At 40.6% G+C, this 72,089-nt stretch overlaps 4 protein-coding genes and 1 pseudogene across 4 annotated transcripts; 4 read left to right on the top strand and 1 right to left on the bottom strand.

Annotated features, from left to right (window-relative positions):
* Positions 1–2,125: 2,125 nt before the first annotated feature.
* Positions 2,126–4,144, top strand: LOC121994206 (transmembrane emp24 domain-containing protein p24delta3-like). Its single transcript, XM_042548320.1, has 4 exons — positions 2,126–2,370; positions 3,505–3,717; positions 3,800–3,876; positions 3,949–4,144. The coding sequence occupies exons 1-4, from the start codon at positions 2,146–2,148 to the stop codon at positions 4,091–4,093; spliced, it is 660 nt and encodes a 219-aa protein (XP_042404254.1). The 5' UTR covers positions 2,126–2,145; the 3' UTR covers positions 4,094–4,144.
* A 902-nt stretch (positions 4,145–5,046) lies between these two features.
* LOC121996982 (probable BOI-related E3 ubiquitin-protein ligase 2) lies at positions 5,047–8,530 on the top strand. Its single transcript, XM_042551182.1, has 4 exons — positions 5,047–5,226; positions 5,300–5,382; positions 5,474–5,775; positions 7,812–8,530. The coding sequence occupies exons 1-4, from the start codon at positions 5,138–5,140 to the stop codon at positions 8,331–8,333; spliced, it is 996 nt and encodes a 331-aa protein (XP_042407116.1). The 5' UTR covers positions 5,047–5,137; the 3' UTR covers positions 8,334–8,530.
* A 2,507-nt stretch (positions 8,531–11,037) lies between these two features.
* LOC121996983 (uncharacterized TPR repeat-containing protein At1g05150-like) lies at positions 11,038–13,872 on the bottom strand. The gene has a single exon (XM_042551183.1). It carries the CDS (start codon positions 13,774–13,776, stop codon positions 11,254–11,256), a length of 2,523 nt encoding a protein of 840 aa, XP_042407117.1. The 5' UTR covers positions 13,777–13,872; the 3' UTR covers positions 11,038–11,253.
* An 18,459-nt stretch (positions 13,873–32,331) lies between these two features.
* LOC121996984 (cold-regulated protein 27-like) lies at positions 32,332–36,695 on the top strand. The gene is made up of 5 exons (XM_042551184.1): positions 32,332–32,553; positions 33,874–34,083; positions 34,183–34,381; positions 36,025–36,140; positions 36,244–36,695. The coding sequence occupies exons 1-5, from the start codon at positions 32,455–32,457 to the stop codon at positions 36,406–36,408; spliced, it is 789 nt and encodes a 262-aa protein (XP_042407118.1). The 5' UTR covers positions 32,332–32,454; the 3' UTR covers positions 36,409–36,695.
* A 28,184-nt stretch (positions 36,696–64,879) lies between these two features.
* LOC121995064 lies at positions 64,880–67,356 on the top strand (annotated as a pseudogene).
* The last annotated feature ends 4,733 nt before the right edge of the window (positions 67,357–72,089 follow it).

A 72,089-nucleotide genomic window follows, 5' to 3' on the forward strand; every position in this document is an offset into this window, starting at 1 on the left:
TGATAAATATTTTGTATAGAATAAGTGAGATTGAAATATATGGATATATAATTTTAAAAATAAATTAATTAAGAAAAAACATGTGAGCAGCCCCTTGTTCTTTGCCAATTTCAAATCTCCATCCATATAAATAACAACTTAAAGATCGTGAAGTTAATATTAGTTTTTAGCTTGAATGAATTATTTATCTTAATTTAACTTCACTATTTATCTTAATTTTTTCAAGACATAGAATTGCTTAGTTTTTACTAAATAATGGAGCAAGTTGATGTAGGTGATAATTTCTTATTCGGATTGAACTATGTGACTTTTAACCTATTAAGTTGAAATTTATTCAAATATTTATAATTGATTATTAGGTAAAACTGTAACAGCTCAGTCTTAGAAAAAAATATATCATTTAATTTTTTTTCGGAGGTCTAAAATAATTTTAGTCATTTTTTATTATCTTTTGCAAGTTAGGATTTAAGAGTATTTTCATCTTCTATATATTTAAGGTTTAAGCCTATTTAAATATATATTTAGATAATTTTTTTGTTTTTTTATCAATAAGATTTTGACCTTCTTTGTTTTTTCTAAAATTTTTAATTATTAGGTGTCTATTTTCTTATATACTTTTAAATCAACGTATTTTTAATATTCATATTAAATAAATATAGTCAATAATTAATGTTGCGTTACTAAATCACTTAGTAGTTAGTTCATTACGAACCAATCTCAATCATATAATCTCTCCTCTATCCTTATGATGCCTTTTTTTTTTTCAATAACAACAAAGATAAACGAGTCACAACAACAACGGTATAGTCCCAAGATGATTCATTATACACTAAAAAGTTATTATTTTAGTGTTTAATGATTTGATTAATAAATACAATTATCGTTTAAATATAATTTAATGTTGAGTGTGTTATTGAAGAAAGGGAAGTGCAATACGCATGATTCATGATATGCATCAAAATGGTCCCCTCGAATGGGTCTAGTGACTAGCACATGAAATGTTACCGCCAATAAAGTCTGGGGTTCGAATCTCGAAAAAGCCGAGGTAAATACCTCCCTTATGTGCTAGTCTAGCCGCCCGTGATTTACTTTATCTGTATTAGCCCTGGGACGGATTGACGGGGGCGCTAGGGACGAGCGTATTCGCCTTTTGCCACCAATGATATGCACCAAAATAGTATTATTCTAACATTTTAATTCATTAAGGTTGCGTTTGGTAGGGGGTAATCTTCCTTGTAATGTAATCCAGATTATATTACAAGGCTGATTAATTTGTTTGGTTTCATTTTTAACTTGTAATGTAATGTAATCTGGATTACAAAATGTAATGAAGTTTTGTAATATGAATTACAAAACAAACACATTGTAATCCGATTATATTACAAGGTCATCGTTTAACAAAAATTTAAATGTCAAATATACCCCTAATCTGTCACCGCCCATCGTCGCCCGCCGCCGGCCGCCGCCGTCACCCACCGCCGCTAGCGGCCGGTGACCGACGACTGGCCAGCAGCGGCCGGCGACCAACGACCGACCGGCATCGGCCGGCGACAGACGACCGGCCAGCAGCGGCCGGCGACCGACGACCGGCCAGCAGCGGCCGACGACCGACGATCGACCGGCGTCGACCGGCGACCGACCGATGGTAGCCGGCGACTGGCGACCGACGGCGGCGACGGCGGCCGGCGACCACAAACTCCGACAGAGATATAGCGCCGACCGGTAGAGGTCGTAGGATATTTTTATCATTTTATAATAATACAAATTATATTTCTTATAAAAAATAATGGACACCAAACAAAAGAATGTAATCACCCTTATAATCAAAGATTACATACATTATATTATCAAACGTAGTAATGTAATTAAGATTACATTACATTACATTACATTACAAATTTGATTACATTACAAGCTCAATTACATTACACCCAACCAAACATAACCTAATAGTTCAATAACGACTATGCAAAATATCATCAAACATTTGAAAATGTAATAGGCCAACAAGTAGTAAAGCCCAATTCTTCAACACTATGTATTATAATCAGCCCGGCCCGATTAACATTTCCGGACTCCCCGTACGCACATAAAGGAGCGTGCGGTCGAAACAAATATCGCTGCCGAGGAGCGCGCGCGAGAGAGATGGGGAGGAGAGGCAAGGCGATTCTGCCGACCGCCGCGATGCTGCTATGCTCAGTCTTGATCCTAATCGAATGGTCGCAATCCGCCGCAGCGCTGTGGCTGAGCCTGCCGCCGCATGCGATGAAATGCGTGTCGGAGGAAATCCACGCCGGCGTCGTCGCCTTGGCGGACTATGCCATCGTCCACGAGGGCGATCCGCAGATGGCGCCCTCCGTCACCGTCAAGGTGCTTCCCTCTCGGCTCCCTTTTGATCATCGCCCCTTATTTGTGGGAAATCTTTGATTTTGACGCCTCTAAACTCGTAGCCAATTTGTTCGTCGCTCAGTCGTTTTTAGGTTATTATCTTGATGGAACACGAATCAGTCGCTCATAGCGAGACAGGACGGCATAGGGTTTGCTTCGTACTATCAACTGGTTGAGATTTTAGATTGTCTTACATTTAGGTTTCTCACAGTTTTATGACACATCTAGAAGATAATGAGTGCGTGATTATGGAACTCGATTAACTATCTACACAACTTGTATCACATTTTCTACCTCTTTCCCAAAATATGGTCAAGATTCATTTAAGGTAATCATGTGAAAGTTGCTGTTAGGAAATGGCAATTACATATTATCATTTAACAATCAATACAATATGACTAAACACTCAATTTTGATGTGCATTTTCGTAATTGGACAGAGTGTTGGATGCGAGTACATTGAGGGTAGATGAAGAGTCCAACTATCTCTATCTGATAAGAATTACAGCTGGTGATTTGGATGTTGAAATTTCTTTCTTATATGATAAGAATCACGACATTGCTTTTCATGGAAGAACACTGTATTACACCTATCTGCATTGTTCTTTCTTAATCAGAAAAATAAGGAGGCTCAAATTAATCATACAAGTTTGAGATCAAGCCTTGGTTCTTCGATCGCTCAGAAACAGAGTTTGCTAACTTACTCTTTCTAGTTGCTATGCTATCCATTTTTCTTGTTTTCCTACATTACTTCTGAATTAATAGCTATGTTTGATAGTTATCCATTTGTAACTATTTCTTACTTTTGATTCATTGGCTACGGATTAGTAAATTGAATATGGGATTCAATGGTGGAGTTTCCCTACAAGTTCTTTTAGTGGCATTACCATGTAATTCTTATAATTCAGCCTTCAGTTACTCATGGAAAGATTGTTGGCAGTTGCTCATTGGGCAAGTCTTCACAGATTAATAGAAATTGAACAAAACTGCTTCTCCATGTATCGCAGTTGCAAATGTTGTGGACTTCACCATTCTAGCAAATGAACATTTGAAGCCTCATTTACCTGCAAATCAGATAATCATCGATATCAACAGATTTGCCTTTTTTTCATTTCAGGTAACTTCCCCGAACGGAGATATACTTCATCACAAGGAGAATGTTACAGCAGGTCACTTTGGGTTCACTGCCGATGACCCGGGCAACTATCCGGCGTGTTTCTGGCTTGATCCTCATCACAGTGGAAGAACTGGAGCAAGCGTTAGCATCAACTGGAAAATCGGCATTGCAGCGAAGGACTGGGGAAACATTGCTAAGATAGAAAAAATTGAGGTCTGAGTTAACCGATAAACTGCTACTACGAATTGTCCTCCAGTAAAACTTCATTTTGAATAGTTCGACTTATTTTCCCCAGGGTGTTGAGCTTGAGCTGAGGAAGCTAGAGGAAGCCGTGGAGGTGATTCATGAAAATTTGTTGTATCTCAGAAAGAGGTAAACTCTGGGCCTTGAACTCATGAATTCTCTCTATTGTTGCATACAAAATCATGATTTTTTGTTTTTCAGAGAAGCAAACATGAGGGATCTGAGCGAGAAAACAAATAATCGAGTTGCAACGTTCAGTATTTTGTCCCTTGGCGTTTGTATAGTTGTTTCTACATTGCAGTTGTGGCATCTGAAAGGTTTCTTTCTTAAAAAGAAGCTCATCTAATTATTTCTTTAAGCTCCATTCCATGTAGAAAAATAAAAAAAAATAATTTCATTTTGTTGGTTTCAGTATTGTTAATTTTAATCTTAACTTTTGTTTTGTCTATAATATGGCCTTGGAACACGCAATCACTGAGGTGTCCAAGTCCTGTGAAAACTGGCAGTAAACAATATATTGGGCATCGTTTTTCTCTTTCTGGGAATCTGGTTCTGTTTCTGGGACATGAAGTCTATGTATTTCAGGAAATTAGTTGAATAAATTCAATGTCTATATTCTGAATTTATTCGATCAGGGAAAATTACAATAGATTCCTTTTTGGGATACGGGAGCCGGACTACATGTCTACCCACTCAAATATTTGGATTATTAAAAAAAAAAGAACGAAGCTCCCGTAGATGCCATGAAATGATAAAGTATTTAAGGGAATAATTAAGAGGATTATTGTTTGATTCCAATAGGATGGAATATTTTGAAGGTGAGCGAGTTTCGAGTATTTATATAAATTTGCTGAACTGAGAGTATCTCTCCACCGTCTGGCGCTGTGAGACAGAGATTTTTTTTTTTAATCCTCTATGATAGACTAATGGCTAATGTATAATATTATGTTACTATAAAATTTAGGGATCATAATAGTTGAATTATCGCCCTCCTCTATGTACTAGTCACTTTTCAGCAATTAGCCATATGTGATTTATCTTCTCCTGACTTAGGGATGGATTGACGGGACGCTGGGATGAGCCAACCACCTTTTGCCAAGATGTGAGAGGGATTTTTTAAATTTTTTATTTTTGAATTTAAATAAATTATTTTGGGTCGTCGTTTGGGCGAAGCAGTTTTGATTGGGCCGGCCCGAAACAGGTCCGTGAGCTAGCAGCTTGACACGTTATGCCGAGAGAATCCTGTTTGCTGTCCAACGCCGCACATCCTTGGTCATTCGCATTCATTCCCGTCCCCAACAATCGTTTCTTTCCTCTTTCTCTCCTCTCTCTCTCTTTTTCTCGTCGTTGTCGTCGTCTTCCTTTTCCTGCCCAATCGCTTGGCGTGCTCATGGCCTTCTTCTCCCACCACCACCTTCAACAGCCGCAGCCTCCGGCGCAGCAGCAGCAGCAGCAGCAGCAGCTGGGAATCCCATTCAGGTGTCCCACTTTTCCTTTCTTACTTTCATTTTTTCCTCATCGGCAACTCCAAGGATCAACCTGAAAATTTCAGGAATTTCGTGCCGATCAATGGTCAAATCTCCGCTCCTGTCGATTTCAGCTCCGCTGCCTTAGCCGATCCTACCCATCACGCTGGTACTCACGTTTCCTCTTTCCGATTACTAGGGTTTCATTATGGTTCATCCAGTGTTAAAAATCCTTCCTTTTCTGGGTTCTGCTTTGTCAGTCGGTCGTGTTATGGGCCTCGCCCCAGGCGCTGGGACGGTGGTGGATGGAGGATCGAACGGCTGGGAGCCCATGAGGAAGCGGATCAAGGAGCAGGATCTTCTGGAGAACTCCCAGATATCATCCATTGATTTCCTTCATACCGGGTCGGTGTCCACAGGATTAGGTCTCTCGCTTGATGATCGGAGAATTGCGGCTTCGTCTGGGGAGTCACAACTTCTACTTCTCCCGACCTTCGACCAGGACATCAATCGCGAGATGCAAAGAATGGATGCAGATATGGATCAGTTCATCAAGCTTGAGGTCAGTATGTTTCATTGCCTGCTTCTATGAGTTTAGTACTATTTATGGTTCCAGTGGTTCATATTCATTTTCTCCTATATTTTCGTGGATTTTTTTTTTGAGCAATCTAATTGACTATTTGACTGCTCACTAGAGCCTGGTTGATGGAAAAGTGTTTTTTTTCATATGATTCTGCACGAGCAACTTTATGCGACTTGATTGACTTAATGTTTTTCTTCAGCGCTGCACTTCACTGGCTGTTCCAATTAGAATTTATGGCTTATAGTTTCTTTAAATAAGAAATCTTAGTTTGTGAAGTTTGTACTGAGTAACTTGAAAGACGACCCAATAATTCAAGTTGCTAATTAATTCACCGAGTTGTTGCTATCATGATTCATTGTGAAATACTTCTTTCTATTTTGTTTTTTTACTTTCATTTTGGTCTGATGGAAAAGCATATGGACATGTAATCTTTTCAAGTCCAGCACTTGGAGGAGCTTATTAAGAGGTCATGAAAAATTTTCCTGATGAAGGAAACAAACTCTGACTGATATGCTTTTGATATTTCAATGAAAGGGAAATCCCTTTAGATGTCTGAAGTAGGAAATCTTCTACCGTGTAATAATTTTGTTGGCATGCGGCAAGTACCAGATTTTACTTGATCCAGTATTTGATTGTGAATCATGGAGTAACAGGTGATATTGGTGTTGTTGCTTTGATTTACAATCTGCTAATTTCTAATTGCATTTTGGATGCTTTCAGTTACAATTTCATCTGATTCCATAGGATAAGTTAATTATCAATAGATTTGATTGGAGATACTGTCCTCGAAATAATTTTGAAACGGAATGTGTTATACACCTTGACAGTTATTCCTCTCCAAAAGAAATTCAACGTTAGCCAATACTCGAAAAAGAGCTGATGGGTCATTGGTGAAATTGCCAATCTATATTGTAATCAGCTTTCAGGCCTTTGATTCTTCTTTTTCTAGCTTGGCAAATTATAAACTCCTTGTTCATCTCTGTTTCTAGTTCACTTATTATTTTGTAATTTATAATATTTTATCTTCTGGTGTATCATTGCATCATCAACTCAACTATTTAGGGTTGGCTTATTCAATTTTTCCCTCCATTGAGCTTTATGGAAGGCTATATCACTGGTAATATTCAGTTTAATAATTTTTTCATTACATCAATTAATATTTTCTTAGGCCTCCCTCTCCCCCTTGCACTTTTCTTACTTCCATTCTAATAGATTCAAACTCCTCAAACAATAAAAGCTATTTGTTATCTTTGAGCATATCAAAACAATTTCAATATATTTTTTCTCATTTTATCATCTATTGGAATTATGCTTAATCTTCTCGCGTATATATATATATTATATTTATATTGGAATTCGCTTATGAGCAATTTTTTTGTTTGAAAATTTTTTAGACTCAATACTATATCTTAACTCATAAACCCTAAAGCCAAACCCTAAATGGTTAAACCCCAAATGTTGTGCACCGCACATGCACACACTTCGAGGTGCGCAACATAGAATCGGGGTGCTCGGACATGCGAGGGTTGCCCATGGGTGTGCAGGGTATATATATATATATTACTTTAGCTTTTCTAGTATCTTCATGCGTATGCTTCAGTATTCTCATATTTGTTATATAACTTGTATGTGTTATTTTCTTTCAGTCCATAAGTATAGATGGTTGTACAACAACGTTTAATTTTTTTTCACTTAAGATTCATCTAGTGAGATAAAGTTTGGTTGTCGTCGTCGTAAGATTCATTATGCCCTTTTCCATTTTGACCTTGCATTCTTTATCTTATTATCAATATCTTCATTAATATCGGTTCTTGTTGAATAATAGATTCAATTAATATTGCAGTACATATACCTGGCAAATTGCTAAGCTTGAAATTGAACAACTCAGTTCAATATAAGTGTTTTTACATTTCATACCCTCTTTAATCTGCAAAACTGCAGTTTTTAAGCAGCAACATTTGCATTCAGAACTGTCATTTGTAAGAATCCACTTGTACACATGTCAAAATGTGCAGGGTGAGCGTCTGAAGAAATCAATAATGGAGAAGCTTCAGATGAAACAATTTCAAACTCTAGCTTCATTGGAGGAGAAGATCCGGAGGAAGGTAAGAGAGAAAGAATCAGAAATGGACGGCATAAACAAGAGGAATGCAGAGCTCGAGGAACAGTTGAAGCAGTTGGCCCTGGAAGCAAGCACATGGCAGCAAAGGGCAAAGTACAATGAGAGCTTGATAAATTCCCTCAAATATAATCTCGAGCAACTATACGCTCAGAGAAAAGACACAAAGGAAGGGTGTGGAGATAGCGAGGTAGATGATGCAGCCTCGTGTTGCAACGGGGACATGGGTTTGCAATTGATGTTGAAGCAGGACAACGATATGGAGTCTAAGGTGTGTAAGGTGTGCGGCACGAATGACATTTGCATGCTTTTATTGCCCTGCCGGCACCTATGCCTCTGCAAAGAATGTGAAGGCAAGCTTAGTTTCTGCCCATTGTGTCGCGCCTCTAAATTGATTGGCATGGAGATCTATATGTGATCAAAGGCCTCTGGAGATGCTACCCACCTTGTCTGCAATAGTTGTGAATATCTCCATCTCCCAAATTAAAAGGACAACGATAAATCAGACTTTTATGCTCTGTTGTATTTAAATATGTTACTGTGGTGTGTTTCGTTAGAGTCGAACTGCGTCATTTAGTCTTTCATATCAAACTTGAGATAGAAAATTCTGATGTTTCTTGGGATGTGTTCTTTAACTGGTCATCTGATGCAGTTCAGCTAAATTGAGAATTGGTGGCCAAACCAATCAAAAATCAGAATTTGAAATGAGGTATCGACAATCCTTTATTGTTGTTCTGCATCTTTTTCTTGTGTAAACGTTGAACAGAATGATGGTTGTTCCTTTAACGTCTCTTCATTCTTCCTTTCAACGTTCTTTATGTTTGGTTCCTTTTCATCCAAGATTAGCTTTCCTAACTATTTGAGATTAGTTGCATAAATTTTATTCTTTAACCAAGTTTTTTAGTTAGATTACAATCCAAATCGGTTAAATTATTTCTAGTATAATACTTCTTTTCTCATCCTATTATTATCTTCCACTCTAATTAACTCAATTTTTTTCTACCACAAAATTATTTGGACAAAAAGTAAAAGTGCATTTCAGTTTATGTAAATCGTCGAAAGGGCAATTTAAATTCTGTAATTTATTGAAAGAGTGTCATATCAAATATTTTATCTTAAAAATAGTTTTAGTGTTATCATAGCACAAATTATGTAATTTATCAAAAAATATCCTATCATATATTTTATATCAAAAATACTTTTACTTATCGTACACCTAATATAATATTATACCCACTATTTAGTAAATTCTAGCTTTGACGAATTTATAGAAAATTTTCATTTAAATAGGACACACAACTAAATAATGTTGATAAAGATATTTAAGTTACATTTGGTAGAGTGTAATCTACCTTATTAATTATTTTGTTTAGTTTAATTTTAAACTTATAATATAATGTAATCTGGATTATAAAAGGTAGTAAAATTTTATAATCTGGATTACAAAGCAAATACTATGTAATCGGATTATATTACGAGGGCATCGTTTAATCAAAATTTAAATATCGAATATATCCCTAGTCCACCGTGGCTGCCATCCACTACCGCCGGCGACCACCGCCGGCCGCCGATGACCACCGCCGGCCGCCGACCATTGCCCGCCGCCGGCGATTGTCGTCGGCCACAATCGTCGGTCGCCGCCGGTGATTGTGCCGTCGCTGGTTGCCGGTGGCAGCTGCCGGCGAAGGAGGCCAACGGCGACGACCGTTAGTTGCCGCAAGCTCCGGCAGAGGTGCGGCGACCATCGATAGAGGTCACAGGATATTTTTGTCATTTTATAATAATATGAATTACATTCTTTATAAAAAATAATGGACACCAAACAAAAGAATGTAATCATCCTTTTAATCAAAGATTACATACATTATATTACCAAACGTAGTAATTTAATCAAGATTACATTATATTACATTACATTACAAGAAAAATTACATTACACCCAGCCTTAGTAGTTTCCTTCCTTCAAATAAGATTTACAATTAAGAGATATTTGGAGTGTTTACCGATTTATCCGGTGACATGTGAAAAACTTTCGTACCTAGCCTGATTAATTTTTTTAAAATTTTAAAATATTAAATTCTAAATTAATATTATTATATTAAAAATACTCTTTCTTAATTAGTTAAAATCATTTAAACTTTATCAATATTATTTTGATTAAAATCACTTTAAAATAATTATAAGAGGTACATAAGTAGTTGCTACATTCTGTATTACTCTTGACGATTTGCATAATTTGAGACGGTATTTTAATTTTTACCCAAATTATTTCTCAATTTATCTCTTTCTAATTATATCAACGGAAGTAGCAAAGAAATAATCAGTGTTTGACAAGCGTCAAATCGCTCTTAGGATTGCCTTTCGCAGGTCCTGTAGAACTAAACAAATGCCCTGGGAAATACGTTACCAAAAAAAAAACAAAAACAGAAATACTTTCAAAAGTTCCTAATAGAAAATTAGAATCATTCTCAACACACACAAACAAGAAAAAACAAGGTCGATACCAGTGTTTTTGTCTTCGTTTCCTTGAATCTTTGTTGTTCGTGTTTCAGATATTTGCTTATCCCAGGAAAAAAAAAATACAAACTGGTGATTAATTTATGCACACAAGAATTTTCAGACAGGATATCACTCCAATAAGATACCTAGCCATGATACACCTTCACAGTTATGAATCAATATCATCTAACTTGCAAGTAAAGGCAGAAGCAATATTGAAAAAAAAATGAGATCATGAACAATCCACAAAGTCTCTACAGAGAGATCAATGGCACTAACAGCAGACATGCTTAGTACACAAGTTAAAAGGAGTGTCCAATATATACAGCTTCTCTAGGCAAGAAAATCAGAAATTTTCTAGTAGCAATATCTATATTTCTTTGCTGTCAGCTGTGACATACATACAATATTTTGTGATTCCAGATATTGATGAAAAGAATGTAATAGCGAAAAGAGTATTAGAATACAAACTTCCTACCTTAAGACTTAACTCCAAAGGGAATACATCTAATGGGAATGCTATAGCAACAATAACAACAACCAAGAGGTAGAACAAGCATGAACACACAATGATGCTGTAATTAGGACATGAGATGAGATAATTCTTGAGGAAGGACAGGAGATGAATGCCAAACAATAATTGCATTGGTAACTGTCAAACATTTATAACCAAAGAATTACTAGTGTCCATGAACTAATAAGAAAGATATACCTACCCTAAAATACACTTAATTTACAAAGGACCATAGTTGACAGATGTAGATGCTCACAACTTAGTAAGAAATATGTAGGAAGATGAGGTCAACTTCAATTACAGATTGTACAAAGATTTTACCTAATTAAGCATCAACTTGCAAGCTCGCAGAATGCATATTAAAACACCTACACATATCTTTCATAGCTTCGGATTCATTTCCATACTCTTTAAACAAAAATTCTTCTTGCTTGAAATTTGATGGCACTTTCCCTTCACCGTAGCAACGGCTGCACAAGCTGAAATGAAGCTTTATCTCTGTGAATCTTGATCCTATTATTGGGTACTGGCATACAGAGCAGCTGCGCCGACCATGGCGTATTCGGTCACCAGCTTCAAGCTTAATCAATGTGTCTAAGATCCCAAAACCCCAATCTGGATCGTTGAACATCTCAAGAAACTCACAGTATGCCACCATTGAAGGATCTGATTCTCCATGAACCTCCAACATGTCACTGACACCATGAGAGGGGATGTAAACAGCCCGTAGAAGTTTTATATAGGTAATTGCATCACTCCTCCTGATGGTTACCCCACCTTCATTGCTAGGCCTCCATAGAAGTGAATCAAATATAGCCCTCTTCCGCTTCTCAGTAGGACCAGAGAGAAGAGGAGCAAGGATGGCAAAGAACATCCCCAAATCCAACCTCCCTGAACCAGTGGCATCAAGTACAGAGAGAACCTTCTCGTTTATTGCTTTTATAGCTCCTTGGAATGTTTCAGGTTTGAGGAACTGAAGTAACCTTCGAAGAATGACTTCCAAGGCAGCTTTCCTGATTGATTTTTCAGGTTCCCCAGTACCAGAATAGGATATGGGAACATCAGTCTCATTCATCTCTTTCTTCAAGAGATCCACATCACAATGATTAAGCCTTGCAACCCTCTGGAAAGCCCTGATATCCAACGCAACTGCCAAATCCTGCCTTAGAACAGTCTTTCTCCCGGCCCTCTTGAATTTTGATGGCTCAATGACCAGGTATGTCCTTTCACTTTCCGTGCCACTCCCATTGGGCTTCTTCTTCTTCTGAAGAACCTTGAGATGTGCAATCGCATCATACACCTCGACCCTTTGTGTCATTTTAAATGCTTCCTTAAGCGCCCGCTTTGCTTCGTCCGACTCCCCAGCTCCTAATAATGCTACCGCCTTGTTTAACTGTGCCCGCCAGTGGTTTGGCCGCACGCTCAAAACTCTGGTGAACATCTCCGACGCCCTTGGAAATCGGCCTGCATCCATGAACAGGCCTCCGAGGTTATACAGCGCATCCACATGACCAGGCTTCAAATCAATGGCCTTCTGGAACTCCTGAGTCGCTCTCTCGTCCTCCCCCATGGCATGAAGGGCAGAACCAAGATCACAGTGCGCGTCTGCATAGTCCTGCTGCAGGAAAATTGCCTCCTCCAAAGCCTTCTCGGCAGCACGGTTCTCTCCTACACCGAACAGTGCACTTCCAAGAAGCTTCAGGGCCCTGAAATGGGTGGGACAAAGTATAGCAGCTTCCCGGTAGTGCTCGCAGGCACCCAGGATCATGCCTTCTGCTTCCATGGCGATGCCGAGGTTGACATGGATCTGAGGGAGGATTTCAGCGGATTGGGTCCCCCCAGCCTCGGCGGCCTCCAAGGCCAGTAAAAATTCTTCTTTGGCATCAGCGTGGCGGCCGATGGCATAGAGGGCATTTCCAGCGCGAAAGTGGGCGCGGGCATCAGTGGGACGGAGTTCGCAGAGGCGGCGAAAGCTAATAAGAGATTCACGGAAGAGCTGGTGCTCGTAGAGTCCCCGGCCGAGGACCATGTGGTTGTCAAAAGCCTCCTCCCTGGATCTAGCGGCGTCAGCACGGCCACGGAGGAGGGCTACCTCCTTTACAAAAGTAAGGTAATCGCGGCTTTTATCGTCCCACGAGATCCGCCGCTCAGAGGAATCCGAAGGCCCGCTGATCTCCCGCGACCACCCAGCCTCGGAGAAGGAGTCAAAGAGGCTATTGTTGTTGTTATCGTTGCTGCCGGCGCCCCCAGTAGCGGCCCTCTGGAGTTGCTTGGAACGCAGACGCTTGACGAGGATCTCAAGGTCATCTAGGAGGGTCCACGAGGAGTCAAAGGCGATGCCATGGTTGGCGGACGCCGCCCATGGAGGCGCGGCAGCGTGAGGCGGCGGGAGCTTGGGAGCGGAGGCGGAAGCCAGGAGACCATCATCGAAGAGGATGCCAGCGGCAGCAGGGGGAGTGGAGGAGGATGCCGAGGCCACAGCGGCGTCAGAGGCTGCACCAGCCGAGTCGCTTTCTTCACCTCCCGCATCAGCCGAGAGGCTCAGCCCCAAGGCGTCGAAGTCACGGTCAACGTCGCCCGCACCATCGTCGTAGGTTCGGATGAGGCCAGGGAGGGTGAGGCCGACGTCCTGGGCGGCAATGAAGTCCGCGTAGGTGCGGAAGACCTCATCAAGGATGGCGGAGATTTGGCCATCGCTGAACTTTACACGGGGATTAACAGAGACCACCAACGCCGCCATCTCCTCGCGATTCAACCCCCCGTCGCCATTAACATCGAACCGCTCGAAGATCCGCCGCACCTTCTCCGCCCGCGTTCCCCGTCCACCGACGCCGCCAACCGCCGCCATCTCTCGTCACCAAAACCCCAAAATTTGAGCTGCCTTCCCACCCCCCTCTCGCCCTCGCTCCCTCCTTTTTCCCGTGAAGCGAGAAGAGAAGAGAAATGCGAAGTGGAATGGATTGGATTACTTGGAAGACATCCAGATTTAATTTTATTTAATTCTTAATCAACATTTTAAGTAATTTAAATCATTTTGCCAATTATTACGGAACTTAACCGTTTTACCAAAACGAAAATTCTTGGACATTATATCCTTCTCGTACCCCAATCACTTACCCACACTCGTACCTTTTTTCTCATTGAGTGGATTTCTTCGCGATTCCCGGGTGCCACGTTCACTAAATTGACCTCTTGAGGCGGAGGAGGGAAGGATATGAATCATGACAGCTATAATTAAAGAGCTAACCACACAGCGTACCTAAAAATCGACGCACAGTTAAAGGCCGCAGGGATTGGATCGACAGGTGGGACCCTGGAATAACAAGTGACGGGGTAAATGAAAGGACATGCTGCTTCAGGATGATGTGGGCTGTGTACTGTTATTTTTTAAAATTTAAAAAAAAATAACGATAAATTAGAGAATAGTCTCCGATCATAATGTTAATTTGCATGTAATCTTCATTTCCAACAAATTTTATTTTCACTTGTAAAGTATTACTTATTTCAACTCTCTCATATAAATATTGTTACCTAAATTGTCCCTCAAATTTTTTAAGTATAAAAAATCCAAAAATAAGTATAATTCTTTTTAAAATAAGCACTTTATATTAAAATCGAGTATATTTTCTATTAAAATTGTCCCTATTATTTTTTAGATATAAAAAGTCTAAAAATAAGTATAATTTCTCTTATATTCAACACTTTACACTAGAATCCAGCATTTTATACTAGGATCGAGTATATTTTCTATTGAAATTAATCCTCATATTTTTCGATATAAATAGTCTAAAAATGAGTATAATTCCTATTAAATTCAACACATTAAACTAAAATAGAGTTATTTTGAGATGAAAAAAGAATCGTACTCAATTTGATAGAAAATATACTAGATTCTAAGTTACTATACTCAATTTAAGAGGATTTATACTGATTTTTAGACTTTTTTACCTAAATTTATCATGGACAATTAGGTAAAGATGTTTGACTGAGGAGTGAAAATAAAGATTTTCATGAATGAAGACTACATGTAAAGATTTATTTATCAATAGATACTGCATGTAAAATTATTCAAAAAAAAATAAATAAATAAATAAACTTTGTGTTTATGACATTATAATTTTAAAATACTTTTTAAATATTCTTAAATGAAAATTGAATACAACGAAAAGGAGGTTGGCGTCGCCTATGGATTGAGCCACAACAAATCGCGTGCGGGCGGATTGAGAAGTGGGGAATTGCCAACCTGTTGTTTTCGTCGTTTTCGATCGGGTCATTTCATTCACGGAATGCACGCTACCTACGCTTTTGCCTGTCTGTTTTTTTTTCTTATTCCTTAACTTAGAGGTTTTCTTTGCTATCCCTTTGAGCTAATTTCGAAAAATATAATTAAATTTGGATAAAATTCAAAGAGCACTCGCAAAATCGTCCGATGAACCTTCCATTTCTAATTAAAATCAAATGAAGGTCACATTTAACACAAACTTACTAAAATATTTTTACATTATCTAATGACTCAATCGGATAGAAATTAACATGTAGCTTATACAATGGGTAAAAGTTGATGTATAAATTATATGTTAGTTTATACTATGTGTAAAACTTAATTACTAGCTTCTAAAAAATTAGTTGCTAACTTCTGTCATAGTAATTTTATATTATTTTAATTTTATTTTTGAATGATAATTTAATTAAGATAATATTTTAATAAATAAAACAAACTAACAAAATTTCATCACATCCATTACATTTGAAATGAATATTATTTGATAATGATTAACTATATAAAAACTAATAACTAACTACTACATCGTGTATAAATTATTGATTGTTAGTTTTTACAACAATACAATTAGCTTATATTAATTTTATTTATTTGAAAATAATAACTTGATTAAAATAATATTTCAAACGGCAAAACAAACTAAGAGAATTTCATTTGATAGAAACTAACTAATTACAACAAATTGTAAAAACTGGCACCTAACTTCTACACTAATATAATCAGCTTATGTTAATTTTATTTATTTGAGAATGATAACCTAATTAAAATAATATTCTAATAATAAAATAAATTAAGGACACTTCATCACACCCATTAAATTTGAAATAAATAAATATTATTTCATCACAGTTGCCCATATAGAAGCTAACAACTAGTATAAAACTATCCATCCGCATAGCTACACGATAAGCAACATTCTCATCCAAGATATGTTTAGGGTTCCATATCAAAAAGTGATAGCAGATGAGGAGCTCACATGACGGGAATTCAGTGTATACCTTTAACAGCTTAACAGGAAAATGCTGCAGAACTTGGTTCGGCTCCTCTAGCGGGAACCAAATGTCCAGATCTGCATAACGCAAGTTCTGTATTGCTTAACAGAGATTGCCAAAAAGATGCCAGTTACCTTGGGGAATGAGATCGAGAATGTGACCGTGATCTCGAGTATTATCTTCTTGGGCTCCTGCTTCTACTGTGGCTTCGACTATGGCGCCACCGGCTGCACAAGGTTGAGCAAAACAAGGAAAATTCATGAGAGAAAATTGTAAATTTATTCTTCATTGGTATTAGTGGGTTTGTTTGTATCGGGAAAAGGGAACATAAGCATAAAATCACCAATACTAGTCTGAAACCCACCGAGAGGGGAAACGTAGCCTCAAATGTAGGTTGTCATAACAGAATATTAAGACGACAATGTCTCTTTGAATCATCATTCAAAATTGGCCCACAAGTAAACAATCATTCAGTCCAGAACCAGTTCAATGGTAAGAAGGGTAACGAACACATCAAAAGCACAAATACAGAATTCTCAATACAATTTCATACTCAAAATCTAGTTATCAATAATGTATAAGTACCTTGGTGGAGAAGAGCTGTAACTTCTACTTCTACGACTATGACGACCGTACTGTCTTATCCTGCTTGCTTCAGCAAGCTTTTCCTGTCGTTGTCTTTCCAGCTCTCGCTTTTTTAGCCATCTCAGCAGCAGTGTCTTTCCGAACTACAGTAGAATTCCCTGAGCAGCCACATCATAAAGTTCTAGTATAATATGGATAAAACCTCAGTATTACAGTAAAGTCATTAATCATGAAATGATGAAAGTAATATGTTTTGAAGAAAACCCAAGAAGAAAAGAAATATATTTCAGAGAACCTCAGGTAGCTCCGGCACATGAGTCAGAAATCTTACTTTGTTTATTGAGTTGTTTTCTCATTATCCTTTTGAGTCGTTCTTGAGGAGTTTCCTTTTTTCCCCTGTTGAATTTTTGATAAACCCCGAATAGGGTTTTTGCTGAGTTTTGCAATTGTTGATGACGAGGAGGAGCTGGAAGAAAAAGGAATAAACAAAAAAAAATAAGCCAAACAAGAAACCAGGACAGATTAGCGTCTTTTAAAATATTTATCCACCTACTTAAAGACAAAACAGATAAAACTCATCGTACTGATGGCCTTAATTGCCTTAGTCCAATTATTTCATCTTCGAAATATAATTCTAATTTGAGAATGCATGCCATTGCCAGACTATAGAAATTGATCCTATGGTTCACATGACAGACAATAGTTTGCCTACACTAATAAGAATCATCACCCACATCTTCAAACTGCTACAACATGAAGTTAGATTACATCCTACCTCATTATTGATGATTGCCGCAACATTTTAGTATTCTTTTCTTAAAGAGACAAAGAAGATGCAGGATCAACATGAAGTGTGATGGTGTCGATCAAGGGATGGGGACTGGCGGTGCGATCTTGGTGAGTCCTCTTGGCGGGGCTTCGGCTTGAGCTTGTAACAATCTCTGGTGTTGTGTGTCGTCACTCGATAGATCGAGCAGAAGAGCGACATCCATTGTCGTCTTTTGGTGGATCTTCCCCGCTCAACCTCCACATGCTGGACCGCGTGTGTACAAGGCGGTTATCCTTCTTTATCTCAAAGAGGGACTTGTAAACTTTGTCGTAAACAATGTTGTAATTTATATCTGAACACTCTCTTCCAAATCACTATTCCTCAAACACAACCCATCCGAAAGAGTACACGTAATACTCTATTAGAATCTAGAGTTTGTATTTTAGAAACACGTCTTAATCTATTAGAAACTGAACTTTCTCTTCTAAAGGAAGGATGTTATCCACCTGACGAACCTAGTCCATCATCCTATCTGCAGGATCCCTATGTAGATAAAGGCAAGAGTCCCTTCATTGAGGAAGCTCTTCCAAATTCTGAATTCGTCTTTATTCAAACACCTAGTATTTGTAATATTGGGCTTACTCTGGATATTTGTATACAATGTACCCTTAATATTCAAGGCCATGAACTTATTTTTCATGCTTTCTTAGATAGTGGAGCCACTACCTCTACTATTGATAAAGCTTTACTTCTTTCCTTTCCGCCCCCTTCTCTTATTAAAACAACGAATACTCCTCTCCTTAGTATACAATTTGATGGTCAACAATTAAGTTGTCACAAATTTGTTAAAAATGTCCATATTCGTTTCTTTACAAACTGTGGTACTTTTAGTTCTCCTTTAACTTTACCTCAACTATGGACATGTCCTATGCCTCATAAGTCCATTCCTCTAATCCTTGGTCTCAATTTTCTTATTTCTCCTGATCGTGCTCTTTTACTAACTCCACATTACGCCATTTTCCTTTCCACTCCCATTATTTCTCCTATTCTCTCTTCTTATCCATCAGAAATTCACATTGGGATGCGTGGTGGAGCCCCTCCAGCTGAATCTTACAATCCTACGTCCTCTTCTTCCCCTTGCCCATGTACACCCAAAATCCCTAAAGTAATGCTTTCCTTACCGGAAAACTAGAAATACTAGGCTATTGGAGCCCTGCTACCTCAGACATAGACGATTCTAAGCTCGAAACTTACTATCAAGACTGAAATCATGATTTTGGCAAATTAAAATGCACCCTGAATCTATTCCTTGGACAACTTTTTCTTGTCCTGAAAGTCATTTTGAATGGCTAGTTATGCCTTTCGGTTTGAAAGTAGCTCCTCAAATCTTTCAACGAAAAATGAATGATATTTTTAGACCAGTGATCGGCTTTACTTGTGTTTATATAGACGATGTATTAATTTTCTCTAAAACCAAAGAAGAACATTATGCACACTTACATATGATTTTTAATTTATTCAAAAAACATGGATTAATAGTTTCTCGTAGAAAAATGAAACTTGCAGTCCCTTACATTGAATTTTTAAGTAGTCTTATTGGCCAAGGAAAAATAACACTTCAAGCACATATCTCTAATAAAATTTTAAATTTTCCTGATAAGATGGAAGATATTAAAACACTTAGATCTTTCTTAGGATTACTTAATTACGCAAGACCATATTTAAAAGACATCAGAAAAATTAATGGCCCGTTATATAACAAAACATCCCAAATAGGACAAAGATATTTTAACCAACAAGATATTGACTTAGTAAAACAAATTAAAGCCATGGTTCAACAATTACCTCATCTAACTCTACCATTGGATACTGATTACTTAGTAATTAAAACTGATGGTTGTGAAACAGGATGGGGAGGAGCTTTATGTAGTAAAAGATCAAAATACAACCCTAAGACTTCTGAACAATTATGTAGATATGCTTCAGGTAAATATAAAGAAAAAGGAAGACTTACTTCCTTAGACTTTGAATTACTAACTGTAATTTATTGTTTGGAAGCTTTCTTTTTATTTATTTGTAATAAGTCTGAAATTATGATCAGAACTGATTGAAGCTATAGTAAAATTCAGCCAACAAACTAAAGAAGTCAGAAGAGGTTTAGGTTCTAAGAGATGGATAAAATTTACAGATGTCATTTTAAATAAAAGACTTAAAATACAATGGGAACATATTAAAGGTAGTGCTAATTCACTTGTTGATACTTTATCTAGATTACTTAATTTTCTTTTCAGCAAATGGATTTCCAAAAGCGAGTACGTACTTATGGGTATCAAAAGACCATGAAGAACTTCCACAATACTCAAGAAAAGGAGATACTTTTGATTTCCCACTTAGAGCCCAACTTAATAATGTTGAACAATGCTTAATTGATAATATATGGAACATTCCCACTTCTCCGGGAACAACTAGTTAGAAAATTGCTATTATCAATGCTCTTTTTAATTACTTCATGAAAACACTTCAGAGACAACTTGGAAAGAAGTTCTCTTGTTATGCCATCTTCTCTGGATCATATGTTGGTCTTTACTCCACTTGGGATGAAGTTAAAGCTCTACTTTCAAAAGAAGATAAATCTTCTTATAAAGACTTTTATTCAATTAATGAAGCCTATGCCTTATTAAGAGATAAATTGGGTCCCAATTTTACCATAAGCCCATCACTTCACTTGCAGAGTCCCAGTAAACTTCAAGAAGATAAAACTTATTTGATGACAGCTACTTCTTCCGAGCAACAACAAGATACTGATCTACTTTCAGTTCCACTTAAACTACTTAATTACTAATCTCTTGAAATACTTCCAGGGCAAAAGAAAAGAGATAATCTCTTCTCTCTCAAAGCACTTCCAAAGGATATTACTTTATACTTATGAACTTTAGGGGGTACTTCCTCTTATAAAACTTTCTTAGAGCTAGCAGATGCTCTAAACTGGTTTCATCAAAATCCCACATCAGGAATAATGATTACGTATGCTGAAGAATATTCTGATAAATTTCCTTATACAAACCAGTTTCCACAATGTACTCATCCTATTGAATTAGGCTGTAGATGTCAATTATTATATTCAATAAGGCAAGCCAACATACAACTTGAGAACTTTCAAAGAAAAAATTATCGTGGACGACTTATTACACCTGACTCATTAATGACTTATGGACTTCTCCATCAAGTATGGATACAAGAATTAGACTCTATTCCATTATTATCGCAAGTACTTGGAAAACTTATTCAACATCTACTGAAAGAAAGAGAAACTTTTGTCTTAGCCACATTTGATAGCTCGCCACCAGAATGGCTTCCTACTCAAATAGAGCCAACAGACACTTAATCAAGTTTGATGTTCAAGACCTCAATATCCACTTATCACCTTTTGAAGAATATCCTTCACATCCAGACAAAGAATGACTCTCACCTAAACCATTATCTGAACAACTAAAACATTGGAGGGCATCTCTTCAAGGCAGTTCTTGATTATGTGATCCATATCAAGACCCTACAAACTATGTTCTTGTAGGAGAAACATTTACTGAGAAAATTTACTGGCCTATAAAATGTGGCATAGTTCATTTTCCTTTTCAATATACAACTCAACAATAAAAATCTATGCCAATTTTATCAAAAGAAAAATTTGGCATGGTTAAAACAGAAGACGCCTTCAATTGCTTCTACTACAACTCTTCCACCGTCCATGGGATCAGTAGAAGAAGCAAATTTAATCAATATGATGGAAAGTTAATCTCCAAAGAAAGACATGAAGACCACTTACTTATAACGTAAGCCATGAAGTCAGCAGTACTTATACGGAAGCAGTGACCTCATCAATTGTCTGACATATGTGCTGACCTCATACAACATTCACTTATCTTCCACGTAGCTCTTCTAGTTCCTTCTCCTTTCTCTATAAATAGAGACCTTCTCTTCATGTAATAAGCATTGAAGAAGTTGTAAGCCTCAAGTGTGCCTAAGCTTGTAATCCCTTTCCCCCGCTCTTTGTAGTAGCAGTCTTTCTTGTAAGTATTACTCTTTTGTAATAACAATTGTTCATAGTATCAATAATATATTTATGGTTGAGTAATTCTCTTTCTAAACTTATGGTTTTTGCTTTAGTATTCTTAACAATAGTCCTCAATCCTTCTCAGATGCTTTCATCTGTAACTAGCTAAGTGAAAAGACGGAACTCTAATTCTTGATTTTGTAAATCCTGTGTTGGCTAAGTAAGGCAAGATAGCTTGTATGCTAACGTAAGACCTGAAGTGCCGGGGTAAGAAACCAAAAAATAGACAACAGTTCTTAGAAGCTCTCTACTAGGTGAGGCTCATTGGTGAGTTATAGAACAATAAAACAATTACCTAAGGTTTAAAATTTTCAAACAGCCAAGAAAAACCACCTACACACCACTATATATATATATATATATATATATATTGAAGCCAATTGTGGCATCAGAGCCATGATCTTGTAAGACCTGTATGAGTGCACCCTTTACCTCCTTTAAGCAACTTGACTATTTAGATCTTGCTTTACAACCTAGAAATATAATAACATTAGATCATAATAAACATACTTGTTACATGAGAAGTAAACAACTTGGACATCTTCTTCATTCTAACCAACCACATTTAAATACTTTAACTGATCTACTCTTAAGTTTTGCTCTTTCTGTAGAAACTCATACTCAAACTATAACTCATAAGATAGAGCATCTACTGACTATTACTCTTCAACAACAAAAGTTAGTCTCTGAGGTATTAAGAAACCTTGATTATCTAAAACAGTCACGAATTGTGAAACTTGTTTCTGAAACAGATACTCAACAACTTTTAAAGACTTAATAGTTAGCAATAAAACCCAAATAAATGAAAAATTAGATAAAATAAGTAACATATTAGAAGAACTTAAATATAACTGAACAAATTGAAATATGAAAATACACATTATGATGATGCTGTAGAATATACTAGACAATTTTCTACTACAAAAGAAGACGGTTACTGTTATATTGATCTTCCTGGAAAAGGAGATCAAATTCAGATATAACAAAATAATACAATTCTAGCCTTTCTTGCTTCTCTTCATTATCGTTTAATTTTGATAGAAACAAAACTTCTTCAATTAGATAATACTCTTATTGGAAACTTTGGACCAAGTGAGGTCAAGGAAGCCTTTGCAAAACTTACTAAAGATCTTAGTCAATTATCTTTAGGAAAAATTATTCCTAAAACATCACCAGTTATTTCTAAATTTTTAACATATAAATCCAATGAGTCTGGCAAAAACTGAACCTTTCTCTGGAGTTTCTAGATCTGTTAGATGTATGGAAGCCAATACTTCTTCCTCATGGTTAGATACAATAACCAGAAGAAATAGTACTTCTACTTTAGGACCTCTTCGATTAGAGGAAGTAATAGATGTTGATAAAGACTTAACCATTTTCTCTAATGAACAATTAAATGCTTTAAATCCAAAGAAACTTTATAATCAAGGCATCCTAAATCTCTCCACCTCTGTCTATAGACATCATAGACAAGAGACTCTTCATCTTCCAGATGGAGGAGAAGTTAAACTTGGCCTGATAACAGAAGAGGCTGCTAAAAGTCTCTATCTACGAAAACATAATTATATACATCTTGGTCTTATTGTATTTGGCCTACGAGGTTTAACTTGAGCCAAATTAGAAGGAAAAGTGTTATTATTCTTACATGATGCTCGTTTCTCAGATACAGAGAAAGCAATCATAGGATTAATTGAGGTAGATATGAATGCTAATTTAGGCATTACATACTTATGTCCCAATTTTAACATGACAATACGCGACTTTGTAAAACATATCCAAATACACATACAAGCTAAAGGATATGGACAATTTCAAGGAGATAATCTTCAATTAGATATCATTTTTCTAGGCAAAATCATGAACCATATGCATAATCATTTTAAAATCTCTGTTACAGATATGATAAAAGCCTTAATAACAAAAGACATACACTTTTTGAAATCAAGAGAATACACTTCTAAAACTTTAGCTGGTTTAGAATGGAATATCAACCTACAAAACCATGATGTCATGATTCATATACTTTGATCCGGTGGTAAGGACGGGGGACCCTCGTTGGTGGGAGGTCAACGACACGTGGAGGTCAATGGTCAAGAGGGTCAACCCCAAGGTCGTGCCGGGCGGATAGAGATCACGCCGAGCGGACTGGAGGGCCGACCGAGCATCCGACTGACTGAACATCCGGCTAGGGGTCTCCCAGGCTGGACGAAAGACAGCTCGACCATGGGTCGGGTTTCCGATGCTCAAGATAAAAGAGTCTATGGGGCGAGCGGACAGGAGGCGAACAGGCCACTCGGCCGAGCCACAGGACAATAAGGCGTAATTCCATCCGAGCACATGAGCAGAGCTTCCCCGCCTGAGCCGAGGTATGCGCATTCCCGGAGGCCATGAGCGCCGAGCGGCTGGTCCGCTCGGCCCAGGAACGGGTAAGAGCGCAAAAGGACAAAAAGGATAGCTGGTAACATCATCCTCGAGACACCTGCCGCCGACAAACAGCATGGTCGGCGCCCGAAGCAGATAGAGTATCGTACGGTGGAAGTTTCCACCGTCACATCAGGGATATGCTCGGACGATTGCGGAATAACGTCAGACATGCTTTTCTGACACAATTCTACTGAGGTATGTTTGGGGAAGCACACATGCATCGAGAAGCGTGCCCGCGCCTCCCCAGGGTCCTATATAAGGACCCCTAGACTTTGAGGGAGGTATGCGATTCTCATCACTGTAGCCACAGTAGCGTTACTTTGCTCCTCTTCTTCTTCACTGTCTGACTTGAGCGTCGGAGGGTCGTCGCCGGGAAACCCCTCCCGGCTCGGCTTCTTTGCAGGTTCATCAGAGGTCTACACCATCATCAGAGGACAGCGGAGAGCGTCACGTCCCCAGCGTCCATCGACTTAGCGCTCGGACATGATCAAATTGGCACCGTCTGTGGGAATGTTCCTGAATCCGAGCAGAGACGATGGAAAAAGCTGGACGCCAACTCATGGTGATGCTCTCTCCCGAAGAACTAGACGCGTTCATCCAAGCGCGGGCAACCAAGATAGTCGAGCAACAACAAAAGGCTCAAGCCGATCGGATAACGCAACAGGCAACGTCGGCATCAGGCGGTCGGCCGACACCAGACGACCGGCCGGAGCAGCTCTCAATATGGGGCCAGAACAAAGGGCCGACCGGCACTCAGGTGGAAGCCCCGCCCCCCCCCCCAATACTGTTCCATCGGGCTTTATTCCAAACACCCTCGAAAGTCGCGCAAGCCAACCTCGGACCGGGGGAACGCACCTGGTCTGGAACGTGAAGACGGACGACCCGGAAAGTTCCACCCTACTCATGACTTTGATGGGTTTCGACGAGTATATTGTATCCTCCTCACTCCACGGGTATTCGGGAGTCGAGAAATTGAGTCAGATTTTCTGCTGGTCGGTAGGTCAGTTTTTTAGTTATATTATTTTTCGGTCATAGAATTTATCATAGTTTCTCGAACAAGGACTCCCGTGCCGATCGGCTGGGTTTCCATCATATCCGAGCCACGGACTCAATGTCGAAGACCCCGTGCCGATCGGCCGGGTTTCCATCATATCCGAGCCACGGACTCGATGTCGATCCGAGCAACGGGCTCGATGCCAAAGACCCCGCGCTGTTAGGCCGGACGTATATTATCCGAGCCACGGGCTTGATGCCGAAGACCCCGCGTCGATCAGCCGAGCGTATATTATCCGAGCCACGGGCTCGATGCCGAAGACCCCGCGCCGATCGGCCTGGCATATATTATCTGAGCCACGGGCTCGATGCCAAAGACCCCGCGCTGTTAGGCCGGGCGTATATTATCCGAGCCACAGCTCGATGTCGAAGACCTCGTGCCATTCGGCTGGGCGTATATTATCCGAGCCACGGGCTCGATGCCAAAGACCCCACGCCGATCGGCCGGGCGTATATTATCCGAGCCACGGGCTCGATGCTGAAGACCCCGAGCCGATCGGCCGGGCGTATATTATCCGAGCCACGGGCTCGATGCCGAAGACCCTGCGCTGTTAGGCCAGACGTATATTATCCAAGCCATCGGCTCGATGTTGAAGCCCCCGTGTCGTTCGACCGGACGTATATTATCCGAGGCACGGGCTCGATGCCGAAAATCCCATGCCGATCGGCCGGGCGTATATTCGGCCGGGCGTATATTATCCGAGCCACTAGCTCGATGTCGAAAACCCCGTACCGTTCGGTCGGGCATATATTATCCGAGTTGTAAGCTCATTGTTGAAAACCGTCGAGCGGCGACGTTAAACTCTAGAGTCGGACCGGCGACTATAAACCCCCCGGCCTGAAGACCGTCGAGTGGGACGTTAAACTCTAGAGTTGGACCGACGACTATAAACCCCCCGGCCTGAAGACCGTCGAGTGCGACGTTAAACTCTAGAGTCGGACCGGCGACTATAAACCCCCCGGCCTGAAGACCGTCGAGCGGCGACGTTAAACTCTAGAGTCGGACCGGCGACTATAAACCCCTCTGCCTGAAGACCGTCGAGCGGCGACGTTAAACTCTAGAGTCAGATCGATGACTATAAATCTCCCGGCTTGAAGACCGTCGAGCGGCGACGCTAAACTCTAGAGTCGGACCGGCGACTAGAAACCCCCCGGCCTGAAGACCATTGAGCGGCGACGTTAAACTCTAGGGTCGAAGCGGCGACCATAAATATCCCACTCGAAAGACCATCGAGCGGTGACGTTAAACTCTAGGGTCGAAGCGGCGACCATAAATATCCCGCTCGGAAGACCGTCGAGCGGCGACGTTAAACTCTAGAGTCGGACTGGCGACTATAAACCCCTCGGCCTGAAGACCGTCGAGCGGCGACGTTAAACTCTAGAGTCGGACCGGTGACTATAAACCTCCCGGCCTGAAAATCATCGAGCGGCGACGTTAAACTCTAGAGTTGGACCGGCGACTATAAACCCCCCGGCCTGAAGACCGTCGAGCGGCGACGTTAAACTCTAGAATCGGACCGGCGACTATAAACCCCCCGGCCTGAAGACCGTCGAGCGGCGACGTTAAACTCTAGAGTCGGAGCGGCGACTATAAATATCCCGCTCGGAAGACCGTCGAGCGGCGACGTTAAACTCTAGGGTTGAAGCGGCGACCATAAATATCCCGCTCGGAAGACCATCGAGCGGCGACGTTAAACTCTAGAGTCGAACCGGTGACTATAAACCCCCCGGCCTGAAGATCGTCGAGCGGCGACGTTAAACTCTAGGGTCGAAGCGGCGACCATAAATATCCCGCTCGGAAGACCGTCGAGCAGCGACGTTAAACTCTAGAGTCGGACCGGCGACTATAAACCCCCTGGCCTGAAGACCGTCGAGCGGCGACGTTAAACTCTAGAGTCGGACTAGCGACTATAAGCCCCCCCGGCATGAAGATTGTTGAGCGGCGACGTTAAACTCTAGAGTTGGACCAGCGACTATAAACCCCCCGGCCTGAAGACCGTCGAGCGGCGACGTTAAACTCTAGGGTCGAAGTGGCGACCATAAATATCCCGCTCGGAAGACCGTTGAGCGGCGACGTTAAACTCTAGAGTCGAACCGGTGACTATAAACCCCCCGGTCAGAAGATCGTCGAGCGGTGACGTTAAACTCTAGAGTCGGACCGGTGACTATAAACCCCCCGGCCTGAAGACCGTCGAGCGGCGACATTAAACTCTAGAGTCGGACCGGCGACTATATGAAGACCGTCGAGCGGCGACGTTAAACTCTAGGGTCGAAACGACGACCATAAATATCTCGCTCGGAAGACCGTCGAGCGGCGACATTAAACTCTAGAGTCGGACCGGCGACTATAAACCCCCTGGCCTGAAGACCGTGGAACGGCGACGTTAAACTCTAGGGTCGAAGCGGCGATCGTAAATATCCCGCTCGGAATACCATTGAATGGCGACGTTAAATCCTAGAGTCGGACCGACGACTATAAAGTCCCCCGGTCCAGAATTCGTAGAGCGGCGATTGAGAACATAACTTATAGATTGATGAACGACAATTAGAGGGTCCAGCCTGGGCATCACACAAGTCCAAGGAAACTTACGAAGGTGATATGGCATTAGACTGCTTAACGGTAACGTGAAAGTTGAGAGGAGCATGATTAGACAAAAAGACGGGTATAGATTCATTCAACAAAATTAGCCGAACGACGATTACAAAAGGGTGTTATAGGCCGGACGACCAACATACATTTAGGACTTCACTCTAAATAGTTAAAAATTTCATCTGGAATTGTGGTCAGGAGGTCGGCATGATCGCGAATGGGGACAGTAAAGTCTTCAGGCAGCTGGCCCTTTTTCTTCAGATAGTCGGCCGTGGCGGTGATAGCTAGCTCGAAAGCATGGACGAGCCAAGCACAAGCCTTCTCTACAAACTTCTCCAAGCGGATGTAATTTTGTTGCATGACAATGATTCGACTCGGCTCGGCTTCCTGATATTTTTTGAAGGCAGCGCGGGAGGCATCCAGCGCCTCTTGAAGTGTCTTCAGGTTAGTCTGAAGGACGACCACCTCTGCCGAACGACCATTCTTCTCGGCAGCCAGCAAGTCGGTCAGCTCTTTGACTTTGACGTCAAGGGCCCGGGCTTCAACATTCTTCGCCTCCAGGTCAGTGACGACCTGATTCTTCCTGTTAGTGGCCAGAGTAATCTTCTTATCGTAGGTCTTGACCTGGGTCTCAAGCCGGTCTACCATGGTTTGCAAGCCCGAAGATTTATGTCGTTCGACCTCTAGCAGTTTGTTGGCCTTCTCTAGATTGGCCTTCAGCTCGGCGTAGGAACGACCTTGAAGAGGGGTCCCCCAGAGACCTTGAGCTTTTTGAATTCCTCCTCGAGGAAAGCTAAGCAGTGGCACATCGCTATACTCTCGACCCAGTGCTGCGATTCAGTTAAAAATGTAAAATACCGAACGGAGGATAAGAAGAAAAAGCTTGTAAAAGTTACCCCAGTAGCTTGTTGCAGATGGTTGTTGCCGAGCAACCCAGGTGGCATCACGCCCACGCGCGCTCGGGTGTTCTCCCAGACTTTTGCGAGGGGCCCCAGAATGGTTATCAAGTGTTCGGGGCTCAACGGCTGGTCAACCTTGCGCAAATATTCCTATGTCGGCAGGTGGAGCAGAGCCTTAATAGTCCTATGTCGGCTCGGAGTGGACTGGGCGGACGCGGAAGGAGCAGAAGTTTGTCCGACCGGCTCAGAGCGTATGAGAGAGCGCTTGATTATCTGGTGAGCTGGAGGGAGCGAGGTGAGAGGCTGAGCGGCGACGGGGTCGGCAGGCAAGTCTCCTTGAGATTGAGTCCGGTCGGACGATAGCGCTTCCACAGATGCAAGAGCTGGGGGATCGTCCGCCTGCTCGGAAACATGGATGGCAGAGGTTGCTGAGCGGGTGGGGGTGCACGTTCGGCGGCGTTTATGCCCAGTCAACGGAACTTCATCATCATCAAATCCGGCTTCCTCGGGCCGAGTGGCCGGTGGCGCACTCAGTGGAGCGTTCTCCCCGGCCGCATCGGTGGTGACCATCCGCGCGGCCGACGCCTCGCCCCCCGTACGTACCTCTTCACCCTCACCCTCGTGAGAGCCGATCGGGGTGAGAACCAGCTTCTCCGCCTCCTGCGCGGCAGCCGCCTCTATCTCGTCGGCCTTGCGCTTCAATAGGCCAAACACCACTGATTTCATTATAGTCTCAGCTGCAAGAAAAAGTAAAGAAATCAGTTAGACGCCAAGAAAAGGAGAGAAGGTTATTCCTTACCTGGGCCGTTAGGAAGCCGCGTTCGGATCGGGCTTAATCCGAATAGGTACATCATCCCTTCGGGCAGCAACTTGTGTATGTCTAGCTTCAACCCGGCTAGCAAGTTCGCCGCATGCAGAAAAGCGGGTTCAGTCCGGTACCTTTTCAGTTCGTGAGGAGTCGACAACGAAGTTTGACATTTCGTCCGGAAGGATGGTGGCTCAGGAAAACGCAGGAAGAAAAAATGCTCTTTCCAATGCTTATTGGAAGTAGACATTTTATCAAAGAAAACTAGACCGATCCAAGCTTGAAATAAGAAGGTGCCCAGCTTGGACTGCTTGGGGTAGTAAAAATAATGGAAGATTTGGGGCTTAAGGGGAATATTGTGTACCCGGAAGAGCACAACTACGCCGCACAACAGTCTAAAGGAATTTGGAACAAGCTGGCCGAGCGGAATACGAAAATAGTTGCAAACTTCTAAGATAAATGGGTGGATTGGAAACCTAAGGCCGCCTACGAACTGGTCGCGGAAGAAGATAACAGTGCCGGTCGGACGACTCAGCCAGAATCAATTTATGGTCAACAAGGATTTTATAGGTATTAAGTAATTTGAAGGCGTCTCCCGAATCAAACCTACTCTCCATGGTTTGATACCAAAGACCGGGAGAAAGGGCAGAAGAACTAGCCATTGTCACCGGGATGCAAGACAAAGGGAAAACAGAAGGCAACGGAGGAGATGATCGGAACAGTGCCTGCGATGCGCAGACACCACCGGAATGCAAAGAAAAAGTGCGAAGAAAACAAAAAGGGAGTGAGTAAAGAGTTCTTACAGAAAAGAGGACGGCAGGAGAAGAGAGCGAAGGGCCGGAATGTCGAGGATGGGTTCGCCGGAGAACGAAGCGGGAACCTTCAAAAGCACGGGCGCGATAGAGCGGAAGCGGTGGAAGAAGAGGAAGCGGCCTTATAAAGAATGGGCTCGAGCTGCAAGGACCGCCCAATCCAGGGCACGGGATCCGAGGAACGCATCGACCCGTTGAATTCAAAGCGCCAGGGGTCACATCGAGTCTGACAGCTCGAGCAGGCGATGATGGCCGCCTGGCCACGTGGCATCACCCCATTGGGTGCATTTAATGACCGCTATTACGCAGGTGAGGGCATGTGCTTGGCCTTAATGGCGAGGATTTGCACGAGTTCCAAGGAAATTCGAAGGACATCGGCGTTAACCAACGTTGGGTCAGCAAGACATCCACCGGCATGTCGAACTCTTCAAGTGTCAGTGGGTTCTAGGCCGAGCGGCATTCTCATCAGATACAGAACGACCGTCATGTCGCCAGACCGATAGTCCAGTCAGTCGGACTTAGCGCCTCCTTCGACTAGACTTGAGGAGGAGGCATGTGATCCGGTGGTAAGGATAGGGGACCCTCGTTGGCGGGAGGTCAACGACACGTGGAGGTCAATGGTTAAGAGGGTCAACCCCAAGGAATTGCCGGGCGGACAGAGGTCACGCCGAGCGGACTGGAGGGCCGACCGAGCATCCGACCGACCGAACATCCGGCTAGGGGTCTCCTAGGCCGGACGAAAGACAGCCCGACCAGGGGTCGGGTTTCCGATGCTCAAGGTAAAAGAGTCTATGGGGCTAGCAGACAGGAGGCGAACAGGCCGCTCGGCCGAGCCACAGGATAATAAGACACAATTCCATCCGAGCACATGAGCAGGGCTTTCCTGCCCGGGCCGAGGTATGCGCATTCCGGGAGGCCATGAGCGCTAAGCGGTTGGTCCGTTCGGTCCGGGAACATGCAAGAGCGCAAAAGGACCAAAAGGACAGCTGGTAACATCATCCTCGAGACACCTGCCTCCGACAAACAGCATGGTCGGCGCCCGGAACAGACAGAGTATCGTACGGTGGAAGTTTCCACCGTTACATCAGGGATATGCTCGGACGATTGCGAAATGACGTCAGACATGCTTTTCTGACATAACCCTACTCAGGAATGTTTGGGGAAGCGCACATGCATCGAGAAGCGTGCCCGCGCCTCCCCGCGATAGAGGTATGCGATTCTCATCACTGTAGCCACAGTAGCGTTACTTTGCTCTTCTTCTTCTTCACTGCCTGACTTGAGCATCGGAGGGTCGTCGTCGGGAAACCCCTCCTGGCTCGGCTTTTTTGCAGGTTCATTGGAGGTCTACACCATCATCAGAGGACAGCGAAGAGCGTCACGTCCCTAGCATCCATCGACTCAGCGCTCGGACAAGATTATACTTGATTAAAAGGATTCATATACTTGATTAAAAAATCTTAATTTAATTTTTAATCAAAAGTTCGTCCAGTGTAATTATTAACTATCTCTCACTATATTATTTTCAATCGTTACAATTTCCGATTTCATAACTACTATCAAATCCTCGAAATTTACCGTGGGAAAAAGAGATAAAATATATTAAAACATCTCTAATGTAAATTTTTTTAAGAGATTTGTGAAATAAAAAAATTTGAATAATTTTTTTTAACCATTATAGGTATAAGGTCTGAAATTTACTATTCAAGAACAATAGTAAAATTTTAAAATTATTTTTTATTTTAAAATTGATGTAATAAATTAGACCATATAAAAATTAACTGGAGCTCCAACTATTAGAATGTTTCCTTTTGTTTCTTAAATTTATTTGGTGGAATAAATTAAATCGCATCGTTTCAGAATCAGTAACCGGTGAGACCTGGTAAAAAAAAACGTTAATTGAACAGAGGGTGGGTCATGGGTGACCGTCCTCGGCTCAGCAGATCTTTTGGCGACCTCAAAAATATCTCCCCGAACAACTGCAGAGCGCACGTAACGTCAGTACGTCTGCCATTCCACGTGGCAGATCCGCGCCACCCATGCCAAAAAACCGGGCCCCACGTCTCGCCGCGGCACAAATATCTTCTGTTCAGCTGCCGCTCTGTTTCGATCTATCGGTGCCTCTCTTCCCTTGTCGAAGAGGCGATCCAAAAGCGGCGGAGTTCTAGGAAGCATTTTTGTTTCCGTTTCTTCGCGTTGGAGTGAGGATGAGGAGCTCCTGGGGAGGAATTGCTGACCGCATGGGCGAGAGTTCTTCCAATCGGCCGGATACAGGAGAGACATCGAAGATGGAAAGCCCTAGCACGGTAAGTGATCCTTACCCTCATTGCAGTGCATTCAATTCGTAGCATGGTTTAAGTTTGCCTGACGCCTGGATCGGCCTGGGTGAGCGTTTGATCGTAGGTAAAAGTTAATTTTTAAGTCTTGTTTTTAGAGAATTTGTAAGATTGTGGTGATCTTTCAAGATTATTTTTTATTTGTTTTGGCAATATACTGGTACGATTTTTCTAGTTTTTTGAGAAAAACTGCAGTTGTAAAATTCGCGAAGAAAAGAATTGCTTTATTACAAGAACTTCGTACTCCTAATACCGCTAATGGCACGAAAGGGGCGATCTGTGTTTTCTCAATCGCTAGGTTCGTTCCATAGAGATACATGTCATCTTACGATCAGTTCAAGTTTATTGAGTGCGGGTTCTTTTATTAATATATGCATCCAAGAGCCTAAGGTAATTCTTAAATTCTGCAAGATGTTCGGGTGAGGTTCCGTCCATGGACGGTAAGGTGGTCCTCTAGACAAACATGACGGTAAAGGGGAGAAGTTTACTCGGTGCAATATGTAGCAACCTGTAGTATTACTATCCTTAGGGTTGGGGATCTTTGTTTAACTCCTGTTGGTTGGAAATCTCCTGTTCATGTCCAGAGAGGTGTGCAGATGACCTGTGTCTGGATGAGTACAATGGGAAGGCAGAATATCTAGAACTTGATCTGATCATACTTGTTTGCCCATCTCTTTCATTGTGCCCTTAATTTCATCTTTTGGAATATGATGAGAATCTTTAATAGATGCGAATCTGTTCTCTATGAGCAATGCACGTTCAACTTCTAGCTCTTCTTCATTATTTAGTTATCTAGATTGTCATCCTGAAAGGTAGAGAACCAAGCAGATGGATGCCATATAACATAAGGAGAATACCTGTTATCTGAGTGTGAGTGCAGGTCTCTAGTGGGAGAAGCAAGCTAATACAAAAGCAAGTGGACAAAAGACATATGATTGTTGTGGCTTTTGTGCATTTTTTAGGTGTGGTGATTTCCTTTCTCAAGTAAAAATGTCTATTAAAAAAACTTCTGGATGATGACTCCTTCCTGTGATCCTATCTCATCTGACACACTGATAAATAGTGATTGGCTGTTAAAAACATTAGTGCAAATCCAACTGTCCTTACTCTACTTTATTGTTAAGACCGGTAGTTATTTGCTTGTCTGTCATGTTCCACCAAAATATAGCTGTTTACCATTTGGTAAGGTAACATTGACTTCATAAAATTTCTACATCTAGGTCTCAAAGCTAAGATGACTGGCATTTTTCACCTCTTATATATCATAATGACATCTCTCTTACTTTTCAGGACTCTCAGTTAGTGGATTCTCTCTCAAAAGGATGGACAGATGAAAAACATACATTATTTCTGAATTCCATTGAGTCTTCTTTTGTTAATGAGTTACACAACGGGGAATACAATTCTAAGGCATTTTATTGTGGGATATCGAGGACGAACACACATAGAGGTTCTTGTGGACAATATGAAAAAAATGAAACTGATCTGAAATCTGGTCAGGTTGTAAAAAAATTTATTTTAATTGAACCTAAATCCCTTTCCATTTTGTATTTTTTAATGTTTTTCTTTTTGATAAAGCACGACCTTTTAACTCTGCAGTTCAAGGTATTATATAAGGAGAGCCTTGTCTACAATAAGGGCAAGAAGAATGCACAGCTTGAGATTGGTTCTAAAACTTTATCTGCAAATCCCTGGATTAGACATTTTAGATCACCTTGTGTTGTGACGAAGAGGAATTCTCAGTTCACTCAACCTTCACCTCATATAGCAAGTGAGGGGCATTATGGAGAAGGAACAGGTATAAGGCAAAACTGTTGTCATGATTTTGCTGCTAACAATGCTGGTACTTTAAACAAATTTCATGGGTACCTTATTCCATACCTTTTCTTAGCTTGGTCTTGAAGTTTTATTTATTTGTGAGTTAGTATTCTAATATATGGCCATCTATCAACTTTCTCTATCTGTCTCTCTTTCCACTTTTAAAGTTTTCTTCAATTTACAGACAATAACTAGTTCCATTTTTTATTTTGTGCTAATTATCCTGATATTTGTTGGCCAGAATGATCACAATCACCACATTCAAGCTCATATAAAATGTTTCAGAAGGGAATGTATATTTGTATTATTCAAAATGAAACTTAAATTATTAAAAATGCTACAGGATTATTATCGATAGAAAAACACCTTTATAATATAAAGTGTTTCATAAAGCTATGGTGCTGCGATAGGACATCCAGATTGTCACCCAAGCACCCGCAATTCGAATCCCAACTACGGCGTATTTGCAGGAATTTATCCTCCAAATGGAGAGCGTAACCAAAAGAAGCTGGGCTTCTGGGTTGGCCGTCGCGTGCGCTTTCCGATTTACCCTGATGACTAGTGGGAAATTTCTGTAGGGCCGGGCCGGTTACCAGGGATAGTCAATGAGGTTAATTGGGATTATCATTTTTTATTTTTTTTTCATAAAATATTTATGTTTTATCAACCTTTCTTTCTCAAAAAGGTGAAAAAAAAACAGGAAGCTCACCGAGATCAGCATATTTGAGCATATTTGAGCACATCAAACAGAATACCAAAAAAGAAAGAAAACATTGGCTCCATAAATCAAAAGCTAGCAGAAAAAAGGACTAAAAACTTTAATCATCCAAGCCATGTCATTCAGCCAAAACAACACTCCTTGTATACCAAACCATTTAAATTTCACTCGACTTTTTGCTTCCTATGATTTGCTAGGGATGTCTAAAAATAACTAAAACCACTTATGCACTTCCTCCACCCCCCTACATCTGCAGGAGCATTTGTGTCGGACTTGCGTGGAGGATCACACATGTCATTGAAGATAGAATCCTTCCTCATTCTATGCAGTTTGTAAAATCAAGCTTGCATCACAATTTTTAGGGAGGGCAACAAGACATTTTAGATTTGCAGATAGACCTTCAAACAATAATGACCTCCAAGTTCTGGAGCATGTGAACAACCCTTAGGTAGTATTTGCCAAGCATGTTCCTCAAATAGACAACTGGAATACAAGTGATTGCAACTTCCTGGTGAGCCATTGAAGGATCCACACGTGTATCGATCCAACTAAACCTTTTCCTTACCAAATTTTCTTGTTGTTAAGCTTGTTTGTGAATATTAGCCAGCTGAGGATATTATATGGGATAAGCAATAGCCAGATCAACTTACCGATAGTTCCCCAGGCTCTATAATTTCACTGTGTGCAGCAACTTTCCACCCCCATTTCTTGTGGAAGTCAAATGGAGAAATGTTCTGTTTTACATTTTCTCTTCAGCTTGCTCTTCTTTCTATCCAACCTTGCTGCTTTTGCGACTCAGCCATGTTACATTTTCTTCAATAACGCTAATCCATATTACATTATAGTTCTATTGGTCCAGATTTTGTTTTTACCTAACAATGAAGTACTCAAACTTCATCTTGCAGAAGTGTCGGATCAAAACTTTATGGATGATGGGCCTATATCTGAGAAAAGATCAAGTATCATTGGTGGGAAAAGGAAGTTGAGGGCTGCAATGATTCATGATTCAATCAACGATCAAGTATGGGCAAGCATCCTATTCATCAACTGTGCATCCAAATTGTAACACATGTTCTCAAGTTTTCCAACTTTCAACTGATGTCTTCAATTTGTTCACTTTTCAGCTTGTTCCATCTAGGAAACCGTTAATTATGCCAATTTCTGATGGGAACCATACACTGCTCTCAACAAATTCTGAATGTAGCAGCCAAACATCAGAAGTCATTCCAAACTCATTGCTTTCAGACGCTAAAGAACTGCTACATGATGACGATGAGGTTAACAGTTGAATTTCAGCACACTAAATGAAGCTTATGGTATACACCATAGCAGTATACAAGTATTGCTTCCTGGTTTCCAGATAGTTTCATTCAACTTTTGGAGGTGTTGAATCAAATCAATACTGAGATAGTTTTTAGCTTCCAATTCGGAAGCTTCTATGTTTGAGTGAAGATTATCTGGTTTCAATTTCTGATCTTTAGTTTTTGTATTCCCATGGGGAAAAAAATCCTTGTCTACTTATGCATATTTTGGTTTCTCCGAAAGAATTATGTTTCTTGCCTGTCGGAGTCCTAAATAGCAACTCTTAGTTACTATGCACTTCAGTTCTTTTGTAATGTTGCATTCTTTTACGTTTGTCCGTAGTGTCTTCCATTAACCTGCCGGACTAAACATCTCTCCACTAATAACAGTGCCTCGTGGAGTATGTTAGCATTTCCACATTGAGCTCGTAATCATTGAAGAAATTATATTTTTTAAGTAGTGTAACAATTTTCAGCTAGAAGGAAATAGAAACCTGGGCTTTTTGTTTTTTGGGTAAACTGATGTAGAAGATACAAGTTTATATTATCTGTAGTTGTAATCTGCAATTGTATCAGGTCTTTATTCAGATGATTTTGTATGAGAGATTAGTTTAAATTATGTAGGATTTTGATTGATTTATAGTACACAATCGTTAGTAACATGTGCTTCTATATGTTTAATTCATGTTTAATCAATTTATTATGAATGTAAAACTAAAAAAAACTAAAATGTTTGAACTCTCTCCCTGACTGTATCTCAAATGTCTCTATTATAATCCTAGTAATTTTCTTTTTGAAAAAAGCATGAGTGCTCCTTTTTCAAATTTTTTTATTAAAAAAAAAACAAACACTCACTACAAACAAAATACCTAACCGAAACTGCCTTAGCGATGGAAAACAAAATTTCATTGCTAATTAATTCTCGTTATTATGGGAAAACATATTATGTTTCTAAGTTCTTCTCTATTTATTGAAGCCCTAAATCATAAATTCCATAATTATGCCCTAAGTTAGTGATGGAATTTAAGATTTTTCATCACTAAAAATAAATGATGGATTATTTAATCTGTGGTTATTACTGACGAAAAATATATTCTGTTGCTAAGTCCTCTAATTAGTCAACAAGAAGCTCTAAATCCTAAATTCCATAATTCTGCGATGAATTAGGGGCGAAATTTAGGATTTTCTATCTGATGTGGTCATAAGAGGTCCACCCAGTAGAGGGTCATTGTCACGGTGGAGGTCAAAGATAGGGCGGTCAACACCTCTGTATCACCGGCCAGTCGGGCGGCCCAATCGCCCGACCGAGATAGAGGAGTACCGACTAGATATCATCATAGCTCGCCCATGCACCGAGCTTCTGACGTTCAATGTACCGTCGGGGTACACGCCGAGCGGTCAGCCCGCTCGGACTTACACCAAAACTTGGAACCAGCAAAGCGGAGCTATGACCGAGCAGATTACATTCAAAGCGGAGCTCAGACAATGGAAGAATGGCCGAGCGACTATCCCGCTCGGCCCGAGGACGATAGCGGCCGGACGATTAATGGTTGGCCGAGGCCCCCCCCACTCGACCCAGTAATGGACAAAAGGAGGATCTGGCGATATCCATCTGGGAGCCCTTTGCCACCGATAGACGGCATGATCGGCGACTTGGTCAGGCAGTGGATCGTACGACGGAAGCTTCCACTGTCACATCAGAGATATGCTCGGGTTGTTAAAGTATGATGTTAGGGACACTTTCCTGATATGTCTTTTCAGAAAAAGTTTTGAGAAGCGTGCATGCCTCGAGGAGCATGCACGCGCGCCTCTGGAGCCATATATAAAGGGCCCTAAGCTTCAACGGAGGTATGCTAACTTTTACTGTAGGCACACTATTACTCTGTTTCTGTTACTCCGCTTCCTTGCTGCCACATCACCGGTAACTGACTTGAGCATCGGAGGGCCATCGCCAGGGAACCTCTTCCTGGTTCAGCACTGATGCTGCTGTGGTTGCAAGTCCCTTTAGCTAGAAGTCCACGCACGGTCAATAGGAGGGCCACGCCTCCTAACATCCATCGCCTCGACTCTCGGACAGGATCAAATTTGGCGGCATCTGTGGGAACGTAACTTGCATCCAAGCCGATAAGATGGAGGACGCTAGACGACTTCGCACCGTGATGCTCACCCAAGAGGAGCTCGACATGTTCGTACAGGCTCGAGCACAAAAGATAGTCGAGCAGCAGCAGCAAAAGGCACTAGCCGATCGACTGACGCAGCAAGCAACATTGGCATTAGGGGGTCGAGTGGCGCACGAGGACCGGTCGAAATAGCTCTCCATCTGGGGACAAAACAAAGGGCCGATGACACCCATGGGGAGGCATCGCCTGCCCCGATACCATTCCACCGGGCTATGTTCCAAACGCCCTCGGAGATCGCGCAGGCGAATCAAGAGCGGAGATCCTCTTCGGACGAAGCGCCCGTTCGGGATGCGCGAAAAGGGAAGGTGCCTCGAGGCGATGCATCCCCCAAACGGATTAACCGCTAGTTCTCCGGAGCGATACTGCAGGACCCACTGCCGAGACACTATACTCCACTAGCTATTGGAGAATACAACGGGTCGACTGATCCCGACGATCATTTGGGTAAGTTCGACAACACGACTACACTTCACCAATACACAGATGGGGTGAAGTGCCAAGTCTTCCTTACTATGCTCTCCTGCTCGGCACAACACTGGTTCAGGAGACTGCCAGACGGATCGATACAAAGCTTCAAGGATTTCCGAACGGTCTTCCTACACCATTTCGCGAGCAGCAGACGCTACCAGAAGATGAGCGTCAGTTTGTTTTCCTTGAAGCAAGGACCAAGAGAAACTCTCCGAGTGTACATCCAATGCTTCAACCAGGTAGCTATGGATATCCCCTCGGTCTCATCCAAGACCATGATGAATGCCTTTACACAGGGGCTCGTCGAGGGGGATTTCTTTCGGTCGCTTATCAGAAAGCCGCCCCGCGACTACGACCACATGCTCAAGAAGGCTAATGAGTACATGTGGAGGCCAGAATAAAACCTGATCATCCAGATAGAAATAGAGAAGCTGCTGGAGGCCGGCCACATACGAGAAGTTCAATTCCCGAGCTGGCTCGCAAATGTCGTGCTGGTCTCCAAGCTAGGCAACAATTGGCGAGTCTGTATCGACTTCCAGGGCTTCAACAAAGCATGCCCGAAGGACTTCTACCCATTACCTCGTATTGATTAGATGGTAGCCTCCACTGTAGGGTACGAGCTAATATGCATGCTGGTCGCATATCAAGAGTATCATCAAGTGTCGCTCGCCCGGGCAGACCAAGAAAAGGTCAGCTTCATTACGGCCGATGGAACATATTGTTACAATGTTATGCCGTTCGGACTGAAGAACGCCGGAGCTACTTATCAGAGACTGATGAATAAAGTATTCCGACAATAGATCAGCCGTAACATATAGGTATACATCGACGACATATTAATCAAATCCCTTCGAGCGGCTGACCTATGTGCAAATATCAAGGAGACCTGCCAGACACTTAGGATGTACGGGATCAAGTTGAATCCAAACAAGTGTCTGTTCGGCGCAAAGAGCGGGCGATTCCTGGGCTACATCATCACCGAGCGGGGCATCGAGGCAAACCCCAGCAAAGTAAAAGCACTACAAGACATGCAACCGCCAAGAAATTTGAAGGAAGCCCAACGTCTCACTGGTCGGATAACAGCATTGTCTCGATTCATCTCCAAATCATCCGACCGGAGCTTGCCATTTTTTAAGATACTGAGATGAGCCACCAGATACCAGTGAGATGAGGAGTGTGATCTGGTGTTCGAAAAACTTAAGGAGTACCTCAACTCATTGCCTGTATTAGCTAAGCCAGTTATCGGCGAACCCCTCAGAATTTACCTTTCCTCGACCGAACATGCAGTTGGGTCGGCTCTAATTAGGTAGAACGATGAGGAACAACTGGTGTATTTCTTAAGTCATATATTGAAAGACGCTGAATCCTGCTACACCGGTCTCGAGAAGTTGGCCTACGCGTTGGTACTCGCCGCTCGGAGGCTTCGCCCTTACTTCCTTGCTCACTCGATCATCATAATGACCAATAGTCCCTTGGGGGCGAGTCCTCCTCAGTCCAGAAGCGTCCGGACGACTAATCAAATGGACGACATAACTCAGCGAGTTCGACATCTAGTATCAGCCTCGAACAACCATCAAAGCGCAGTCCTTGGCAGATTTAGTTACGGAGGTACAAAATCCGGAGCCAGAAGCCGATTTGAGGATATATGTGGATGGTTCTTCTACTCGACAGGCGAGCGGGGTCGACATATTGCTCATCTCCCCCCAAGAGGAGCGGGTGCAGCTCTCCGTTCGGTTGGAGTACAAGGCAACAAACAATGAAGCTAAATACAAGGCGCTCATAGCCGGCCTACAAGTCGCTCGGCATGTCGGAGCCATCAAGGTCCTCATCCACTCGGACTCTCAATTAGTCGCTCAGCAGCTGATTGAGACATTCGAAATAAATAACGCGCGATTCAAGCTCTATGCCGAAGCCTTTGAAAAACTAAATGCCAACTTTCGCAAGGTTGTCATACAGAAGATCCCCTAGTCGGAGAACCAGGCTGCAGACGAGCTGGCTAGATTAGCCAGCTCGTTATCGCCAATCTTCATAGCACAACCGATCGAGCAAGTATCCCTCGTGGCTCATATTGACCAGATGGAGGGACTTACCTTCCCAAATAATTGGAGGGCGACATTGACGGAGTTTTTTGCGGTCGGGAGCTACCCCGTCCAATCAGGAGGAAGCTCGCTTGTTGAGGAGAAGGGCTGGTCGGTTCATCATGATCGGGGATCAACTCTACAAGAAGGTCTTCTCTATGTTAGAGTGTATACTAAAAGCCTAGCTTTTTGTAAATATTTATTTTGAAATAAAAAATCACATTGGTCAAATGTCTACATTTATGCTAAGTGTAGTTGTTCAATTAATTTATATTGTAGATAACATGGTATGTGGTGTCACACACAGAATATAATGTTATCAATTCCTTATAAATTATAAACAGTAGCTCATGACTAAAATGGAAAAGAACAAACCATTGGAATAGTCGTAGTGTAATTTGGTATTAGTTTATCTTAACTATAAAATTACACTAGTACACTCTGAGTGTATTGAGTTGGACCATTTAAGGTAAATTCTTTTTATACCAACTTAATAAAAGAACTAGACCTTTGTTATTATGGAAGTGTGTGCTCTTAATCCCGATATAGTAACAAGCACGTGTACTTAGTATTTATTTCTTTGACTTATCAAAGGGTGAGATTCAGCTCGATAAATCAAGAGACCTGATAAGTTGGGAAATGATATTATTTATAGTGTGTGTTCTTGATTATAGAAGGAAACTGTGTCCTAGTAATCTAGGTTGATAATGTCCCCAAGAGGAGCTTATAAGGATTGTCATGTTAAACCCTGCAGGTGGACTTAGTCCGATACGACAATAAGGTTGAATGGTACTACTCTTGGACTAAGATATTAATTAAAGTGAGTTGTCAGTAACTCATTTAATTAGTGAACATTCGACATCTTAAACACAGGGAGATCAACACACTCATGATAAGAAGGAGTCAAAAATATAATTTGGGATTGGTGCGGTAGTCCAATAATAATTCTTTAGTGGTATGAATTATTATTGATGAAATTAAGTTGAGTGTTCGGGGTGAACATGGGAAGCTTAATTTCATCGGGAGACCAAAACTAATTTCTCCTCTCGGTCCCTATCGTAGCCTCTTATATATAGATAATTATATTCACCAAATACCCACTCCCTATCCACCCTTCGGTGGTCGGTCAAGCAAGCTTGGAACCCAAGCTTGGGCCGGCCAAGCAAGCTTGGAACCCAAGCTTGGGCCGGCCAAGCCAAAGGCTTGAGCCAAGTAGGGTGGCCGGCCATAGCTTGGAGCCCAAGCTTGGTGTGGCCGGCCATATAAAATAAAAGGATTTTATTTTTTAAAATCTTTTCTTATGTGGATATCATGGTTTTAAAAGAGAGTTTAAAATTTAAATATTTCCTTTTATAGCTTTTTACAAAAGATTAAGTGAAAGGTTTGATATCTTTCCTTATTTGTAGTTAAAAGGAAGATTTTAATTTTTGATAAAACTTTCTTTTTTTGTAACCATCTTAATAATTTAAAAGAGAGTTTTAAAATTAAATCTTTCCTATTATAGTTTCTACAAAAGATTAAGAAAAGATTTGATATCTTTCCTTATTTGTAGATTGAGAGGAAGATTTTAATTTTAAAGAAAACTTTCCTTTTTGGAAATCATCCACATGTTTTAATCGAGAGATTTTAATTTATAAAATTTCCTTTTATAACCAACCATGAAGGGAAAATTAATAGAGAAATTTTTATTTTAAAAATTTCCGGAAACAAATAAGGAAGTTTTAATTCTGTGTTTAAAACTTGCCTTATTTGGAGCAATTGAAGGGGCCGACCATTAGAGGTTTAATAAGGAGATTTTAATTAAATTTTCTTTCTTAAATAATGGCAAGGAATATAAGGAAGTTTTTATTTATAAAACTTTCCTTATTTGCCAAGACCAAAGAATATAAAAGAGATGGTAGAGGTGCCTCACCTCACAACATCTCTTCTATTATTCCTCTCTCTTTTCTTCCTTGGTGAGGCCGGCCCTAATCATCCTCTCCTCTCTTCTTCTTGTGGCCGAACCACATCATCTCTAGGAGTTCTTGTGGTGGCCGGATTTTGCTTGGAAAAGGAGAGAAAGGAGGCTTTGCTCTTGCATTCCTTGGAGCTTGAAGGTTGGTGGCCGAAACTTGCAAGAAAGAAGTTGTCTTGGTGGTTCTCATCTCGGTAGATCGTTGTCCACACAACGTCTGAGATAAGAAGAGGAATACGATAGAAGATCAAGAGGTTGTTGCTTATAAAGAAAGGTATAACTAGTAATTCTATTCCGCATCACACTAGTTTTCTTTGTATAATTTTTTGAAATACCAAACACAAGAGGCATATGATTCTAGGTTTCAAATTTGTGATTCGAGTTTATATTTTTTTTTGTTTTTTTTGAACTTGTGATTCGATTGTTTTTTTTGGTTAAACCTAGGGTTACTATAAGGAAATTAAATATTAAATTTCGTTGAAAGATTTTGTCTAGGAAGTGGTGGATGCTCCCATACCCAAGAAGGCCTAGTGCCTCACCATATTTAACCTGGAAGCCGATCTCTAAAATTAATATTTAATTGAATTTGTAACATGAGTGTATTTGGATCAATAATGTTAAGTATCATTTGCGATCCAAGTCTAAACCTCTAAGAACAGATAAGTTAAATTTGGAATCAATAATGTTAAGTTCCGTTTGCGATTCCTAATTTAATTTCTAAAGAACACAATAGGTTGTAAGGAATAGTTCAGGACTTGTACAAAATTTTTGTACAGGGGAACCAGTACGATATTCTGAGTATCAACCAAAAATTAGTATCCGAGCTAGGGTTTGCCTCTGTGTATTTGGTTTTCAGTTTAATTATGCACATGTCATACATAATTTAGACAGGATAATAGTAGGATGTGCTAACTCTGTGGTTGCAGGCTCCAACTATTATGACTTATAGATATTATGCGTGATTGGACCCTTGGACATGTCAAGGGCATTTTTGTGTGTGCATGATTGTATGTATTAAATACAGCAGGAGCTGTATTAGTTTTAAGATTTTAGATTTTTGTTTCGATCTAGATTACATGTACATTCCTTTGTGGAATATAGGAACAATATATGTAAAATTCTATTTTTATCGCGGATCGTATCCTTGCAAGGCGTGATACTTTTTGAGGACCAAAGACGCAGCGGAAAAAGAAGCAAGACAAATGCGGCGACTAGACCCGATTGCGGTGGCTAAAGATGGCAGCAGCTAGGGTTGACAGCACACGGAGGACAGTGATGGAAGAAGCCATAATAGTTGGAAAATTAATTCTCATATTTATTGCTTTTATTTACTGTGATGTGTGTGTGCATGTGATGTGTGCTTGCATAGTTAAAATTCCTCACCTTAAATAATTAAGTGGGAGAGGGATTAGTAAATAAATTCCACGGTCTCCATTACTAGTTTGTAAGTGATGCGACAAACTTGCGTGTTGGCTCTGAGTGCCTCCCTCCCCATCGGATGAGTTTGTTTGCAGATCACTAGATCAAACTTCCTTTATGGATGGTTATAAGAAATTATTTAGGAGCGTGTGATCTTCTCCATTTGAAGGGGCACAATCCTATTTAATGGACTAAGTATCAAGTAATGGTATATATTTAGGCACATTTAATAGTATCCTCCCCATCGGAGTCACTGCTATTATTTGTGCGACCGAAGGAAAAAATCAACTATTAATTTTATTTGTCATTAAGTTAGGTTGACAAGAATAAAATTAATGGGTAAAACCTCCTCTTACAAATGCTTGATTTTGTATACGTCCACACTATGGTGGCATGCAAAATTCACGGTGTTTGAGGTGTTGGTAAATTTAAATAGTATTGTTTGAGGGATCAATATTATTCTAAATTTAGAGTCTTGACCAAAAACTTATTTTGTGATTCTTAGGATGTCTTTCAACCCACTGGTTATTATACTGAAAGAGAACAAACTTACTGGTCCCAATTATATAGATTGGAAAAGAAACCTAGACATTATCCTGACTGCTGAAGGCTATAAGTTTGTACTGTCAGAAGTTTGCCCTAATGTGCCTAATAGTGATTCTAGTGAAGAGGAGATTGAGTATCATAAGAAATGGGTAAAAGCAGATGAGATGGCGCGGTGTTACATTTTGGCTTCAATGTCAAATGTGCTACAACATCAGCATCAGGATTTATCAACTTCTTATGATATAATGAACAATCTCAAGGATCTCTTCGGACACCAGGATCGGGCTGCTATGCAAGAAGCTATGAGAAAATTAATGACAGTCACCATGTCAAAGGGGACTCCCGTAAGGGATTATATCCTTAAAATGATGGCTTATTTGAACGAAATACAAATCCTTGGAGGAGAAATCGATGGGGAAACTCAGATCGATATTATTCTCCAAACACTACCCAGAAGTTTTAAGCAGTTCCGCCTGAACTATAACATGAACAAAAGGGCTTATACGTTGACGGAACTTCTGACAGAACTTCAGGCAGCAGAAGGTATATTTCGTCATAATTCTCAGATTCACTTTGCTGAAAATGTTTCTACTTCTAAGTCGAAAGGCAAGAAGATGAAGAAACAAGCTGGCTCAACAAAGAAGGTAAACAGATCTCAAGGTATTGGACCTAAAGCTAGAGTGAAGAAGCCAAAGGGCAAGTGCTTCATCTGCAAGCAGACTGGACATTGGAAGACAGACTGTCCTTATAGGAGAGAGAATAATAAAGGTCCTCGATAGCCCGGTTCTTCCTGACGGTGGCTGACTCAATCTTTTTATCCAAAGTACTGACTTGCTTCTTGAATTAGCCCAGCATCTCCTTGTGGCCGGAGGATTTAACCCGTTTAGCTTCGAGAAGCTTGGTTGCCTTCTCCAGGTCGGTCTTCAGGCGGGCCATCTCCCGCGGTTCAGTAGTAGGCTGGCTGCTGGAGACCTGGAGTTTCTTGAACTCATCCTCTAGATTAGCTAGCCTATGGCACATGGTCAGACTCTCCACCCAATACTACAATAGTGAACGAGGTTAGAACCGATCGGAAGAAAGATAATGGCAGCACAGAGCTTACCCTAGTTGACATTTGGGTATAGCTGTTGGTGAGCGCGCCCAGAGGCATCACTGCTGCTCGGGCTCGACCTTCCTCCCAAACTTGGGTGAGTGAACCTCGTATGATGACTTGGTGTTCCGGAGTGCTCGACCGGGGGCTTGGCTGGCTATACTCCTCCTTGGCAGATGGAGGATCGCCGTGATAGATCGTCGGCCGCCCGGGGTCAAGTGGGCTGAGGCTTCTGGAGCGGTCGACTTGGATGTAGAGGCCGGGAGGATGGCTAATCGCCGCACTCTAGATGGCCACGATGGTGGCATGGAAGCCAGGGGCTCTATGGAAATAGGCCCCTTCGGTAGCTCGACCATCGAAGGAGTCCAGTCGAACAATATCTCGGGAGTAATCGCAAGAATTGCTGATGGATTCGAGGCGCCAACCTCTACCCTTTCGGCAGATCCCACCATCAAGGCAGCAGAGCGCGAAGACTTTGTGCGGCACCTTTTATGCCTCAACAGCGGCTCGCCAAAGGAGCTCGCGACACTAGGGACTTGGCTAGTTGCCCCCCTCCACTCGCTCGGGTGGGAGTCGGTGCACTCTCATCTTGAGAGCCGACCGGCTGTAGACCGCGGTTCGCCAGCTCCTCAATAGCAACCGCTTCAATCTCAGCATTTTGAAGCTTCGTGAGGCCGGACATTCTAACACGCAGCATGACTTCGGTTGCAAAGGAAGCAGTAGAATCAGTTAGAATCAAAGGAGATATGTACATAAAATCTCTTACCTAAGCCGGTTGGAAGCCTAGTGCGGATCGGACTCAGGCCAAAAATGTACAGCACACCCTTAAGCAGTAGCTTATGGATGTCATACTTCTGGCCGGCTAGCATGGAGGCAGCATGAAGGTAGTCCGAGCGGCTCTTATACTTCTTCAGGTCCGGTTGGGGTGGTAAGCCAACCTGCTAGCGGGTTCGGAAGCTAGGTCGTTCGGGAAGGCGCATAAAAAAGAAATATTCCTTCCAATGTTTGTTGGAAGTGGACATTTTGTCAAAGAAAAATAGCCCGACCCAAGATTGAAAGAGAAAGGTTTCTAGTTCAAACTGCTTGGGGTAATAGAAGTAGTGGAAGACTCAAGGAGTCAAAGAGATGCCGTGCAGTTGGAACAACACGACAACACTGCACAACAAGCGAAAAGAATTCGGTACGAGCTACGGAAGGGGAATACAGAAGTAATTACACACTTCGATGATGAAGGGGTGGATAGGGAATCAAAGACCGGCCACAAAATGATCTCGGAACAAACATATGGTTCCGGTCGGTGGGTCATTTGGCCGATCGGACGGAGAGGCTAGAATGATCTCGTGATCAGAAGGAATCAAAGGCGCCCCTCAGGCTCTCAGCGTCACCCGCGTCGAACCTAGTCTCCATGGTCGTGCACCAGAGTCCAGGAGCGGGGTCTGACGACTGTGAGGGGCTATCCATTGTAGGAAAATGAGGAAAAAAGGGTTCGACGGGAAGGAATAGGGATGGAAAACCCAAAAGTGAACACTAGAAAGCTACGAGGAGCTAAAGGAAGTACAAAAGGTTGAAAGAGAAAAGGTTCAGGAGAGCTTACGGAAGGAGGGGAAAGGTTGCCGCAGAAGAGAGCAGGTTGCCGGAGCACTAATCACACAGGAAGTCGCCGGTGGCACTCGAACACAACGCGAAGGTGAAGACGACGGTGGCTATGCGAGGTTATAAACCTTTGGCTCGGCCGAGCGGAGTCGTCGGATTTAGGGCGTGGAACCCGAGTCACAGATCCAGCCGTGGAATTTGAACCACCAGACGTCACATCAAAGCCTGTCGCTTCGAGCATGCGACGGCTGTGGTGGTGACACGTGCCAATCCCCCATTGGCCCAGATTTAATGATCGCCATTAACAGGCGTGGACGCGTGCTCGGCCTTAATGGGGGCAATCTGCATGAATTCCGAAGAGATTTGGGTGATGTCAGCATTGACCACACTCAAAAAGTCCCAAGTACAAGTACTCAAAGCACCGATCAACCTCAAGGGCCAGTCTTGTGGCCGATTGACACTCTTCGGCAGACCAACCGGAGTCCACCCAGCATCACAGTCGATCGACCAACTGATCTCTAGACTTTTTGTCTAGTCAGTCGGACTTGCAGCCTCCTTCGACTAGACTTGAGGGGGAGACATGTGATGCAGTGATAAGGGGCCCACCCAGTGGAGGGTCATTGTCATGGTGGAGGTCAAAGACAGGATAGTCAACGCCTTTGTATCACTAGTCAGTCGAGCGTCCCACTCGCCCGACGGGATAAAGGAGTACCGACCAAATATCATCACAGCTCGACCATGCACCGAGCTTCTGACGCTCAATGTACCGTTGGGGCACACGCCAAGCGGCTAGCCCGCTCAGACTTACACAAAAACTCGGAACCAGCAAAGTGGAGCCACGACCGAGCAGATTACATTAAAAGCGGAGCTCAGACAGTGGAAGGATAGCCGAGCGACTATCTCGCTTGGCCTGAGGACGATGGCGGCCGGACGACTAAAGGTTGGCCGAGCGGCCCCCCACTCGGCCCAGTAACAGACAAATGGTGGAGGATCTGGCGATATCCTTCTGGGAGCCCGTGCCACCGACAGATGGCATGGTCGGCGGCTTGGTCAAGTAGTGGATTGTATAACAGAAGCTTCCATTGTCACGTCAGAGATATGCTCAGGTCGTTAAGGTTGTTGGGGTAATTTCCCTAGGTCAAGTTTGACCAGTTTGACTAAGCTTGAGTTGAGTCAAGCTTGAGTCGGGATTTGAGTTTTGATGTTTGATAATATATGAAGATTGCTAGGGAAATTGTCCGGTTGACAATATATGGAGATTGCTGGAACAATCGTCCGATTGTGGAAATGGTCAAGGAATTGACCAGGTTGATGAGAAGATAAGTCAAGTGGGTCAGTGTTGACCGGAGACTTGACTGGGAAAGTCCTAACTAGAGGTTAGGCAAGAAAGAAGTCAAGTAGGTCAAGGTTGACAGGAGACTTGACTGGGAAAGTCCTAATTGGAGATTAGGCAAAGGTAAGTCCAACAAGAAGGTTGGCAAGAGTGAAAATCCAAGTAAGTCAGTGTTGACCAGACTTGGTGGTGAAAGTCCTGATAAGTGAGATCAGACAATTGGAAAGTCCAAGTGTGATCTTGGCAAAAGGAAAGTCCTAGTGAGGAGCCAGGCAACTGGAAAGTCCAAGTGTGATCTTGGCGAAGGGAAAGTCCTGGTGAGGAGCTAGACAATTGGAAAGTCCAAGTGTGATCTTGGCAAAACAAGTCCTAGGGTGATTTGGCTAGGAGAACTCGATAACTAGGATGAGGCCGAAGGAAGCTCCTGAAGGCAAGGCGTGAATGATGAGAGATATCTGAGGGACGCAAGACTGATGGAGGAGGCTAGAAGGCTAATTCGAGGTTGGTCGAGTATGGGCCAAATGTTAGGCATGAAGACCCAACAGGTCACGGTGGACCGGGAGTTGGGTTTGAGAGTTTGGACTTGAGTTTGAGTCAAGTCCAGGCTGGTCAATCGATCGGGCGATCGATTGAACCAGGGTCCAATCGATCAATGGATCGATTGGAGTGTGTTGCGAAGGAAGGAATGCCCCAATCGATTGGTCGATCGATTGGGACCATATTTCGTGAGCACAGAGCCCTTCCCAGTCGATCGGGCGATCGATTGGGAGCAGCTGCCAATCGATCGGTCGATCGATTGGGCAAGGGTGTTCTCGTGCGATCGCGAGAAGCACAGAATACTTCTGGATCGATCCACCGATCGATCCAGATGTTCCCAATCGATCGGTCGATCGATTGGGATTCGACCGTTGCGCAGGATGTAGGTGATGGACAGCTAGGATTGTGCGGATGTGATGTGGCAATTGATTGGGGTTGATCTTAATCGATTGGGAGCATTGTATATAGCCTGGGCGGAGCGTTTTCTTCGCCAGATCTTTGTGATCTTTTACGCAGCTCTTCAGCGATTTTCACCAGCGATCTTCTCTGAGATTCTTACCAGTTCTTGAGGGTTCTTGGAGTGCATCTCCAAGATTCAAGAGGCAACCACAACAAGCAACAAGTAAGCAAGAAGAAGTGTATATTTCATTTGTATTCGAGTATTTTCTTCTTGTGTGAGTGTTGTAGTGTTGTGTGGGTTTGTACGAGACTTCTCCGCCTCCCGCTACGACCAAGAAAGAGTGTTTCATAGTGGAGGAGTGAGTCGGTATGTGGATCCTTGGATTAGTCACCTCATCTTGAGATGGATACCAAGTAAACCCTAGGTGTTAGCATTGTGTATGTTGTATTTTAGTTTCCGCTGCATATCAAAACAACGCAAGCACAAGTGCGCGACGAGACGCTATTCACCCCCCTCTAGCGGGCACAAATGTCTCAACATTTGGTATTAGAGTGAGGTCGCTCTTCTACGGACTAACCGCCAAGAGAGCAAGAAGCTATAGGAAGAAGAAGATGGACTTGGGAGGTCCACTTGGATGGGACATCCGGATTCCTCCGCCATACGACAAGGAATACTTCACCTTTTGGAGGAATCGACTGGAGACATGGTTCCAAATGGAGTGGAACCAATGGATTGTCTTGAGTGACCCATTTGAAGCTCCTACGGACAAAAAGGGTAAACGCCTCCGACCTCGGCATTGGACCAAAGAGCAACGAGAGCAATCGGAGGTGGACAAGCAAGTAACGAGAATTTTGCATAATTTACTACCTTCTAATATTTTGTTGAGTGTAGGTGAAACCACAAATGCAAGTGATCTTTGGAAAAAGATCATTTCCTATCATGAAGACCCTACACAAGTTCAAGGAGTGGAAGAGCCCAAGGAGAAGGGCTCATTGGTCCAAGAAGAGAAGGACCAATCTGATGTTGACACGAGGTCAACATCCGAAGAAGAGGAGGAAGAAAAGATGCAATCCGATGTTGACAAGAGGTCAACATTCGAGGAGAAGAAGGATGAGGAGGAGAAGGAAGAAGATGAGAGATCTTCTATATCTTCAAGAGAGGAAGAGGTGGAAGCATCCACATCCTCAAGGGTTGAAGAGGTGGAAGCACCCGCATCCTCAAAAGGAGAAGAAGAAGATGATGCAACCTCCACAATTCAAGCTATGTCAAATGGAGGATTAAGTGCTACCCCTACAAGCAAAGGTATAGAAATTTGTATTGTAAATAATAAAAGTCATATCATTTGTTTTGAGTGTAGGGAGCATAGACACTACAAGAGTAAGTGCCCCAAATTGGCCAAGAAGAAGGGTCAAGTAGTACCCATGGGCAAGGAGAAGCCCAAGGAGATTGGTCCCACGAAACGCAAGAGCAAAGAGCACATTGTGTGCTTCTCATGCAATCAAAATGGGCATTACCGGAGTCAATGCCCTAAAGGGAAGAAGCCAATCAAAGTTAAAGGAGGAAGCACAAATCAAGGGGGAGTTTCTAAAAGCAAACCCAAGGTAACCTTTAATAGTGCAATTCCTTTTAGTCATGATGAAATGCATGTTAGAAATAACACTCATCATTTTAATGCAAATTATCATGAATGTAGGAAGTATGATAGTGTTAAGGGAAAATATATTCCTCCTCATGCTAGATTTACCACACCTAAGGTTAGGAAGGTAAATAATAACTTAGGCAATAACACCAAGAACTCTAGATATATGCCTAAGAATATAAATGCTCATAGGGGTCAAGAAAAATCCAAACCTATGGATTTAATGACGGAAAACCAAGTCTTGAGGTCAAGACTTGATAACTTAGAGAGGACTCTAGCAAGAATGGAAAATATACTTACGGGTCAAAATGAGCAAACTCTAGGGAGAGCTAGACAAGAGCCTTCCAATGGCTATAGAGGTTTGGGATACAAACCTAAAGCTAAGAAGGATGTGACTTCCTTTCATAGAGTTCTATATAGCTATGAGTGTTGGAATGTATACTGAAAGCCTAAGCTTTGTAAACATTTATTATGAATAAAGAATCACATTTGGTCTAATTGTCTACATTTGTTTGTAGTTGTTCATTTAATTTATATTGTAGATAACATAGTATGTGGTGTCACATACAGAAGATGATGTTATCAGTACCTTATAAATTATAAACAGTAGCTCACGACCAAAATGGAAAAGGAACAAACCATTAGAAGGTCGTAGTGTAATTAGGTATTAGTTTATCTTGACTATATAATTACACTAGTACACTCAGAGTGTATTGAGTAGGACCATTTGAGGTCGTTTCTTTTATACTGACTTTATAAAGGAACAAAGACCTCAGTTATTATGGAAGTGTGTGCTCTTAATCCTAATATAATAACAAGCACATATATTTGATATTTATTTCTTTAATTTATCAATGGGTGAGATTTAGTTCGTTGAATCAATAAACCCGATAAGTTGGGAAATGGTATCACTTATAGTGTGTGTTGTTGATTATAGAAGGAAACTGTGTCCTAGAGATACTAGGTTGATAATGTCCTCAAGAGGAGCTCATAAAGATTGTCATGTTAAACCTGCGGTGGACTTAGTCCGACATGACAATAAGGTTGAGTGGTACTACTCTTGGACTTAGATATTAATTAAATGAGTTGTCGAACTCACTTAATTAGTGGACATTCGATATCTTAAACACGGAGACTAACACACTCATAATAAGAAGGAGCCCAAAAATGTAATTTGGGATTGGTGCGGTAGTTCAATGATAGTTCTCTAGTGGAATGAATTATCATTGATAAAATTAAGTTGTGTGTTGGCGAACACGGATGCTTAATTTTATCGGAGACCAAAACCAATTCCTCCTCTCGGTCCCTATCGTAGCCTCTTATTTATAGAGTTCTATACCCACCTATACCCACCTTCTATACCCAATAGGGGTCGGCCAAGCTAGCTTGGGAACAAGCTAGGGCCGCCTAGGTATAATTGGGTGGTCGGCCCTAGCTTGAACCCAAGCTAGTAGGGCCGACCAAAATAAATTAAAAAGAATTTTAATTTTTATTATAATGTGGAAGATATAATTTAAAGAGAATTAGAATTAAAATATCTCTCTTGTAAAAGATTTACAAAGATTAAAGAAAGAGATTAGATCTCTTTCCTTATTTGTAGATTGGAGAGATGTTTTATTTTCTCTTTAAAATTATTCACATGTTAATAAAATTAAAATTATAGATATTTCCTTTTATTAACCATGAAGAGATTTTAAAGAGAAATTTTATTTTTAAAATTTCCGGAAACAAATTAGGAAGTTTTAATTGTTGATTAAAACTTGTCCTCTTTGTTTTCCAATGATGGCCGACCACTTGAAATTGATTTGGGAAATTTTATTTTATTTCTCTCAATTAAATCAAGTCAAGGAAATTAAGGAAAATTTATTGTAATTAAATTTCCTAATTTGCCTAGGCCAAGGAATATAAAGAAGGGGTAGGGTGCCTTCATGGTGACAACCTCTATTGTTTTCTCTCCCTTTTCCTTGGTGTTGTGGCGGCCATTACCCTCTTCCTCTTGTGGTGGCGAATACTTCATCTCTCTTGGAGTTCTTGTGGTGGCGGATACTACTTGGAGAAGAAGAAGAAGAAGGAGAAAGTTAGCATCTCTTGGAGCTTGGTTAGTATTTTGATTTTCTTCTTTGGTAAAGTTCTTCCTTTGTGGCGAACCTTGCTTGGAGGAGAAGAAGGTGGTTGGTGGTTTCTCATCTTGGTAGATCGTTGCCCACACAACGTCCGAGGTTAGAAGAGGAATACGGTAGAAGATCAAGAGGTTTTTCTACAAGGTATAATTAGTAATTTTTATTTCCGCATCATGCTAGTTATTTATGGAAATAATACCAAATACAAGAGGCTTATGATCTAGTATTTCGAATATGTTTTTCGATGTTGTGTTCTTTTGTTTTCTTTCTTTTCCTTGTGATTTGATTGTTCTCTTTGGTTAAACTAAAGTTATTTTAGGAAATTAAATATTAGCTTTCTATTAAAGGTTTTGTCTAGTCGGTGGTGGTTGCTCCCATATCCAAGAAGGCCATGTGCCTCGCCACGTCAGTACTGGGAACCTTTTATGGAAATTAGTATTTAATGGAATTAATAACTTAAGGAGACTTGGGTCGAACGTGTTAAGTTCCGCAGGAGATCCAAGTTAAAACCTAAAAGAACAAATAGATTAAGTTTTGGATCAAACGTGTTAAGTTCCGCAGGCGATCCAAAATTTAATTTAAAAGAACACATGGTAGCTAGGAAAAAGGTTCAGACCTTTGTACAAAATTTTTGTACAGTGGAACCTCTAGGTTTTCCGAGTAGCAACCAACAATGAGACCAACCCTAGGTTTAGAGGTCAAGTCAAAGATACTAGGGAAGGAATCCCTAAAAGTACTTTTGGCAAGACCAATGTGGCTAAGACCTCCAAGAAGTCTAACAAAGTCATAAAGAATATCACAAGGGAGATCATTCCTAGAGTTGACCTAATAAAGGTGACTAAGGCTCCAAAAAGGCCAAATAAATTCACAAAGAAGGTTACAAGGAAAGTTAGTCCTAAAAGTGACCTAGTGGAAGTGACCAAGGCTTCTAAGAAGCCTAGAAAGGTCCTTAGGAAAGTATCTAGGGAAGTGATCCCTAGTGAATACCTAGAGCATTCAATGAGCACCAATAAGTTTTGGGTTCCTAGGAGCATTTTCTCTACCCCTTAGATGAGATAGAGAGTGTCAACTCAAATAGGAAGGGTAGTTAACCCAACTTTGATGAAGTTGACACTCGGAGAGCATTTTCGAGGTTATTATTAACCTTTTAAAAAATGAAGTGGATTATTCATTTACTCTTAAAAGGAGTAAAATGTGCCAAAAATTTGAGGAATTTGCTTAAAATCTAAATTGGCACAATTGGGAAAATCATAAGAACTAACAAGTTGGGATTTTGGTATGCTCTTAAGGAATTAAAGGAAATCCGGGCCTTAAGGTTAAATTGATTACTCTTTTGGGAAGAGTAATTGTGCCATAATTTGAGGAATATGCTTAATTTTAATTGACACAAATTAAACAAGAGTTAAAGAAATGTCAAGTTGGGTTTTGACATTTTCTTGATGAAATGAGGGCAAGCTAAGGTTAATTTTGAGTTAGCTAAGGTTTAAGGATACTTAGATAGATAATCTATGTATTTTATTTATGATAATTTACCATGATTGTTTGCCCATCATATGCCATGATATCATATTTTGCATTTATGCTTTATTATGAAAAATACAAAAATATCATGTCATGTCATACATATATCATGTAGGTTTAGCAAACTCTCTTTTGAAAATTTTTCATTTTGATGTATGCCATAACACATCATGCATTATGTTAATTTCATTGTAATTAAAGACAAAAGGCATTTACTAAGAATGATAAATATCCCAACAAGTGGGATGATACCAAGTGACATCCTAGGTGGATGATCATAAATTTCATAATGCCTAGATAGATATGCATGATCCCTTAGTTTAGGGCAAAACCAAATATACATCTCACAAAGAATCATAAGGTGATTTGTATGTGTTTTAGTACACATTGGATACAAGTGAGATGCTAGGATGGTGAACAAAACTCAAGATGTTGATCTAGTGCATCTTGTTGAGTTTTAGGTTCATCAAAGTACATAGTCATGTGACTTCCAATCATTGAGAAAGCTAATGTACAAATCATGTGCATTGAGCCCAAAGAACATGGTTGGATATTGGTTGTGAAAATGTTTTTAAAATGCTTTTGGAAAACCTTGGTGAAGACTATCTTTTGATAGCAATCATCATTGAAAAGTTAGACACAAACTAGGAGAAAACATTGAAGTTTTCAAGGGTTTTCAAAGTTGTATCAATCTTTGAAAATAGGAAGTATTTTTATAGAAAACTATTTTTCCTTGATAAAGTATACCCTAAATAATGTCTACATGAATTTTCATGATTTTTAGAATTTTGTAGAATTTTTGGGGAGTTTCTGAATTTCGCTGAAATTGAATTTCACTGAAATTGAATTTCAGGAAATCAGAAACCCAATCGATCAGCTGATCGATTGAGATGAGTTCAATTGATCCGTCGATCGATTGGGAAGCCATTTCCCGCGAACAGAAGGGTATTGAATCGATTAGCCGATCGATTGACCCAGGCTGGATCGATTCAAAGGGCATTTCTGCGAGCAGTAGCTTGCGGAATCGATCAATGGATCGATTGAAGTGATGTCAATCGATTGAGTCCCAACTTCAATCGATTGGGAAGTCTGATTTGTTGGGACCGAAAAGTAGCTAGAGGGGGGGGGGTGGGGGGTGAATAGCTCGTCGCGTGTTAGATGCTCGTCGTTGCTTGTTTCTTCAAAGATGCGCAGCGAAAATACAAGAAACAAACCACACAACGCTAACAAGGTTGGTTTACTTGGTATCTACCTCACAAGAGGTGACTAGTCCAAGGATCCACACCTACTCACGCACCCTCCACTATGAATAACACTCTTTTATGGTAACTACCAAAGGCGGAGAAGCCCTACAACACTCTCAATACAAGAAGAAGAAAGGGAAATACAAGATAAGCAAAAGCTTACAAGATGTGCAATAAAAACCCTAACCCTAACTTCTTCTTCTTGTTTTTGATCCGCCTCTTGACTTGAAAAGCCTTCAAGAATCTTCAAGAACTGGCGATCTGGAGCTTGGAGAGAGCTATGGAGGTGCTGGAGAGTATCTGGAGTGAATCGGTGAAGTTCTACCGAAGGAAATGAATGCCTGCGGCTTAAATCGACGCCAATGGTCGGATCCCGATCAATTGGATTGCTCCCAATCGATCGGGGAGGCTTTGGATCGATCCACGGATCGATCCAGAGCGCCTCTGTGCTCTCTGGAATAGCCTGGATCGATCGGTGGATCGATCCAGGGCTTATCGCGCATAAACAGCAGCTCCCAATCGATCGACTGATCGATTGGGACCTCTGGATCGATCCACCGATCGATCGAGAGGGGTTCTGTTCGCAGGGACTCACCGGATCGATCGGCCGATCGATCCAGATCTTCTGGATCGATCCACTGATCGATCCAGATCTGCTGGATCAATCGGTTGATCAATCCAAATCTGCTGGATCAATAGGCTGATCAATCCAGATCTTGGTTTTTGCCCAAAACCAAGTCCAAAGCCCCCTAAACCAACATCTAGTCAACCATGACTTGTTGGTACATAAGACCTAGCATCCGGTCACCCTTGACCAGCTAGGACTTTCTCACCAAGTGTCTGGTCAATCCCTTTGACCCACTTGGACTTTTCTCTTCTTGCCAAGTATCCGGTCACTCCCTAAGACCTACTTGGACTTTTCTTCCTCGTACCAAGTATCCGGTCAATCCCTTTGACCTACTTGGACTCTCACCAGATGTCTGGTCAACCTTGACCCCTCTGGATTTCTCCTGCCTGACTTCACTCACCAGGACTTTCCCAATTGCCTAGCTTCACTCACTAGGTCTTTCACTTGGCTTCACTCACCAAGATTTTCCTTCTGCCTAGCTTCACTCACTAGGTCTTTCACCTGACTTCACTCACCAGGATTTTCCCTTCTGCCTAGCTTCACTCACTAGGACTTCCTTCTGCCTGGCTTTACTCACCAGGATTTTCTTCTGCCTGGCTTCACTCACCAGGACTTTCAGTCAAGTATCCAGTCAACGTTGACCTACTTGACTTTCCTTCACAATCTTAACTGGTCAACTTTGACCAAACGAGAATTGTATCAACAATCTCCCCAAATGAACAACTGCACCTGCATTGTCCATATCATCTAAACCCAATATATTGTCAAACATCGAAACTCAAACCAAGACTCAGGCTTGGTTAACTAGGTCAACCTTGACCTAGGGAATATTACACCAACATGATTTTGGCTGGAAAAGCTTGATTTCAGTACTTCAAGTCATTTCGAGTCCCGATAACCACTCCAAACCCCTTTTGTATACGTTTAGGGAGAGTTTTTCATGATAAAAATAAGTATGGATTGGTTAAGAGAAACCAAAGTGAAGTTTAGGATAATGTTTAGTTTCAATTCTAAATTTTGGAACATTAAAACTTCAAGTTTTGATTTTCAAGGGTCATTAACCATTCTTAACCCTTTGACATACATTTGTATCCATTTAAGGGAAGTTTTTATGTTGAAAGCATGTATGTTTTGGTTAATATAGATTTAGGTGAAGTTTAGGTTGAGGTTTAGTTTCATTATTGAAATTTGAACTTCAAAACTTCGAGTTTTGATTTTCCTAATTATTTAGGAACCCCAAGTCATTGTTGGTGCAATGATAGAAGTTTGACCATATTTTTAGGAGGAGTTACTCTTTGAAAACATAAAAATCTTTCAAAGTCCTTGGAAGGGGGTTAAACCTTCATGATGAATTAATACTCAGAGTCGAGTATTGGAGAGCAATGGAAGATTGGTTATCTTTATTGCTAGGATGATAAATGCTCTCGGACGAGCATTGTGGAGTAGATTACGACTCAAGGTGAAGCATTGGGTTAATGAAGGGGATCAGACCTTCATTGGTAAAGTGAGAAATGCTCTTGGATGAGCATTGAGAAGAAGATTATGGCTCAAGGGGAGCATTGGGTTAATGAAGGGGATCAGACCTTCATTGGTAAAGTGAGAAATGCTCTTGGATGAGCATTGAGAAGAAGATTATTGCTCAAGGGGGAGCATTGAATACAATGAATGGGAGTTTCATTGGGAAGTTGATGAATGCTCTCGGATGAGCATTATGAAGTGAAGTAGAGCTCAAGGGGGAGCGTTGGCGGCAATGAAAAATATGAGATCTTCATTGTAGGGTTGTTAACAACATATGAGGTTGTAAACAACGTAAAGTTAACTCTTATGAAGAAGAGTTAGTGTTCAGTTTTTGATGTGTGACAAAGGGAGAGAATGGAAGGTTAAGTTAGGTCTTCATCCCAAGTGAGGGGAGTTTGCCCTCTAGGAAAGGGAGAGAACAAAGGAAACCTTCATTCATGCCTTGTCATGAAGAGATTAAGGCTATGGTATTTAGCCTTGTGATAAAGAAGAGGTTAAGGCTAGATTTAGCCTTGTGATTATGAAGAGATTAAGGCTATGAGATTTAGTCTTGTGATAAAGAAGAGGTTAAGGCTATGGGATTTAGCCTTGGTATAAAGATGAGATTAAGGTTATGAGATTTAGCCTTGGTATAAAGAAAAGGTTAAGGCTATGGGATTTAGCCTAACTTAGAGGAATTGTCAAACATCAAAAAGGGGGAGATTGTTGGGGTAATTTTCCTAGGTCAAGTTTGACCAGTTTGACTAAACTTGAGTTGAGTCAAGCTTGAGTCGGGATTTGAGTTTTGATGTTTGACAATATATGGAGATTGCTAGGGCAATCGTCCGGTTGACAATATATGGAGATTGCTGGAGCAATCGTCCGATTGTGGAGATGGTCAAGGAATTAACCAGGTTGATGAGAAGACAAGTCAAGTGTGTCAGTGTTGACCGGAGACTTGATCGGGAAAGTCCTAACTAAAGGTTAGGAAAGAAAGAAGTCAAGTAGGTCAAGGTTGACAGGAGACTTGACTGGGAAAGTCCTAATTGGAGATTAGACAAAGGTAAGTCCAACAGGAAGGTTGGCAAGAGTGAAAATCCAAGTAAGTCAGTGTTGACTAGACTTGGTGGTGAAAGTCCTGATAAGTGAGATCAGGCAATTGGAAAGTCCAAGTGTGATCTTGGCAAAAGGAAAGTTCTAGTGAGGAGCCAGGCAACTGGAAAGTCCAAGTGTGATCTTGGCGAAAGGAAAGTCCTGGTGAGGAGCCAGACAATTGGAAAGTCCAAGTGTGATCTTGGCAAAACAAGTCCTAGGGTGATTTTGCTAGGAGAACTTGATAACTAGGATGAGGCCGAAGGAAGCTCCTGAAGGCAAGACGTGAAGGATGAGAGATATCCGAGGGACGCAAGGCTGATGGAGGAGGCTAGAAGGGTAGTTCGAGGTTGGTCGGGTATGGGCCAAATACTAGGCATGAAGACCCAACAGGTCACGGTGGATTGGGAGTTGGGTTTGGGAGTTTGGACTTGAGTTTGAGTCAAGTCCAGGCTAGTCAATCGATCGGGCGATCAATTGAACCAGGGTCCAATCGATCAGTGGATCGATTGGAGTGTGCTGCGAAGGAAGGAATGGCCTAATCGATTGGTCGATCGATTGGGACCATATTTCGTGAGCACATAGCCCTTCCCAATCGATCGGGTGATTGATTGGGAGCTGCCAATCGATCGGTCGATCGATTGGGCAAGGGTGTTCTCACGCGATCGTGAGAAGCACAGAATGCTTCTGGATCGATCCACCGATCGATCCAGATGTTCCCAATCGATCGGTTGATCAATTGAGATTCGGCCGTTGCGCAGGATCCAGGTGATGGATGGCTAGGATTGTGCGGATGTGACGTGGCAATCGATTGGGGTTGATCTCAATCGACTGGGAGCACTATATATAGCCTGGGCGGAGTATTTTTTTCGCGAGATCTTTGCGATCTTTTGCGCAGCTCTTCAGCGATTTTCACCAGCGATCTTCTCCGAGATTCTTGCTAGTTCTTGAGGATTCTTGGAGTGAATCTCCAAGATTCAAGAGGCAACCACAACAAGCAACAAGTAAGCAAGAAGAAGTGTATATTTCATTTGTATTCATGTATTTTCTTTTTGTGTGAGTGGTGTAGTGTTGTGTGGGTTTGTATGAGGCTTCTCCGCCTCCGGCTGCGACTGAGAAGGAGTGTTTCATAATGGAGGAGTGAGTCGGTGTGTGGATCCTTGGATTAGTCACCTCATCTTGCGATGGATATCAAGTAAACCCTAGGTGTTAGCATTGTGTGTGTTGTATTTTAGTTTCCGCTGCATATCAAAACAACGCAAGCACAAGTGCGCGACGAGATGCTATTTATCCCCCCTCTAGCGGGCACAAAGGTCCCAATAAAGGTATGATGTCAGGGACACTTTCCGGACATATATTTTCAGGAAAAGTTTTGAGAAGAGTGCACACCTCGAGGAGCGTGCACATGTGCCCCTGGAGCCCTATATAAAGGGCCCCAAGCTTCAACGGAGGTATGCTAACTTTTACTGTAGCCACACTGTTACTCTGTTTCTGTTACCGCTTCCTTACTACCACATCGCCGGTGACTGACTTGAGCATCGGAGGGCCATCATCGGGGAACCTCTCCCTGGCTCGGCATTGACGCTGCTGTGGTTGCAGGTCCCTCTAGCTCGAAGTCCATGCACGGTCAACAGGAGCGCCACGTCCCCCAACATCCATCGTCTCGACTCTCAGACAGGACCACTATCATAATAAAAATGAGCGACGGATTATTTAATCCGTCGCTATTAGCGATGGAATCAGTCACTATTAGTGATAGATTAAATAATTCATTATTAAATTTGGGATATAAGGGCTCGTATGCCCGATCTTCCCATTATGCGATCTCTCCAACTCCTCCTCCAGCGACCTCTCCTCCTCGGGCGTTCAGGTACTTTCCTCTTCTCCCTCTCCTCCTTCGACGTCGAGAAGTGTCGTGGTCGATACTACTCGGCCGGGCCGACAATGCTTTGTCGTGCCTAGCAGTGTTATATCATGCATGACAATGCTCAGCTACCGCCATAGCAAATGTTGAAAATTATGGCTAAACATATGCTAGTTTTCTTATTACATCGATTTATTCATCAATATTTTGATCAAATCGTAGATGTTGCAAATTATGGCTAAACATCAAAACAAGCTTGTAACTAGATTCATCTTCTTCATGAAGTTTGTTTGCCTTGATTTATAGCTTAAGCCTCTGTATTAAGATATAGTAGTTGTCATTATAGGTTGAATTTGGGATGAATTCCTATTTACATAGTTTGATAACTTGATAGATAACTTCAATATTCTTATTTACCTTTCAATATTTCAGTTAAGGCCACCTTAAACGAAGTTAATCTCCTCGAGCTCATTGTTGTTTTATCTGTTCAACTTGCCTTAATCACTTTACAAGATACTATGGTTTCTGACATTTATGTTAGAAGAGCATGCTTAGTTTCATGAGGCCTAAATGATTTAAATATAATCATGCTTAGTTTGGGTGAGCTAGAAGGATGACACTGGAAGTGAGTCGATGGGCTTAGTGCATCCGAGGGATGAGGAGCTGTGAAAGAGTACACCAGCGATGAGAAGGACGTGTGCAACATTTTTTAGGGACAAGAAACTGGAGAGGAAGACTACTCGAGAAGAAGACCAGAGTTACGTTTGGGTGAGCTTAACTCTGGACAGTCTGAGAATCACCCAAGCGATCACATGAGAAAATGATCAATTTCGAAGTTGATCATGTCTAGGTACTTGACTAGGTCCAGGCGCTCGGACCAAGCCCAGGCACTCAGATCATTTTTACCACGTCAGCAAGTTGTTATGAAGAAGATCAACAATAGAGTCCACATCAGCCGACTCCAAGCGTTCAGACCGGGTCCAAGCTATCGAGAAAAGATAACCTTTAGAAAGAAGTCATTATGAAGTGGATCCAGTCATTGAGTCCAGGCGCCTGGACCAGTCTAGGTGCCTGGGAGCTTTCATGTCAACCAATGACTAACTTTGACTAGTGGCTATAAATAAAGTACTGGTGCTCAAAGTTCAATACAACAACATACTCTGTACTTGATTTTCATTTATCATTTTAAGTGTTCATGCTTCACTTTCTGTAAGAGACTACTCTGCCTACAATGAAGGAGAATTTTAATTAATGTGTATTTTTTCCTTGCTAAGCTAGATAGCAAGAGAAGTGCTAATTTTATTGCAGTGCTATTCATCCCCCCTCTAACTGACCTATCAGGACCTATAAATAGTAGCAGAGTTAAGTTTTCTTTAGAAGGACTAGCCGTCATCTAAAGCAAAAGAAAGATGGTAGGATTAAGCATTCATCATCCACCGAAGTTCGAGGGAGATTTCACTATATGGAAAAAGAGAATGGAGGTATTCTTTAAAATGATTTTAAAATTTTTTTAATCATTAAATATGATTTTGTAGTACCTATAGATTAATATGAAGAGGAAAAAGAAGAACATCTCTGGAGAAAAAAAGCATGCTAACTTTGTGGCCAATAGAAAAGTAAAATTTCATCTGCTAACTGTGTTACCACCTCAAGAAGTCAACCGTATAGGTAAATACAACTCAGCCAAAGAACTCTAGGAAAAGTTTTTGAAGCTTTATAAAAGAACATCGGAGCTTAAGCGAACAAGACAGGACATCCTTTGAAATTAGCTAACAAGTGTGGTTGGAGGAAAAGAAACATATTTTGGAAGATGTGATATTGGAAGTATTTACTCATTCGACATAATTTAGATGTGATACATGTTGAGAATTTTTTTTTTGATAACATCTTCAATACTATGATGAATTCATTGGGCAACAAAAGATACAACAAAATCATATGAAAAATTAAAACAATTAGTAAGCAAATCTAAGTTGTATCGGAATGAAACAACTGATAAATATATGAAAACTTGTTATACATTGAATAAAGAAGATAAGCAAACATTATGTACTTGGTTGAAAAGTAATCAAATTTTCTGATGGATATGCCTCAAATATGTCTTATTGTGTGGATACAAACAGATTAAAAATATTTGGAATGAAGAGTAACGATTCTCACGCGTTCATGCAAAGACTAATTCCAATAGCTTTCCATGACCAATTTCCTAATAATGTTTCATAATGACTTACAGAATTGAGTCTCTTTTTCATAGATTTGACTTCAAGGGTTATTATGACATTTGATACAATTTGGCTTCAGATTGACATTCTAATGATACGCTGTAAGCTTGAGCGAATATTTCCACCTAGTTTTTTGATTCAATGGAGTATCTACCTATGCATTTATCTTATAAAGAACAACTAGGTGATTCACTATGTGAAAATGGGCAATAGACTTCGCCACTGTTTACTTCATCAATTAATAATTACGAAGTAATATATGAAAATTAACTTCGGTAATAAATTTAATGTAGTAAATATGATTTTAGACTTCGTAGGTTTAAAAATATAAATCTTACTTCTAATTTTATTTGATATTTTACTTCATAATTTATATTTGATGAAGTAATAAATTATAAAATAAAATTTATATATTTAAGAGTGAAGTAATATGTTTAATTGGATTAAAAATTTTAATCCAACTTGGACCGATTTATTATTTTTGCCACCAACTATTTGCTAAAACCTAAGTTCCGCTGAAACAATTCACAAATGCCTTGTTCTCCTTCGCGTTTTTTCCCGACACAAGCTTTCCTCGACGGCAGCCTTCTCCATTTTTCCCGACGCAAGCTTTCCCCGACGGCAACCTTCTCCATTTTTCCCGACGCCAAGACTTCGCATTGAGACGCCTTCACTTCCTCTCCTCTTTGCACGCTAGATTTTTTCCCTCTCCACCCCCTTCTTTCTTTTCCTCTCCGCCGCACCATTAGTGTTCTTCCTCTCTGCCGCGTTGCCGAAGAATTGAAGTGAAGTGAGGTAGGGAAGTCACTATGCCATCAAGGATATCATCAGGTGACTTCTTCATATAATTTTTAATCCTCTGTGGCTTGGCTTGGCTTGGGCTTGCTTTCTTCAAGGAGGAAAGTGAAGTGATGGAGGGAGTGTGAGATCTCAAAGAGTGGGCTGGGATTGAGAATGGTAGTCTGGAGCTCTCCAGATTTTCTCTCCGCACTTCATTTCTTCCTCCTGTTGCTTTTTCTCCTTCCCACGGCGCAATGTGTCATCAGAGAGTGAAGGTCATCGTCATCAATGGCCAGAGAAAGATCCTCATCTCAGGCTCCATTCACTACCGTAGGAGCACCCTAGAAGTACTTTCTCATGAAAATTCTTCTTTTATCCCCTTATCTTTTATTAATCTTCTTTTGGTTTTGTAAGTGACACTTTTTGAGGGTTTTACCCTAATTTTAGATGCACATCATTGATTGTTGTTTTTTTTCGTGTTAGATGTGGGAAGGACTTGTAGAAAAAGCTAAGGATGAAGACTTGGATGTTAGATAGACCTACGTCTTCTGGAATGTCCATGAGCCTTCTCATGGCAGTGTATTTTCCTGACTTTTCTTGCTAATTTCTTGTTTTCTTTGCTTCTTGTGCTTTGATTTGACGGAGAAGTATATTTCTTAGATGGATCACCTTGAGTCAGTGCAATTTGTTTTTCTTTCTTTTTTGGCAGTATAATTTCGAAGGAGGGTATGATTTGGTGAGGTTTATCAAGACAATCCAGAAGTTGGGACTGTATGTCCACCTCTGAATTGGACCTTATGTCTGCACTGAGTGGAAATTTTGGGTACTTCTCTCATAGATTCTTCATGTGGATAACTCATCCTAACTGTTATGTTTCCCATTTTTGTTTTCTCCATTCGTTTAGAGGATTTCTAGTTTGGTTAAAATGTCTTTGGAATCAACTTCAGAATAGACAATGAACCTTTCAAGGTAAATTCCTTAAACCACTCTTTCATATTATATTCTTCTTGTGTTGGATTGTTGATGCAAGAACAATGTAGTCTTCCCTGTTTATTTTAAGTTTCAAAGGGCATTACTTGTTGGATTTGTTGCATGCCTTGCAAGTCTATACTTAAATGCTCTATACATGCTCTATACAGATGGCTATGCAAGGTTTCACCAAGAAAATTATTGATATGATGAAGCCTGAATCACTTTTTTCTTCTCAAGGCGGTCCAATCATCCTTTCTCAGGCATGTTTTTTATTGTGTGTCCTCAATGTGGTAACTTAATGTCAAATTGTGTTCCTAAGTTTTATTTTCATGGGTCTTGAATGCAGATCTAAAAGTAAGGCATTTGGCATTGTTGGTCATGCATATTTAAATTGGGCTGCACAAATGGTTGTCGGGTTGGGAACTGGTGTACCATGGGTTATGTGCAAGGAGGATGATGCCCCAGATCCAGTGGTAGGAGTCAAATATTATTATTCTATGCTTGGTTCTTTCTTTGTGTTAGTGACTTCTTCATATAAAAATTAAGATGGAAGTCTATGTTTTTTATCTTTCGACATGATTGTTTTTTATCTATGTGAACTTGAAGTCTATGTTTTTTTTAGCGAGTAATGAGCTCCTATTTAATGAATATCTCATTCGTATATTATTTCTTTCTAAGTCTTTATAACTGATTTATACATTTAAAGACAATTTGGATAATATATAGTTCATGGATGATGAGCTTCTATTTGATGAATATCTCTTTATTGTATTATTGCTTTTTAAATTTGCAGAACTGATTTATACATTGGAATTTGGAAGTTGGATAATATTTGATGTTAGACACTTTTGCTAATAGATATTATTACAAACTGTTCAAGTTTTATGATGATGATTATGATTACCTAGTATGTTTAGGTCATTAATGTTGTTGCCATAGTCCTTTGGTTATGTTCTAGTTTTACCTTGTATGTGTATCAGTGTAGCATTTTTTGGGTTACTCCTGCATTTTTTGCGAATGGAATCAATCTAGTGTATTTTTACCTTGTGGGTCAGACACAATCCAGTCATTAATTAACCCTTTAGGCATATGTCTTTGTTTGATAATATGCAGGACATCCAGGTTATATGTTCTTTAGGCATATGTCTTGCATCTCATACAACACTGGGTAAGATTTTCATTATTTATCAATTCCTACTACGTACTAGTCAATGTTATATTTTCACTTGTGCAGGTACCATAGGATCCTGACTATAATTAATGAAGATAAGAATATGATATATTTATTGGACTATTTGAGTAACAGGAACTGAGAACAAGTAGGAAGTACATTGCTGATTGTGAATGCATTCAGTTCATTAGAAGTTAAAAAAATAACTTTCTATTTTTTACAATGTAGTGGGGGCAAGATATACAATGCATCAAGGGATATTTCAAAAAGATCAAGTTTTAAAAAATTGACGGTATGTATTGTAGTTATGTATTTAGATATTAATTAATAATTCTTATTATTTGGATTGCAACTAATTACATTACATTTTCAATTTCATTAGGAAGGTCCACTATTGAAGAGGAAGGTGAATTTCTTTTTTATGAAATATTGAGTCATTTTGCATTGACCCTAAAACCTTTGTTAATGTTTCAGTTTGTAGCATCAAAAAAATCAAACAGTATTGCAATCAAGCTCAGTATGATGAAGTTAGAAGTGAATAGAGTGAATTCATCTACTTCTACGTGGGTGCCTAAGTGTAAGCTGTGATATAAACTTTTGATTGTATTTAGAGATTTGTGGATACAAAAGCTTTTGGGTGAAGTTGGTGTGTTGTAAAATATTATGATATACAATTTTATCATTTAAGATTGTATTGTAGTAACTATGATCAATTACTTCGACACTATGAATTAATGGTGGAGTAATACAATACAAAAACTTTGACAAATTTAAATAGTGGCATAGTTAAAAAAACTATTTACTTCACCACTGATAAAATTTATGAAGTCGTTTGTATAAATTACTTTGCTAAATTGAAATTTTGGTTGTAGTAAAATATGCTCTATTATGTCTACACTATGATGAAGTAATATAATACAAAATACTTCATCCAAGCCAAATAATGTAGAAGTTAAATTAAACATTTACTCCACCATAATATAAAACTTGTGAAGTCGTATACATATTTTACTTCGTTAATCAATGTAACCTATGAAGTAATATATCATTTATTACTTCGGTACTTTTACTGATTTCGATGAAGTAATATAGCATTTTTACTTCAAAAACGGTTCAATTTTAAACCGGTTTTGGACCGGCGATAGACTTCGGTAATTGTGTGGCGAAGTAATAAATTGACCTTTTTACTTCACGTGCGTCTACTTCGGTAATTATCTACCTATTACTTCGGATAATATCCGAAGTATATTGCTGATTTTCACATAGTGATTCTATGCAATACAGATGGATGTACTCATTTGAAAGATTTACGAGGAAATTAATGCATAATGTGTAGGACCGTAAATACGATAGAAGGGGTGGGGGGGGGGGGTGAATATCGTTTGTCAAAAATTATGAGTTAAAACCAGGACCAGCTCTCCAAGCCCCCGGGCCACTTTTTGTCTCTTTTGTTCCCTGTAACAAAAAGTTAGTCAAAGCATAGAAATCACCCTGTAAAATAGAGTTAGCACAATATAGTAGATAGGAGTAGCAATTAGATTCTATCTCCTTGAGACCAGAATCTAATCAAGGTCTCAACTTAGGTTTCCCAAATGGATCTAAGTTGGACCGACGCCTCTAGTTCTCTCAACCGGGAACACATCCTCACTTAATCTCTCCTCCAGTTGCTTACCTCTACTTACCAATTGCAGTCGCTTGACTTGTCTTTAACCCACCAAGTCTTCTTGCCAGTTGTTAGGTCCACAGACTCAATTGGACTTCGGCCGGTTGTCAAGTCCCATGGACCCAACTAGACTTCCCGCTAGATATCGTGCCCCACAGACTTATTTGGACTGCTAACCAGCTATCAGGTCTCGTGGACATAGCTGGATTTCAACCTGGTATCAGGTCCTTCAGACCCGTCAACTCTTGCACACTTGGTAAAACAATTAGACCATAAAATACTCTAACTTTAATCCACTTGTCATTCATCAAAATATAAGTTAGATCGTTAATGTAAATTGTATCAACATAATGTTTATAACAAAGCAAGAGTTGAGAGATCAATATGTAATGCATATTTGGTTGAAGAAGTAACTTTCTTCTGCTCTTATTATTTTGTTGATAATGTGAAAACTAGACATTATAAATATCCTTAAAATTTCGATGATACTCAACCAACATACCTTTTTAAAATTTCTTGGTAAGGCAATGAGTGCAACTATTTCTAGACCATTAAATGAATAAGAATATCATAAGCTCAGGACATATATACTCTTGAATTGTGAAGAAGTCAAACCATACATAAGGTAATAGTTCAAGTATATAGTTTTTTGTATATTTGACATGTTATCTAATATGTCTTCAAATTACCTTCTTTGACATCTTATACGAACAACAACTATACCTACAAAATTTATCAATAAGTGCAAGTAAGGTACAGACCAAGTTAGAGGATAAATTTGCATATTGGTTTCAAATTTATATAAATTAGCAATTAAATTATTTATTACAATGCAAATTTATTATATATGCATCTAATTTATATAATAATCACTGTTATAGGCAAACGACGATAGAATATCAAATATGCAAGATGAAAGACTTAAAAATAATCTTGCATTAGGAGCTCTCCATAACATAACAATCTACTTAGATTATTATATTAATTGATTCAAATTTCATGTTATCCAACGTGATTTATAATTCTTGTGTTTGCATAAAAGGATCAATAAACAATAATGATAATCAATTTGATTATTATGGTAGACTTGAGGAAATCATCAAGATTTGAGTATTCAACTTTACCTTTAAAAAGGTGTGTAGTGTCCAGATGTTCATGATATGATCCAACTCCAAGGACAAGTACTAGAATACATCATTTCTATAATTTAGTTAAGGTTAACGCAAACAAAATATTCAACAAGTTTGAGTCTTTCATCTTTGCAGTACAAGCTAGTCAAGTATTCTATCTTAAGTACCTAACAAAGAGAAGAAGATCTAGTTAATGATTAGTAGTGTGTTAGATAAAGTCTCGGTCAACCATAGAAATGTCGAACACCATAACTACCCAAAACCATGATGCATATCAAAATGAAGAAGTTGAGATACACTCAGTTGATTCAGAAATACAATCCACATCACAATTACTTGTAGATGTTAATGCTACTTATGAGGAAATAGATGATAAAGAGATGTCTAACAATGAGGAGTTTAATGCACCAATGGAGTCTAATGATGAGAATTTACAAAATGTTAATTTAGTTGATTCATAATGACATAGATGATTACAAATTAGTAACAATGTCATGGTATATTGTATGTTTTTTTTAAAAATTTTTTTCATGCCCCTAGTTAAAAGACATTATTATTTTAAATGTGTATATATTATACTATGATTTTGCATATATAGTCATGTAGCCAGGACATAGAGCATATGGTGACTAGATTGTTTTGAGAGTGGTTAGTGATTAGTAAGTAGTTATATATTTAATAATTATTTCAATAGTTAGTTTTATTTTTATTTATCACATATCTCATACATGATAGTTTTTCATACAACTTTATCCTAGATGGTCACGAGATCACATCCTACATATCCAAGAGGTTTAGAGGACGATTGTCCCTAGCTGGTACTACATGAAAGCTTGTAGAACAGGACATGAAGAACTTTTATTACGATGACTTTTTTGTAAGTATTTTGAATATAAAACATATTTTGTAGTTAAAAATTAACCTGATACTAATTCTTAAAATCTATTATTACAGAAGAGATATGTCTGGGAGGAGGGCCATGAGTCGAGTTTAAACAAATTTGGAACACCTACTGTTCTAAACTGTATAGGGACATGTTGTACAAGTGGAGACCATAAGGGCACCAAGGCATCCAAGATCCCTAATGCAATTTGGTAGTCCTGGAGAGCTATTTGGATTGCCCAGCATTGGTAGGAAATTCTATGATTGCTTGGGGCAATCATAATTCAGCGTCTGCTTAGACGAGCACTAGATCCACAAATTATACTGCTAGATTCTGTTCTATTATGGAGCATGCCTCTGACTTAGTATATTTAAAATTAAGTTATATAAAAATTTCTTACATATGTTTTTTAATTATTTTAATGTACTTGCATTATTTGTACGTAGGCTGTTGAATTACATATATCTGCCACTTGTTGGGAGGCATTTAATAAGACTCATATATAAGAAGAATGATGGATCATTTATCAATCGACGTTCTTTAGCAATTAATGTAAGAATATTAAATTTCATGAATATATTTGTAGACTTTATGCGGAGGTTAATAAAATCATTATTTTGATACATGAAGTAATGTTCACTAGAGTTGCACAGGCATCTCAGCTTGGTGCAGAGGGAGAGGGGCCACAACTTCTTTCCATCGATCAAGTTAATGACATTTATTATGATGTTGTTGGTGGAAGAAAGAAGACCTCCCTCTATGGATTTAACTCTCAGGCTAAAATTGTCTTTGACCGAATGACAGCTCTAAGGATCAAGGAGTGTCCTAATTCCTCCTCCTCATCTAGTGAGGTACAAGCATTGCAGGAGGAAAATTAGGATTTGCGGACTCAACTCTCATCATTGAAGGAGATAATGGTTGAGAGAGACACAGAGGTATGGGAGATGTACTAGCGACAAGCTCGAATTGAGGAAATAGTTCGCCATATGCAAGTGTTTGTGTCAATGTTCACTCTGGATTCACAGATGTTGTGCCCGTATTGTTTGGAGTCCTAGGAGATCGAGGATCCTGACCATTCCCTTACATAGTAGATCATTTTGAGGTATGTTATTGTTTATCTTAGCTTTTATTTTTTTTTTGTGTATTTCAGCCAAAAATATTGCTATTACTTTTTTTTTAAAAAAAAAATTATATGTATCTCTAATTGTATTATAGTTTTCCATGACTATTTTTAAACGTTACGTATTTTTAGCACCATATCTAGACATCCACTAACTTGAAAGGTATGCATTTTTTAAAAAATATCCTCTGGATTTTATTTATCAGTTTACGATAAATAGTTATGTCTTTTGTAGTTTAATATTTCATTTTTGTTAATGATATTTCACACCTTATCAAATGATATTTAACGCAGGATTGAAGCTAATTTTGTGTTGGGACACTTCGGAGCTAGAGAGGGTGAATAGCTAGCTTTGTTTCGATGATGATGATTTGCAATGAATAAACTTGAAGGGAACTCCTCAATGCTAACATAAAGAATTTACTTGGTATCCACCTTAAAACGAATTGACTAATCCAATGATCCACATACGAGCACACTCTCCACTATCAAAACACTTCTTCTCGAAACAATCAGGAGGTGGAG

The sequence above is a fragment of the Zingiber officinale genome, chromosome 6A (genome assembly GCF_018446385.1).
Source record: "Zingiber officinale cultivar Zhangliang chromosome 6A, Zo_v1.1, whole genome shotgun sequence".
In the NCBI taxonomy this organism is placed as follows: domain Eukaryota; kingdom Viridiplantae; phylum Streptophyta; class Magnoliopsida; order Zingiberales; family Zingiberaceae; genus Zingiber; species Zingiber officinale.

What these genes read in the sequence shown, in the direction of transcription:
- LOC121994206 (XM_042548320.1), top strand. Translation starts at nt 2,146, where the DNA reads ATGGGGAGGAGAGGCAAGGCGATTCTGCCGACCGCCGCGATGCTGCTA. An exon ending in CTAAGATAGAAAAAATTGAG is followed by an intron (nt 3,718 to 3,799) that starts GTCTGAGTTAAC and finishes TATTTTCCCCAG; the next exon opens with GGTGTTGAGCTTGAGCTGAG. An exon ending in TTGTTGTATCTCAGAAAGAG is followed by an intron (nt 3,877 to 3,948) that starts GTAAACTCTGGG and finishes TTTGTTTTTCAG; the next exon opens with AGAAGCAAACATGAGGGATC.
- LOC121996982 (XM_042551182.1), top strand. Translation starts at nt 5,138, where the DNA reads ATGGCCTTCTTCTCCCACCACCACCTTCAACAGCCGCAGCCTCCGGCG. An exon ending in CAGCTGGGAATCCCATTCAG is followed by an intron (nt 5,227 to 5,299) that starts GTGTCCCACTTT and finishes TGAAAATTTCAG; the next exon opens with GAATTTCGTGCCGATCAATG. An exon ending in ATCAGTTCATCAAGCTTGAG is followed by an intron (nt 5,776 to 7,811) that starts GTCAGTATGTTT and finishes CAAAATGTGCAG; the next exon opens with GGTGAGCGTCTGAAGAAATC.
- LOC121996983 (XM_042551183.1), bottom strand. Translation starts at nt 13,776, where the DNA reads ATGGCGGCGGTTGGCGGCGTCGGTGGACGGGGAACGCGGGCGGAGAAG.
- LOC121996984 (XM_042551184.1), top strand. Translation starts at nt 32,455, where the DNA reads ATGAGGAGCTCCTGGGGAGGAATTGCTGACCGCATGGGCGAGAGTTCT. An exon ending in CTGATCTGAAATCTGGTCAG is followed by an intron (nt 34,084 to 34,182) that starts GTTGTAAAAAAA and finishes TTAACTCTGCAG; the next exon opens with TTCAAGGTATTATATAAGGA. An exon ending in GCATTATGGAGAAGGAACAG is followed by an intron (nt 34,382 to 36,024) that starts GTATAAGGCAAA and finishes TTCATCTTGCAG; the next exon opens with AAGTGTCGGATCAAAACTTT.